This window comes from Geotrypetes seraphini, chromosome 1 (assembly GCF_902459505.1).
Source record: "Geotrypetes seraphini chromosome 1, aGeoSer1.1, whole genome shotgun sequence".
Classification (NCBI taxonomy): domain Eukaryota; kingdom Metazoa; phylum Chordata; class Amphibia; order Gymnophiona; family Dermophiidae; genus Geotrypetes; species Geotrypetes seraphini.
The window spans coordinates 318105055-318177143 of NC_047084.1; positions in this window are offsets into that span (position 1 = coordinate 318105055).

Below are 72089 nucleotides of genomic sequence, written 5' to 3' on the forward strand. Positions count from 1 at the left end.
GAAAAAGCCTGATGATTAAGGGAGAAATGGGCCCTGTCGGCAGACGTTTGGCATAGTATAACTACAGCGGTGCACAGACAGTCAAGTGATTAGCAGGAGTAGTAAAACAAGTACCTCTCCGTGCTGCAAATGAGATGAGTGGTTTTGCTGATTTTTGAATGGAATTATTTATCTCTTTTCATATAGTTTTTGAAGAGATTTATTGATCTATTAAAAATTTTTTTAAAAAATAAGGAAAATATAAAAAATAGAAGTGAACACTTTTAAATATATTAACATAAAGTTTGCTGAAGATTGCACAATTGAATTTTACTGAAGGTTTTTGGATCAATGAAAGAAAGTCCCTATCCACATTTAAGCCTATTAGAGATTTGATGATCTTTTGACGTGGATTTCTGAGATCCTTTCCTGCAATGAAGCACTTCAACTACTTTTGAGAAACCTCTTTTGAGTATCTCATTGATTGTAGGACTCATTTTAATATTATGGAACATATGGAAAACCATGGAACATATGGAAACATGGAATATATGGAAAACCATGTGGTGAGCAATTGTGTACATTGGGTTGACAAATTAAGTCGTTGCTAAACCAGTTCCAAACTAGTTTAGTGATGATCATTAGACCATTGGAGAGTTTAGTGCATCCAAGTCAGGGTCTTTTATACCCATTATTATCTGTCACTAGATCCATTTTATTCCTTTGGGCTCTGCTGTAGACGACAGACACTAATCTGTAGCAAAAGAACCCCGGTTGCCTAATGCTTTAACAAAAAGTAGAATTTTCAATTGTTTTTTCAAACTACAAAAACTTGTCCTTAACTCAGGTATTAAACTATTCAATTCAAATGAACTACTGATAGTAAAGATTAGCTTTTAACATGGCTATACTGTTGTGCAGTAAATGTAATTTACCAAACAGTCTTGATCCCTTCTCTCTTAAACAAGCTGCAAATGTTTTCCCATCTTTCTCCTCAAATCTCTTCCAAGCACCATTATCTAACCACTTTTAGCAGGGTACACACTTGCATTATGACGTGATATATAAAAGTAGTACCCTGGCCAGTCAGGATCTCAGTGGTAATTCCCATATGCAGTGGCATAGCGAGAAAAGTTGGCACCTGGAGCGGTGGCACCCAGCATTGCCGTGCCATGTGCCCCCTCCCCCACTCTGCCCCACTGCTTGGACCTACCCCCATCTCTTTCCTGCCGCTTGGGGGCCCCCATAACTTTTCCCCACCACTTGAGTGCCCCCTTATCCCCATGTGTACTTCCTGAAATGTTCGCCAGCACAAGCAGCATCTTGCACCTGCTGCTCACGCCAGTGTTGGCTCCCTTCTGATATCACGTCCTGGTTCCGTGACCAGGACGTCAAATGGGAGCTGATGCCAGCGCGAGCAGAAAGAAGATGCTATGAACATTTAAAGAGGTATATGGGTGAACATTTAAAGAGGTATGTGGGAGTTCAGAGAGGAGGATAGGCACCAGCGTCGGCGCCCCTCATGAAGACAGTGATCGGGGAAATCTGCTCCCCCACCCGCTTACTACCCCACTGTCCATATGGGAGAAGACCTCCCATAAGGCATTGGCAATGGTGGCTCTAGATAACGGATGACATAATCCAAAATGACCAGGATGTACTTGTTGCCATGGGTTATTTATTTCAGTGGCCCCCATGAAGTCCATGGTCACTCAGTCAAATGGTATATTGACGAAGTATATGGGAACAAGAGGGCAAGCAGAACCTTTGTATGGCTGCTCAACTGACAAAGTTGATTACCCCCCCAAAAAAATTCCCACACTAGGCAGTGTACATACTGTAAATCACATGAGACTAGTGTATTGACCAAGAAAACAATTTTGTATAGATAATTAGAGGAACCCTGATATAATAATCATGCACATGTGAATCCTATAGTATCAAGGGACCACTATGGTGAGTCAGCTTTTTTCTTTCATCAGGACTGCTGTGCACAAAACAATACTCAGTGCATAATGCAAAGTGTCAGCAGCCTACAGGAAGAGTGATTCTCGGCGTTTGGGAACCCCTAGCGCTATTTTTGAAACAGCGATTGAAGATGTGGTGTGCTGATTTTAATGTGCGCGCTGTTTCCGCTTGAACATTGTCAGCCATTGCTACACTATGGGGCTCATAATCAAAAAAAAAAAAAAGTCTAAAAAGTGGCTTAAATGGGTACTTGGACGATCAAAAAGCCTGATCGTCCAGGTACCTATAATCAAAGCTGGTTTTAGACGTATCTAAAACCAGCTTAGGCCTTTCCCCTGCCTCTAAATGTATAGAGCAAAAAGAGGCATTTTTAGAGGAGGGGAAAGGGCAGGAGGTGGGCGGGAGGTGGGTCAACCTAGACCTAGGCATACAGCAGATATAATCAAAGATTTTGACAGGTTGCCTAGTCGGCACTTATACGTTTTGACTTAGACCAAGTCAAAACAGTTATAAGTGTCAAAAAAGGGCCCTCTGAGCTGATTGTGGCTGGTGCGATCAGCTCAACGGGCCGGCAACCTACCCACCCCCCACCGTAATCATTGTGGCAGGAGAGATGGCTCATCTCCCCTGCCGCAATGCGATCACCCCTCTACCCGAACTGCTGCGACCCGCGGCAGGAGAGATGCCCAATCTCTCCTGCTGCAGTTTGTGGCAGTTCCGATAGAGGGATGATTGCATCGTGGCAGGGGAGATAGCCAATCTCTCCTGCTGCAATGCATCACCCCCCCCCCTACAACGATCTGGGCAGGAGGGAGCCCAAGCCCTCCTGTCCCGTCGAACCACAAGCCCCGGACGACATCGAGGCAAGAGGAAGCCAAGCCTTCCTGCCCTGTCAAACCACGACCCCCCCCCCCCCCGCCGACATTGGGCCAGGAAGGAGCCTAAGCCCTCCTGGCCAGGCGACCCTCCTTACCCCCCACCCCCACTAAGATACAGGCAGGATGGATCCCAGGCCCTCCTACCCTCGACGCACTCCCCTCCCACGATCACTCCCATGATCTGCCCCCCACCTGCCGACACATGAGACCCCCCCTGCTGACCATTTGACCCCCCCCACCCCAATCCCTCTCCCCGTACCTGCAAAATTCGTTGGCCAGATGGACTGGTGCCAAGCCCGTCCATCCGGCAGGCCAGCCATCCCTCAAATGGCTGGCCTTAGGGCCTGATTGGCCCATGTGCCTATGGCCCCGCCCACAGGAGGGGCCTAAGGCTACTGGGCCTATTCTGGTTGGCCCAGGCACCTCAAGCCCCATCTGTGGGCGGGGTTTGAGCTGCCTGGGCCAATCAGACCCTAAAGCCAGCCATTCGAGGGATGGCTGGCCTGCCCGACAGACGGGCTTGGCATCTGTCCAACAAATCTTGCAGTTACAGGGAGGGGGATTGGGGTGGGAGGTCTTGCGGGTCAGCAGGTCGGGGGCCGATCATGGGAGGGGGATGCGTTGAGAGCAGGAAGGCCTGGGATCCCTCCTGCCTGTAGCTTAGTGGGGATGGGGGGTAGGGAGGTCGCCTGGCCAGGAGGGCTTGGGCTCCCTCCTGGCCCGATGTTGGTGGGGGGTCGTGGTTCAACGGGGCAGGAGGGCTTAGGCTCCCTCTTGCTCTGATGTTATCCGGAGGGGTCATGGTTCGACGGGGCAAGAGGGCTTGGGCTCTCTCCTGCCTGGATCGTTATAGGGGGGGAGGGTGGATTCTGTAACCGGTGTTGGTTTTGACTGACAACGGTTACAGAATCCAGCTTTCAGGCAAAGGACTTGCTCCTCCTTCACCTAAAAGCACTTGTTTTGGGCATTTGGGAGTTAGGCTTTTTTTTAGGTTGATTATATGTTGTTAGTGTAGACATAGTGGTGGTCTGGGCGTTTAAACAGCTGAACGTAGAGGCAGGCCATTATAAAAAAAAAAAAACATCTTTTTGGATGTTTTTTTTTTTGATAATGGATATTTTTCCTGCTTCTACTTTCAACGTTTAAAGCCTTAGGTCAAAAGGGGACTTAGACTTTTTTTTTTATTATGCTCCTCCACGTACATTGTTTAAAGTGGGGAAACTGTAGCCCTGGATTACTGAATATACTTTGACATTGGAACTGGATTGAATATTTTGGTTATTTTGCACATTTTTGAAGAACAGACTGTGAGTGGAGTTTTTTTTTTAAAGAGCCTTGAAGCTTTAACTGAGGTCTTTATTTCTCCACTTTTTTGTGCTTTTACTTTCAATATCCCTTTGTGCCTGAACGGTTCCTGTGTGAGCATTTTGGTTGAGGGTAGCAGTTTGTTCTCCCTAATAGTGTCTGAGCACAATCTTATTATACTCAACAATTTTATATCCCCAATGAGCCTGAATAATATGCATGAGTAATTACTTTGTTGGTCGAATTGGGGTTGCACATATGAGCAGGGGCTTAAAATTGATTAATATGTTTGTACCCATGTATGACTTACAGTTTTTAATGTTTTTATTGTTTTTTACATAAGAATCTTGATTTTCAGAAGCTACTTTTTAAAATTTTCAAACCTGTTTTATACAATCTTATACAAGATAAGGAAATAAAGCAAACACACCATCTAAAAAGACAAAGAAAAGAAACAAATTTTAAACCCACATTAAGAAGAGATAAGTAATACAAAAAGAAAACCAAATAAGAAACCATTTAGGTACAGAACCTAAGTCATTTACAGTAAAAATCGCAATAACTCCTAAACCCCAAATTACATCACCCATTAGATGGATTAAGGGAGACTTTAAGTGTAAAATAACTCCACTTGTGGTAAAATAGCCTGACTTTATAGTCACTCACATTAACTCCCGCCCCCCCCCCCAAAAAAAAAAAAGATTTTCTAACTGTTGAGAAACCCAATATAAGAGGGTGAATCAAAAATTAAAAGCAATTGTTAAATTAAACAATAACTGAAACAGAGCTAGTGAAATGCAACATATGTACTTATACATTGCCTGTTGGATATTTGTCCATGCATAGTGCAGCACTCAACCTTTAGTCATGTAGCAGCCACAGGGTCAGAAATAAGGATGCTCCATTGCAAGATTGTACCATCGAAGAACAATGTGCAGTAGAGAGCTTTCTTTGGGCAGAGGGAGTAAAACCTGTGAAAATTCAGTGTCGGATATTGACTCAGTATGGTCATAGCACCATGAATAAACAAAAGGTTTATGAGTGGGTAAAATGGTTTAAAGTAGGAAGAACAGATGTAACCGACGAAGGCTGTTCTGGTCACCTATCAACATTGTGCACACAAGAGTACATTGACAGGGTGAATGCCTTGATTAGAGAAGACTGACAGATAACAGTGTTTCAATTGGCTGCAAATTTGGATATCAGCTATATAATGCACGATGACTTGGGATATAGGAAAGTCTGTGTACGATGGGCTCCCAAACAGCTTACTGATCTGCACAAGCAACAGCGTGTGGAGGTTGAGACCCACTTCCTGAGATGGTATGAAGAAGATCCTAGTATTCTGCAGAGAATTGTCACCGGTGACGAGACATGGGTGCATCACTGCGACCCGGAGAGCAAAAGACAAAAAAGATGGAGTAAAGGAAGCGATGCAGACCTGGCTTCGGGAGCAGCTGAAAAACTTCTTCTCTGCAGGAATGCAGCAGCTAATTGAACGATACAACGCAGGCATCATCTTGCATGGGGACTACGTGGAAAAGTGATATGTTCAATTACTTCTATTAAAGCCGTTCAGTGTATTTTGCCTTGATTTACCCTCATATACTGTATATTCTGTTTCCTAAAAGGGTATTAAACATGCACAGGGAAATTTAAAAAAGAATGTGGATCCTAGGCATAGCACTCTAACCCCCTCTTCTATTAAACTGCGCTAGCAGTTTTTAGCGCAGAGAGCCACACTGAATGGCCCGCGCTGCTTCCCGACGCTCATAGGAACAGGGAGCAGCGCGGGCCATTCACCGCAGCTCACCGTGCTACAAACTGCTAATGCAGTTTAATAGAAGAGGCCCTAAGTTTAAGGGAAGAAAAGCCTTTCTCCATTAGATACCATGAACCATATCAGGAAGTGCCTAAAGTTTTTCTCCACACAATAAACTTTCTTTCCTACAAAAAAATATCTTTAAAATCAGGAATTTGCTTGCTGCTTTTATTAGCCCACGCACCACTGTATGTAAGTGATATGGCTGACTAACGCTGCACCACAAATTTACATGTATTAGCAAGACTTCATCTTTTAGTAAGGGATTTATTTTTCTTTTATACTCTCTGCTGGGTTATGTGTAGACCTCTTCCACAATGGAGATGTGGGTTTGGCAGGGTATATTCCAGATAAATTTCTTGTAATGAATTACTTTTTTATTTTTTTTTGTAGTGTTCGGAACTGCATTTTCAAGATGTATAATAAGAAACATTAGCGGTACATTATTCTTTTCAGACTGAGGCACTTTTCTCTGTACATACTGATACTTCAACAGTGTCTTGCTTAAATAAAATAAGTCTCATATCATGCAATTCCAGAAACATTTTAGCAGGCTGCAAAATTGTAGCTATTTTAACAAAGAATAAATAGCAGTTAAAAGAGAAGCCAAGCGTGGTTGAGAGTCCCTATGCGTATCAATAGATTTAAGGTATTCTGTTAAATAAATTGCTAGCTCTTATGTAAAATGCATATGGTAATAGTATTTTTTTTTTTTTAATCTGCACAAACGTCCTGGAACTGCATTATATATTTCTTTATGAGACACTTGGACTTGGTGTAATTCCCATGTCCTATAGTAGACTCTAATGTTGAAAGATGACTTTATAATTTAATTATAGATAAACCCAAAGGGCCTGAAAGAATGCTATAAATAAGTGTGAGTTTAATTATATTTCTTTAAATACCAAATTAAAATAAGCTCCCTAGTTGCACTGAAAATCTTTGCTCATAAGGAACTATTTAGCAGTATTAAATGCTGTAAAAGGACAATTTAGGAGGGGAATTCATCAAACAATGTTATGGTTTCAATGTGCATTAAAGGAATTATGAGGGGCCGCTGAAAAGTTTTCAGCTCAACCAACAAAGTTGGGACAGCCTCCATCGAGAGTTGTACACCTAGTCCAGCGATTTTCCACTTGTTTTGTTTTGTATTTTTTTGACGGAATGAAAAAAGTGGAAAATCGCAGGACTAAGGGCTCCTTTTACAAAGGTGCGCTAGCATTTTTAGTGCATGCACAAGATTAGTGCACGCTAGCCGAAAAATTACCGCCTGCTTAAAAGGAGGCAGTATCGGCTAGCGTGCATGGCATTTTAGCGCATTCTATGCGTGCACTAAAACCGCTAGCGCACCTTTGTAAAAGGAGCCCTGTAAGTGTATAACCTGCAATGGAGACTGCCCCAACTTTATTGGTTGGGTTGAGAACTTTTCAGTGGCCCCTTGAATAGGGGAATTCAAACGGCTCTACCATACTAGTGCATGCTAATGATTAGAATACACTAATGGCCAAATTCTTCAAACAGCATCTCGATGTTAGACGGTGGTGGGCATCCTACCACCATCTAGCAAACTAATCGGGATGCACTTTTTATTTAAATTAAGGTGTCATTCTAAGGTGCCTGTCTCGCACCTATGGAGGTACATATGGATGCCTACAGATGTCTAAGGCTGGTGTGAACATGGTTTGTGTCTGAAGTGGCCTTAGGTGTCCATAGGTGCCTCTATGCATCTCGATAGGCATGAGACCGGTGCCTTAAATGTAGACCTTTAAAATGGTGGCCTACATCCCGCACTCCCTTGTAACTGTATATATTCCTTTCTCTCCTCTCTTCATCCTTCCAAAGTATTTTAGATCAATGTAGTCTTGTTAGAATGTTTATTTCTTATTTTTCCTCTATCTCTATTTTTCACTTCTTTGTTATTCTCCAGGTACTTTAGTTAGGTTGTGAGCCTTCGGGACAGTAAGGGAATTTCTAAGTACCTATCTTACTTTTTAATTTTAATTGTTACTGTTACTGGTTACTTTACCCTGGTTAATCTGACTCTGCATCTTCGCTGTAAATGTACAGTCTCTTCTCCTGTAAACCGCTCTGAACTGTTTTGTGGTATTGCGGTATACAAAAATAAAGTTATTATTATTATTATTACATTTAAGGTGCCTATGTTAAAAAAAAAAGGACACAATTCTGGACGCGGCAGGTGCCCATTTTGCAAGCACTTGCCACAGTAGGCACTGCTTCCAGAATCAGACCCTAAATGCTACAAATGATGCCCATAGGAATATAATGGGAATCTTTAGCATTTAACGTGAACTAACGCAGTAGCGCACTTTGATGAATTCCCCCCTTAGTGTGCGCAAAATGTTAAAAGCTCATTCTATTCCAATAAGTTTTTAGCATTTAGAATATGATAATTTCCCTAACATCTGTTAAGATGCGTTAAGGCCATAACTCTGCTTGATGAATTCCGCCCCCCCCTCCCCTTAATGAGTCCAGAAATACAATAATTTTAGTATTTCCTTATTGAGTTTCTGCTATTATCCTGAGGAGGGCGTGGTACAAAAATATTTACAGTTATTGTCATAGATTTACAAAAGGTTGAACAGCACATTACAAAATCAAGCTCATTTATGAAGCAGAGTTAAACTTTATCTATTAAAAAATCATAGGAAATTCATTTGGGGGACCTTTTATTAAGGTGTGCTAACCAATTTAGCGCGCACTCTAAATGCTACGATGCCCATAGGAATATAATGGATGTCTTAGCATGCGCTAAATTGGTTAGCGCACCTTAATATAAGGACCTCTTTGTTCTTTTCTGTCATCAATGTTCATATATTCAGTTACTGTGCAATGTATGGGCCTCTTTTACAAAGCATGATAGTGTGGGCTAACGCAGTAAATATTGTGACGATTATAGGAATTGAATGGGCATCAGAGCATTTGCCACGTGACTTTGTAAAAGAGGTCCTATATTTCCAAGATAGCATGTTCACTAAGGCAATGTTCTTTGCTAATTTTTAAGTTGGGACCAGTTTGGGTCCAGAAGCCAAATGCTTCTCGACTTCTATCCCTACCAGAATACCTGACCTTTGTCACACATGCAGATAGCTCTCTTCAAATAAAGGTACACAAACTAGAAATTATAAAACCCTAAGATGGCAGACTCTGCACACAGTACAACGCCAGAGAAATACAGATTTCTTCCTAAAGAGTGCAAAATATAAATAGAGATGTAAATTCTAAAAAAATCTGACATTTCATAGAAACATAGAAACATAGAAATAGACAGCAGATAAGGGCCAAGGCCCATCCAGTCTGCCCACCCTAAGGTCCCTCCCCTACCTTCACCCTGTGAATAGATCCCTCCCCTACCTTCGCCCTGTGAATAGATCCCTAGTGGTGGTGGCGGCAGCGTGTCAATGTGTTGAGAGGAAGAGGTGATCTGGGAAATTCTGCTGAGCAAACTCCGGGCCCATTTCCACCCCCCAGTTAGTCCACTCCACTCAATTGGTTCACACACTGAGTGGGTCTTTGGGTGTTGTTCCTGGGTAGTTGTTTTGGGATCTCTTCCAGTGGTTTGTCAGTATCTCCTTCTGGTTCAAGGAAGGAAACTTTGTTAACCTTAGCACTGACCTACAGAATATGTTTGTAACAGCGCTGCTTGTGTGGCATTAGTCTATGTAGTGATCGAAAGAAAAAACCAGACTTTTGCACATTTTTGCACTATATGGTGGGTGTATGAGGAGATTCACATTTCCTGCACAGCTAAGTCCGTGTGAAGTTACCTTGTGCTGTATTTGACATCTAGCAAAGTCTCTGTTCGGAAGGAAAAGATCTCAGCTTAAAAATGAAGTGGCCAGAAGTTATGGTAAAAGCAGATAGCGTAGCTGGTTTTAAGAAAGGTTTGGACAAATTCCTGGAGGAAAAGTCCATAGTCTGTTATTAAGACATGGGGGAAACATCTGCTTGCCCTGGATCGGTAGCATGGAATGTTGCTACTCTTTGGGTTTTGACCAGGTACTAGTGACCTGGATTGGCTTCCATGAGAATAGGTTACTGGGCATGATGGACCATTGGTCTGACCCAGTTAGGCTATTCTTATGTTATGTTCTCGGGGCCTTTGTTTTCACTTCTTATTTTAATGTATTTTTTTCTGAGAACTTATCAGTGTTTTTTATAATGGGAACAAAATTGGAAGAGAATTAATGTGTGTGGAATGGGGGGGGGTAACTAATTTCTTCAGCTAAATAATTCAATCTACCTCAACCAGACATAGGAGAACTCACGCACCATTCACACACCCTCCAACCAAAAACGTCAAAAGAAAAAAACAGTTCGACAACCTCCTAGCCATTCGAGCTGCAACACTCGACCCCCAACTCTACAACCTATTGACCTCGACCACAAACTACAAAACCTTCAAAAAAGAAATAAAAACCTTTCTATTCAAAAAACACATAAAACCGAACTAACACAATCAGAACTGTCCCAAGCATCACCTGCAACTACTCCATATGTACTTCTGATATCATGACAATTCAGACATAATTTATGTTATGTTATGGTATGTTTGGAATAATGGTTACATATATGAGGTTCAATAAAAGAAAATTTTCACTGCCAGTTTCTATTATGACCATTTATTCAGTTTCATGGTTATTACAAAAAATATTTTTTTTACATGGGGGGGGGAGTCAAAAAATTATGGGCCCTGGGTGCCACATACCCTAGGTATGCCACTGGGTTGAAGATAAAAAGTGACAAATTTGATTGAGGCCTATTTTGCCTGCCAGGATTACTCTATTTTGTTTTAATTTTTTCTCGTTATATAACTAAAGTGTAGTAGTACTTGGCTCCATTAATGTGGACTGGAATTGATGTTCATTTTTGCCTGATTAGATTTTGTTTTAAGAATGACATTGTTTATTTTCCTGTATTTAATTATCTTTTAGTAACAAAAATTAATAAAGTACAAATAAAATTTAAAAAATAAAAACTTTCAGGGTAAAATCAAAGCTGTTTACAATTTTTAAAAACAAAAGAAAAAGTGGAAAGGAACTTCAAATCCAACAGGAAAGATAAATAAAAGAGAAATGCGAAAAAGAAGAGAGAGGGAGACAAAAAGAAAAAAAATATATATAAATAACCTACAAGACCCATCAGAACTTAACGCTCTCAGGAAAAACCTGGGTGAATAGATGGACTTTCATCAGGGCCCTAAATTTTGAATAGGACTGTTCTAAATGTTGCTATTATTTGGATTTTTGCCAGGTACTGTTGACCTGGAATGGCCACTGGAAATAGGATACTGGCCTAGATGAACCCTTGGTCTGACCCAATATGGCTATTCATATGTTCTTAAGTGAATTTCAGGTAGCATGGCATTCCCAAAGTGTTGGAGCAATACAGAAAAGATGCTGAATGGTGAGTTAATTCCAATCTGAAACATTGAATAGCTGAGGTAGTAAGATGCTGAGTGACTAAGGAGCATAATTAACGTTCTAGTATGTATGAGGTAATGGAAGAGACAAGATATGAGAGAATGCCTGTGGGCAACACCTTATGGGCTAATATCAACGTCTTAGGGCTCCTTTTACTAAGCTGCACTAGCGGTTTTAGCCTGCGGTACAATGCCACGCGTGCTAGATCATAACACCTCCATAGAGCTGGTGTTAGTTTTTCCACATAGCGCGGGGGGTTATCGCGCACTAATCCTCAGCGCGCGCTAAAAACGCTACCACAGCTTAGTAAAATGAGCCCTTAGTATAAACTCTCTGGTGGTGGAGGAAAATGATGTTAGACTATGCCATGGTGGGTTTTCCAAATAATCTTCTAAATAATAATGCCAAGCCAGGAAATGTACCGTTAAAATATGATTTTATTATTCTATTAACTATTAAGTGTTAAATAATTATCATATCATTAGATTTTTATTGAATTTTTTTATACACTTCATAAAGTATAGAACATAAAAGTAAGAAGATGTTATATCTTATTAAATGAATAACAATCATATGATACTGAATTCAAGAGATAAGTAAGTAGTAATCATCAAAAATATGCATGAGAAGCTAATTGTAAAATTAAAAACAAATTTAAGCAATATGGAACTAATTACCTTGAATGCCAGTTGGACTGTAGATAATTGGAGATTGGAGCCCAGATTTTATTGATGTTGTTTGTTAGAAAATTCAGCATCTTTACATTCATATTTGTGAATCATTAGCACTGTCATCCACCAAAAGATATTATTTAATAGATGGGCAAATTTCCAGTTGTTTAAGATCATTTGTAATGTTAAAGTTATCAAGATATTTAATAGTTTCTTTTGCCAGATATCTAATGAAACTGGAATTGCTAAGGAACAAAAGATTATAATATCACTAGTTAGTGGAGAGGTAATTGATAGGACTGATTTAATAGTTGTCCAAACTGAGGACCAGAAAGTACAAAGACATGGGCTTGAATATAACATGTGTAAAAGGTCTCCCAAATGAAACTGACAGTGCCAGCAAGGGTTATTCTCACATATGAGTTTTCACAGGTACATTATGAAAACACAAGGGTATCTGCAATCTCATTAGCAGGGATGTTGTTATGGAAAAAAACTAATGTAATGTAATGTAATTTATTTCTTATATACCGCTACATCCATTAGGTTCTAAGCGGTTTACAGAAAATATACATTAAGATTAGAAATAAGAAAGGTACTTGAAAAATTCCCTTACTGTCCCGAAGGCTCACAATCTAACTAAAGTACCTGGAGGGTAATAGCGAAGTGAAAAGTAGAGTTAGAGGAAAAATAAAAATAAAATAAACATTTTAATAAGACAGCATTGATCTAAATACTTTGGAAGGTAGAAGAGAGGAGAGAAAGGAATAGAAGCAGAAGGGGGAGCCGTTGAACAGTAGAATTCTGGAGAAATTTAAATGATAGAAATAGAACAAAACAAAGACAAAAGGCAAAACAATAGATAAGATTAAAGATAAATCATAAGCTGGAAAGAAAAATAAAATAAATAAACTAACTGACCATTAAGAGCACTTTGGGATCTACAAAAGTTTAAGAAAGTACTGGAATCTACTGTGTTTGTATAGGCAGTTAGATGAATGAATAGCAATAATTTATGAAGATATTGGCATCATTGGAGATGTTTAAGTGAATGCATATGATTTTATGGAGATAAACATTATTGTATGTTATTTGAATGTATGTCTTAATAGTATGATTGTACCTTGTAAGCCGCTTAGGTGAAAGCGGGTATGAAATTCTTTAAATAAATAAATAAATAAAGGCCTGCCCAATGCATTTTGTTGGGGGTCCACAATGCTTTATAGTTTGTAAAGTACATGTGCCGGTGGAAGCAATAGAACGAAGTATACTATCAAAATAGAAGGTCCATTCATCTCTTGAGCCATGCCATTTCATATTGGAAGACTAGATTGTTTTGAAGTAGTTATTTAGTGGATATAATTTTGTTCTTAATTCTTTATAAAATAGGGACCTTGACTTTAAGCTATACCTAATCTACAAAGTACTTCAAATTTGTAACAGTCTGGGCACTCAAAGATATTCTTAAATTCTGTTTTTAAGCTATAATGTAATTGCAGCCAATGAAAAATTATGTCCCAGAGAGAAAGTATTTGTCCATTAGAGTGGAAAATGGTAAAAGGTTATTATTGTCAATTAATTTGTTGATAGACCAAATACCACTATTTTTCCAAATTTGCCATGCAATAGCTTGTTTATTAATTCATATTTTAGAATTAAACCACATTGGAACTGTTTTAGCTGACCAACGATTCTTTGTAAATGTAGAGTTAAGTACCTGTATAGCTTGAATGGTAGTATCCAATTTGTCAGTAATCATTGAAGAAGGGGCATATTGAAAGCATTTTAGTGGTATGGGGTGAAGAAAGTCTCCTTCAATCTCTAACCAGGCAGGGGCCACAACATGAGGAATCAGTTGGTTGTAACCAACAAACATAATATCTGAGAAGTGCAGCTACAAGATATAGGTGGAATTCTGGGAAACAAACCCCTCCATTTTCTTTAGAGGCTTTCAAAATTTTAGAGCAATACAAGGCTTGTTTCAGCAAAGATATTGGGACAATTTGTTTTTGAGATTTTTTATAAAAAGATCTAGGGGCAAGTTTTGATAACTTGCTAAAGTAAAAATTAACAATAGGCATGATGGTCATTTTTATCACCTCCATACGACCCCACTAGGATAGAGCCAAAGGAGACCAACGATTGATGATTTTATCAACTTTATTATTAATGGCTGATAAAATGAGGGTCATTAGGTGTTCCCTAGCTTTTTGAAATAAGACCCTGAGGTATTTTAATTGAGAAATGGACCATTTAAACTTCATATTACTGATATATACTTCAGTGATAATATCATTTAGAGGCATTATTTCAGATTTGTCCCAATTAATGTGGTAACCAAACTGTGAAATTATTTGTAAGAGAGCAGATAGTGAAGCTTGGGATTGAGTAATAAAATTTAGGAGGTCTTAAGCATAAGCCAAGACTTTAAATTGAAGAGACCTAGATGATATACCATATATTGAAGATGAATATCTGATCACAATTTTCTAGTGCAATATTAAAGAGAAGAGGTAAGAGGGGATAACCCATAGAAACAGAGAAACATCTGTATACCATCTGATAAGGTATTATTAATTTTGAGTCTAGATATGGGTTTGATGTATCGTAATTTCACCCAATGAAGGAAACCATCCCCGCAACCACATTATCTAATAACACTGAAGAGGCCATTCAGTCATACCAAACACTTTTTCTGCATCCAATGAAATTGCTATAGATGGTTGGCAGAGGCGATGTGCAATTTCAAGTAAGTCACGAACAGGTCAAGCATGGTCTACAATAAATCTACCCTTCATGAAACCAACCTGATCAGGGTGAATAATAGGGCCCAAATTTTTTTTCAAGATGAGATGCCAATATTTTAGCAAGGATTTTTCAATCTAAATTAAGAAGGGATATGGATCTTTAATTTGCCACTTTAGTTTGGCTTCTCCCTGGTTTTAGCAGGACTATAATTTGAGTTGCAGCGAATCTGCCCTGATCATGTTGGTTATTTTGTAAGTAGGAATATAATTCTCATAAAATGGAGACAAGTTCAAAATTGAAAAGTTTGAAAAATTTAGCAGAATATCCATCCGGACTATGTGCTTTATTTATTTATTTTTAATTCTTTATTCATTTTTATAACTTACATCAAGTGTAACAAAAAGTAACATCATTTTAACTTAAATATATCACTTGAAATTCTATAATTAATCATACTCAATATATTTTATCCCATTCCCTCCCAACTCTTCAATATATCATAACACATATATCATACAATAAAGACTTTCCTTTCATTCAAAGCACCTAGTGAAATTCAAAAAAATTACCCCCCTCCCCATTATTTCATTTGTACTAACCAGGGAAATGATATTTATTCATTGTAATAATTTGTTAATGGCCCCCACACATCTTGAAATTTATTAAAATTTCCTTTCTGAAGAGCTAATGTTCTTTCCATTTTATAAATATGACACACTGAATTCCACCAAAAACTATAGTTTAATCTACTCCAATTTTTCCAATTGCATGTTATTTGTTGTAACATAGTAACATAGTAGATGATGGCAGATAAAGACCCGGATGGTCCATCCAGTCTGCCCAACCTGATTCAATTTAAATTTTTTAAATTTTTTCTTCTTAGCTATTTCTGGGCAAGAATCCAAAGCTTTACCCGGTACTGTGCTTGGGTTCCAACTGCCGAAATCTCTGTTAAGACTTACTCCAGCCCATCTATTGTGGCCGGCCTTATAGCCTAAATCAGGGATCCGGAACAATCCTGAAAGCAGCCACCAACAATGCACCAGCGTGTGACACAACAGGGAGTCACCCTGCAGTACTGAACCTTCAAAATCATTCACAAATATTTTCCCACAAGAATCAAGTCTTCACACAAGGAAGCAGATTTTGAAAAATAAGTCAATTTTACTCATTCAATAAAGCAGGTAAGTAATTCCTCAATCTTTGTCACAGTAGTCAAGATTCCATGCCTCATTAAAGGAGAAAGAAAAGAAAACTGCCAAAAACAAGAAGGCATGAAAACAAAACAGTTCACCAACCAAAATCAAACTTTCTTCTTCTGCTTCTTAATTTGCAATTGACCTTTAGATCACAGTTCAATACAGAGATGGCTCTGCCTGCTCCAAAGCAGGTATTTCAGTAAATCAGCAATAAAGTTCAGCATTCAGAATTCCTCAATTCACAATCAAAAACCAAAATAAAAGAAAGCCTCTGGCAACAATCTAGGTCTGCCAGGAACAGGAGAGTGTAATAGGTTTTACAAAAATAAAGGCCTTAAGATAGGCTTTCAAATCCCCTCCCAAGGTGGAAGCAAAACCTCTCCCCACATTACACTCCTAGCTTTCTCAAAGTTCACCTCCATTAAAAAGGAAAAAAAAAACAGCACACAAACAGACCAAAAACAAACACACTCACTGTTTGTGGCTGGAAGCCAAGTCCACCTGCATCAGCTCAGGGTCATTAGATTCACTGCCAGAACAGGCTTCTTGAAAATCAATAGGTTCATCCCCCAGGAGGGACAAGTCTTCAGCTTGTTCAGCCTCGATCAGCTCCATGGGTTGTGGCCTGTTGTCCCTGTTTGGCTCAGGAGGATCCCTAGGGAGGCAAGGCTTAAACTTCCTCCCTAACCGGCTTCCTGGTCTGAATGCCAGTGCTGGCTTATCTAGTCTAGGGGCGTGCCCTGTTCTAGGTGTGTCAGCAGATCTCCAGGGGCCTCTAGAGCTCCCCTGGTGGTGGTTTGAACAAATCTCACTACCTTCTTCTTCAGAAATATCTGGCTCCTCCTGGTGGTCAGTGGCATTATTTCTCAAACTAACATCCTTGAAAATCCTGAAATTTTCTTTCCTGGGTTTTACTTTTACTTTTTTGCTTGGTTTGACTGGGACCTTGGCAGAGCCCTGATCTGCCTGGTCACACTATACCCTCCCAGCCATTGAAGCCCTCCCCAGTCCATCCTCCATCAAACGGCCATATACAGACACAAACCGTTCAAGTCTGCCCAGTGCTGGCCTTAGTTCAATATTTAATCTTATTTTTTGATTCTAGACTCTTTGTGTTCATCCCACGCTTCTTTGAATTCAGTCACAGTTTTACTCTCCACCACCTCTCTCGGGAGCGCATTCCAGGCATCCACCACCCTCTCTGTAAAGTAGAATTTCCTAACATTGTTCTTGAATCTACCACCCCTCAACCTCAAATTATGTCCTCTGGTTTTACCATTTTCCTTTCTCTGAAAAAGATTTTGTTCTACGTTAATACCCTTCAAGTATTTGAACGTCTGAATCATATCTCCCCTGTCTCTCCTTTCCTCTAGGGTATACATATTCAGGGCTTCCAGTCTCTCCTCATACGTCTTCTGGCGCAAGCCTCCTATCATTTTCGTCGCCCTCCTCTGGACCGCCTCAAGTCTTCTTACGTCTTTCGCCAGATACGGTCTCCAAAACTGAACACAATACTCCAAGTGGGGCCTCACCAATGACCTGTACAGGGGCATCAACACCTTCTTCCTTCTACTGGCTACACCTCTCTTTATACAACCCTGCATCCTTCTGGCAGCAGCCACTGCCTTGTCACACTGTTTTTTCACCTTTAGATCTTCGGACACTATCACCCCAAGGTCCCTCTCCCCGTCCGTGCATATCAGCTTCTCTCCTCCCAGCATATACGGTTCCTTCCTATTATTAATCCCCAAATGCATTACTCTGCATTTCTTTGCATTGAATTTTAGTTGCCAGACATTAGACCATTCCTCTAACTTTTGCAGATCCTCTTTCATCTTTTCCACTCCCTCTTCGGTGTCTACTCTGTTACAAATCTTGGTATCATCTGCAAAAAGGCACACTTTTCCTTCTATCCCTTCAGCAATGTCACTCATAAACATATTGAACAGGATTGGCCCCAGCACTGATCCCTGAGGGACTCCACTACTACCTTTCCTTCCTTCGAATGACTTCCATTAAACACCACCCTTTGACGTCTGTCCGACAGCCAGTTTCTGGCCCAGTTCACCACTTTGGGTCCTAACTTCAGCCCTTCAACTTTGTTCAACAGCCTCCTATGAGGAACTGTATCAAAGGCTTTGCTGAAATCCAAGTAAATTACATCTAGCATATGTCCTCGATCCAACTCTCTGGTCACCCAATCAAAAAATTAAATCAGGTTCGTTTGGCACGATTTACCTTTTGTAAAGCCATGTTGCCTCGGATCCTGTAACCCATTAGATTCAAGGAAGTACACAATCCTTTCTTTCAGCAAAACTTCCATTATTTTTCCAACAACTGAAGTGAGGCTCACCGGCCTGTAGTTTCCTGCTTCATCCCTGTGACCACTTTTATGAATAGGGACCACATCCGCTCTCCTCCAATCCCCAGGAATCACTCCCGTCTCCAGAGATTTGTTGAACAAGTCTTTAATAGGACTCGCCAGAACCTCTCTGAGCTCCCTTAGTATTCTGGGATGGATCCCGTTTGGTCCCATCGCTTTGTCCACCTTCAGTTTTTCAAGTTGCTCATAAACACCCTCCTCCGTGAACGGTGCAGAATCTACTCCATTTTCCCGTGTAACTTTGCTAGACAATCTCGGTCCTTCTCCAGGATTTTCTTCTGTGAACACAGAACAGAAGTATTTGTTTAGCACATTCGCTTTCTCCACATCACTTTCCACATATTGGTTCCCAGCATCTTTTAGCCTAGCAATTCCTTTTTTCATCTTCCTCCTTTCACTAATATATCTGAAAAAATTTTTGTCTCCCTTTTTTACATTTTTAGCCATTTGTTCTTCCGCCTGTGCTTTCGCCAGACGTATCTCTCTCTTGGCTTCTTTCAGTTTCACCCTGTAGTCCTTTCTGCTCTCCTCGTCTTGGTTTTTTTTTATATTTCACGAACGCCAACTCTTTCGCCTTTATTTTCTCAGCCACTAGTTTGGAGAACCATATCGGCTTCCTTTTTCTCTTGTTTTTATTGATTTTCTTCACATAAAGGTCCGTAGCCATTTTTATCGCTCCTTTCAGCTTAGACCACTGTCTTTCCACTTCTCTTATGTCCTCCCATCCTAACAGCTCTTTCTTCAGGTACTCTCCCATAGCATTAAAGTCTGTACGTTTGAAATCTAGGACTTTAAGTATCGTGCGGCCGCTCTCCACTTTAGCCGTTATATCAAACCAAACCGTTTGATGATCGCTACTACCCAGGTGAGCACCCACTCGAACATTAGAGATACTCTCTCCATTTGTGAGGACCAGATCCAATATCGCTTTTTCCCTTGTGGGTTCCGTCACCATTTGTCTGAGCAGAGCCTCTTGAAAGGCATCCATAATCTCCCTACTTCTTTCCGATTCCGCAGACGGAACATTCCAGTCCGCATCCGGCAGGTTGAAATCTCCCAACAGCAGAACCTCCTCTTTCCTTCCAAACTTTTGGATATCCACAATCAGATCCTTATCAATTTGCTGCGATTGAGTCGGAGGTCTGTAGACTACACCCACGTAGATAGAAGTTCCATCTTCTCTTTTCAGAGCAATCCATATCGCTTCTTCCTCTCCCCAGGTCCCTTGCATTTCGGTCGCTTGGATATTGATCTTTACATAGAGAGCTACTCCTCCACCTTTATGACCATCTCTGTCCTTCCTAAAAAGATTATATCCCGGTATGTTTGCATCCCATCCATGTGATTCACTGAACCATGTCTCTGTGATAGCGACAATATCTAGATCTGCCTCTAACATCAGGGCTTGCAGATCATGAACTTTGTTGCTTAGACTGCGAGCATTTGTGGTCATCGCATTCCAGCTATTTTTCAGCGATAATCTCCTTTTTCGTATGGATTTTTGTTTCGTTTCACTTTCTGTTGTAATACTAAGAAATGAGTTTCTGATATTGCTTATGTTGCAGTCTTTACTACTATCACATCTTTTCTTTTGCCGGGGGTGTATGGCGACTCCTGTTAAAATAAGTAAGAGTTTATTATTTTTGGAAGATATTTGGCTCTTAGCCCTCATAGACATGCCAAATAATACTGTATCATATGATAATGCCACATAATTTTCTAACAAACTATTAATTTGGCCCCAAATTGATTTCCAGAAAGCTATAATAAATGGACAATAGAACAATAAATGATCTAAAGTCCCTGCTTCAAGATGACAATGCCAACATCTATCCGACTTAGAGCAATCTAATTTTTTTAAACGAACAGGGGTCCAGAATGCTCTATGTAACAGGAAAAACCATGTTTGTCTCATAGATGCAGACATTGTACATCTCATCCTCCAAGACCAAATTCGTGACCATTGAGATGCAGTAATTTGATGCTTAATCTCAATGATCAAAATGTCCCGGAGACCAGTCTTTGGGTTTTTATTCATAAATGCAGATATTAATTTGTACCACTGAACGGCCTGGTGTCCTAGGAAATCCACCTGATTATTAAGATTTTTCCATTCAGGGAACCCCACCTGAATGACCTGCTTCAGTTGCATTTGTAAGGGTATATTCTTTATAAGCTTATTTTGCTATGTAAGAAACCACACAAAAACAATGTCTCATTTTGTTATCTGTAACTATGACTACTGGCTGTGGAATTTCCCACCCCCCTCCCTGTTTCCTTCAGAAATAAAACTTACTTTTCCCCATTAGCTATACCCATTATTAGCTTGTGACTGGGCACGTTCAAAGGGGGGGGGGGACTATAAATATGTGATGTTGGTCTGAATAAACACTTCATCTTTCTTTGGCTATCTGTGTGTGTGTATGTTTTCTGTTCCCGGATGCATCTGTAGTCAGGACAGCAGAATGAGGCTAATGCAATTTGGGACCTATTCGTTTCAGCTGTGGGCTTTCCGTCCGGGATGGAGATTTGGTGCTGGGACTCTAAGTGAGTATCTGTTTTCTAGTGCTCACCGGTCTCTGCCCTCTTCCACACCCTTATTTGATTATTGAGGTTTTTGGCGTCTCTTGAGGTTTTTGACCCTTTGTGAGTCTATATTGGTGGTTTTGGGAACCCCACAGATTACCTGTCCTTTTGGGAAGGACCGATTTAACTAGTTACCTGTCTTTTTGGGAAGGACTGCTCTAACTAATTACCTGTCCTTTTGGGAAGGACTGCTCTAACTAATTACCTGTCCTTTTAGGAAGGACTGCTATAACTAGTTCTGGCATGTTCTTTTTCTTTCTATTGCATTATATATTACGGTGTCTTGTGTAAGTGAGATTCGTGCTTTGTTCTGGGTCAGACAGGCACTAAGGATCCTCCCCTTCCTAAGAACGACGAGCCTTGAAGAAAAAAAAACAGCGTGTCTGAATTACGTTACTAATTTCTGTCTGTGAACAAAACAAACAAACAAAATGCAATCTGGCTTTTCTTTTGTTCACTTGAAAGAAAAGAAAAGTTCCCCACGCTATGCCTCTGTGCAGTAGTGAGAGCTTTCACCCCTCCTCCTTTTTCCATGCCTTCCAGTGAGATTGAAGGCGGCCTTTTGGCCGCCTCCCTTATTTTCTCCACAGAGTTTTTTCTCTAGGAGGAAGGGGGGTTGGAGCAAGTTTAGTGCGGAAGAGAAAAATATTGGCTATGTCCAAAACAAAGGGGATTGCAATGAGGTAAAACATCTGCCCATGAGACCCCTTAAACTATTTATCTCCTCCCTGTAAAACCATCGGGAGAGAGGGGATGTTCGGAGAAAATAATTTGAGACGGTGCCTTAAACAAAGATGGGAGGAGCTGAACGGGTCATTCAGCATAGGACTCAGGAAGAAATACGAACAGATTTTTAGTAGCTGAGCTAATACGAACAGACTTTCTTAAAGCAAGCGATGCTTTGGAATTCAATACTTTTTACCAGTACTTAGGAACCATTTTGCATCTTTGCAAGGGGTTTGTTTGTTTGTGTTGTGCCTAGTATAAAGGAACTTTATTCTAACTGTGGTATGCATACCGTATTTGTAGGGGATTTGCTGTTTTCCCTCCACCCCTATGGCCAGCATTTTTTGCCTGTCTCTCTTTGTTTTTTTTATAAGAGAAGGGGGAGAGAAAACATTTCCTCATGACTAGAGTTGAAACTTATTAAACTTTCTCACATTCAGAATAGGAAGGGAGAAGTCAATAAGAACTAGTTTTCTGATCTACATGAACAATTTATGAATTAATAGTTTTAGGATATCTTTTGGCTTTAGGAGACATTAGAATTCTTTCATAAAGCTGTGGGTGTGTGACTTTTGCTGGCACCAATTTACTGTGACAGAAGAACACTATCGCCTATATATAAAAACACAAAAATCTAAGCATAGGATTATTGCCAAAAGTTACAGCATTGTGCACATTTTGCAGTTTTGAAAAAAACAAACAAACAGTCAAAGGCTTAGTATTTGGAATTTAATCGATTTTTTAACTTGGGAACTTGGTCGACGAAAGCACTGGGGAGATGGAAGAAACAATTTGGGGTTAAAAACATGGGAAAGGTTGTAGACTCAGGTTTGCTCTATGGCTGATGTGGATTTGGTGACAGAATAGTGTACATTGCTAAAAAGGGATGTGTTACGTGTTTAAAGGTATGTGCTTTTATTATGTCCTTATTATAAGGGATATTCTACTTGGAATAGGCAGGTGGAGGTAAAGTTCCAAGTTATTTTTATTTGGGTAAGCTCTTTGGGGTAGGAACTGTATACAGCAACTATGAATTGACACTAACTCATATGTTCTAGTGGAAAGTACAATTTACTACTTTAATCTGTAAACCCAAGTGTTTCCTTTTTTTTTGTTAGTCTCTTTTACAGTCTGGGAGATGCAGCTTGTTGGCGACTGATTTACCACCGGTATCTGGAAAGGGGCGTTTCCCCTATCACTTTTCTTTTTCTTAACAGTGGGTATGTGTTTCCTTATGTGATGATGTGTTCAAATAATCGTGAATTGACACTGCAATACTTCATACTACCTCTGTATTTAACCCTGGATGCTGTATTGTGCTTTACCTAGTATGATCTAACTATTTCTGTAGATTGAAGCCAGTTGTGTCTCTGATTGCATTATCTCTTATGACTGTGTGACTTGACTGAAGACATGCCCTATGAATAAAATAGGCAGAACAATGGAGCCCATTGACTAAATTGTTTGTTTTCTCTTTCAGAAGTTCAAGCATACGGTTAGACTCCAGACCCTTTTCTGATTATTGATTATTGTGCCATGTGTTACATGAAAATTTACTTTGCTAGTGCTATGCTCTATGATGTTGTTTTCTTCTTCCTTTTGTATAATCGTGTTTATTACAGATGTAAGTTCGGCCCTGACTCCGTGATGAATGAAAACAAGTTTAAGGTCTACTGGAGCTCTATGTTTGTTTGTGCCATGTCATCTCTGTGTTATCTGTCTGTTTGGTTTGTGGGGTACTCCGGAAAAATATACCATTGGCCATTTTTGGAGGTTTTTATCCCCATTTTTTGCATTTTTGTTGTTTCCTATCTAAATTGCACAGTATCGTTTTTGGTTCTTGTTTTCATGGCCTGAGCGCTACTTAGTTAGGGATTATATTATTAAGACAAAGGTTCTATACAGTGTTTATTTCATGGTGCCCATTGGATCTGCTCAATTCACACATTTCTGGCATAATGGGGTTTTTTTTGTGCCCTACACTGAGTATATCCTTATGGTCTCTCTTGAATGCCTTACTAGTTGTGCGCAACCCACACCAACTTCTCACCCTGTTGTCTTATGAATATTGTGTATCTGCGTGTTTGACAGTAACTGGCAGCTTGTGGTTTATCGCAACCCCCACCTGGTGCCTTTAGCAGGTGCTGAGGGCCCCCTCATTACCCTCCCTGCCCAGTGCCTTTGTATTTTGATGCATGCATGTTATTTGATGTTGCTTATGGTCATGGTACTGCCCCTCCTACTGTTCCTCAATTGGCAGCATTATTATCTCCAATGTGTTCTCTAGCTTAATGCCTTTCCAGTAATGTCCCTGTGAGGACACCTTCACTCCTGGAGGAGCATGTCCTTTATGGGAATGTGTCTCATGTGCTATTTTCTGTTATGTTTCCCCTGTTTTTCTGCACATATGAAAGTAGATTTTGTTTTTCCTGTCACACCTAGGCTGGGTTCGAGTCTCTTATTCCCTTTATTACTATCAATAAGAATGTTGATTGGATTAATTACATCTAATATAATAAAACGGTAGACGCGCATGCGCACTCAGATCTGCGTGATCTGAAATCCCTGTTCCGTGAGATGTATATCCGTGGCTTTGCAGACGTGCGCATGCGCGAGTCCCGAGCCTTACTGCTTCCCAGCCGCATTGTTTGCTAGCCGCAACCGTTGCACTCCCTGCTCTCCAGATCGCCTCCCCCCCAATCCCCGTTGAGCCTCCCACCCGATTTTCTCTTCTCATGGTCTGGCCGGCTACCTTAGTACCTTGCCGCCACCACCCCCTTCCCTTCCCTTCCTGTCCTGCGGTTGACAAACCTCTTGGCTTGAGCAGCGGATGCAGCACTGTAAATACGCTGCTTCGCGGCCTCTACTGCCCCGATTTGCTCTTCCATGTCTCTGATGACGTCATCAGAGACACGGAAAACCAAATCGGGGCAGTAGAGGCCGCGAAGCAGCGTATTTACAGTGCTGCGTCCGCTGCTCGAGCCAAGAGGTTTGTCGACCGCGGGAAGGGAAGGGGGTGGCGGCGGCGGCTAGGGACTAGGGGAGCTGGCCAGACGCGAGAAGATAAAATCGGGTGGGCCACGAAGAGACAGGGAGGAACTGGGAAGAAGGAAGAGGAAGAGGGAAAGGGGCCTGCTTTGGGGGAGGGGTGTGCTTGGAGGCACACAGCTTTGCTTGGGGGGGGGAGATAGGGAGGAACTGGAGCTGGAGAGGGAAAGGGGCCTGCTTTGGGGAAGGGCTGTGCTTGGAGGCAGACAGCTTTGCTTGGGGGGGGGGGGAGACAGAAGGGGAGGCCACAGAGAGATAGGGAGGAACTGGAGCAGGAGAGGGAAAGGGGCCTGCTTTGGGGGAGGAGTGTGCTTGGAGGCACACAGCTTTGCTTGGGGGGGGGAGACAGAAGGGGGGCCACAGAGAGATAGGGAGGAATTGGAGCGGGAGAGGGAAAGGGGCCTGCTTTGGGGGAGGGGTGTGCTTGGAGGCAGACAGCTTTGCTTGGGGGGGAGACAGAAGGGGGGCCACGGAGACACAGGAAAGAACTGGAGGGGCAGAGGGAAAGGGGTCTGCTTTGGGGGAGGGGTGTGCTGGGAGGTAGATAGCTTTGCTTGGGGGGGAGACAAAATGGGGGGCCACGGAGAGACAGTCAGGGAGGAATTGGAGGGGTAGAGGGAAAGGGGTCTGCTTTGGGGGGGAAGGGTGTGCTGGGAGGCAGACAGCTTTGCTTGGGAGGGGAGACAGAAGGGGACCACGGAGACACTGTCAGGGAGGAATTGGAGGGGTAGAGGGAAAGGGGGCTGCTTCCGGGGGAGGGGTGTGCTGGGAGGCAGATCATTTTGCTTAGGGGGGGAAGACAGAAGGGGGGCTATGGAAAGACGGTTAGGGAGGAACTGGAGAGGGAAAGGGGGCTGCTTTCTAGCACCCGTTAATGTAACGGGCTTAAAGACTAGTTTATTATAATCAGCAACGCTTTGTGCACTACACTAGGGCCGCCTTGCAAGAGATTGCTGATCAGTTAGGCCCCACTTCTCAGATGACTTTCCAAAATCGCATGGCCCTGGATATGATCCTTGCTGAGAAGGGGGGTGTCTGTGAAATTCTCCACAGTACTTTCTCCTGTTGCACCTTTATTCCTGACAATATTGTTCCTATGGGTAAGGTTACTTTGGCTATTCAGAAATTAGAGGACCTCTCTGCTGAGCTCAAATGTAGCTCTGGTTTATCTAATCCTTGGGACCAGTACTTTAGCTGAATGCAAGGATGGGTTAAATGGTTAGTGTTATAATCTTTATTATTATTTGTACCTATATTGCTTATGTCATTTTTAGACTGCTTATGTGTTATAGTGCTTGTATTACTGCTCCTAAGCCCCTCCTTGAGAGACATATCTGGACTATCTCTCCCTCCAACCTGATGCTGGGGGTCAGTAACCTTAAGGGGTGGGGATGGGTGGGGTAGCTCCGGCATCCCTTCTGCTGGGGATGTTCATGGGGGGGGGGCTGCTGTCAGGAGTGATTGGGCATCCCTCCTGCTAGGGATTTTAGCGAGGGGTGGAGGCGCAAGTAGGAGGGAGTGGGCATCTCTCCTGCCAGCTGCTTTAAGGTTGGGTGAAGGGACGCCTTTCTGAAACAGGGCAAGATCGGCACACTGATTTCATAGCCCCTGTGAAAGAATGCTGAATCATTCCCTCTCTCCCCCTTACCTGTCACAAATTAACCCTTATCTTAATTTAACTAGTCCTTATTTGGAAAGGACATCAGCTGTCAGGCCTTGGATACGTGCAGAGACTCAGGTTTTGTCTATGTGTTAATCAGGCATTGCCTACATGCAGAGTTGAGGATGACACACTGTAAAATACATGTGACTTTGTATCCACCAATCATTAGACATGTAATTGAGGGAGTTACTATGATGTCATTAGCATAGAAGCATAATAAAAGGAGCTCGGAGCTTGCCACGGCAGCACCTCCTTCCCGACTCATATCCTGTGTGTATGTTCTCTGTGTTCCATCCCTACAGTTGGGTATGGGGGTTCCTTGCCACGGCCAATCTCAGGGGAATTTCACCATCCAATATCAGCTAAGCAGCAGGGACTTACTAAAGCCGCAAATCTGTAACCGGCACTCAGAACTTGGGTGCCAGTTACAGAATCGCAGCTTTGGGGAATTCCTGCCGCTCAGCTGATGGGAAGAGGGAATCCCCCTGCTGTGATCGGCTGCTGCAGACTAGTGGCAAAGATAAATGGCTGAAATGGAGCCCTGGCCTACATTTTAGCCACCTAGCTTGGAGCGATTCTATAACCGGTGCCCTGGACTAATTGATAGGCGATCAGCAGCCACCAACTTGGGCGCTAGTAGCAGAATCCGGGCCCAAAATATCTGATGCTCATAGGAATTCTATGAGCGTCAGAGCAGCGTTGGAGCATTTAGTACTTCGAGCCATTGTAGAAACCTCTACCATGGCTTGGTAAAAAGGAGGGGGGAGGGGTTGATTTGAAGACTTCCCATACTGTATTAAAGGAGGTGGTCAAAGTTGTACTGAGGTGGAAAAAATCTGGAATGTAAGATTTTATTTTTGCTACAAAATCATTGTCAGACAGAATGGAAGTGTTCATTCTCCAATATGGCTTGGGTTTTGTGTCCACTGAAGAGTTACAATAGCATAATCTGATAGAATAATTGGATATATTTTTGTAGAAATTACTTTTGGGTATGAGAGAATAAGTGATGAGGAATAAATCAATCTGAGAGTTGAGCAGAGTAGTGAGTAAAGATTTTTTCAACAGGGTGAAATGTTCTCCATGGATCACTTAAACCAACAACTTTGATAATGGAATGAAGATCAAACTATATCTTAGAAGGGCAATAGGAACTTGTTGATTGATGATCTAAAACAATATTTAAGGGTAGATTAAGATCACTACCAAACAACAAAGGAAAAATGTTGTATTCCAAAACATGAGGCCTCTTCTATCAAACTGCGCTTGCAGTTTTTAGCGCAGAGAGCCACGCTGAATGGCCCGCGCTGCTCCCGACGCTCATAGGAACTCTATGAGCATCGGGAGCAGTGCGGGCTATTCAGTGTGGCTCACCGCGCTACAAACTGCTAGCGCAGTTTGATAGAACAGGCCCATGGTCTCTCTTATAGTTGACATGAAAATGAGTTGCTATTTGAAACATGAACTATCATTATGCAGAGATGCACAGAGCTAATTTTAACAGAAGCAACAACCCATCTGCCATCTGTATCAGCTGCTTGTTGGATGATTTATACATTTAAGCCTTTTTTTAAACATTATAGATACTCCTCTCTTTTTGATTATGCAGGGGGAAAATGTGACAGTTGTGGATTACAATGGTTACCTTCATGGATTAACTTCAATGACTAATTATTTTTTTCTTTTTCTGTGTAATCTTTAAGAAGAACCAATGTGTATCACTTCAGCTTGCTGCTAATTGGGAGAGGTAAAGAAAATAATTGCTGTGCAAAGCAAGAAGTACTGGACCTTGAAGGAAATAAGATTAGCCAGCCCAATAGGTTGCTCAAGAATGCAAATGAGCAGGCACTTTAATTTTTCATGTTTCTCTCTTTGAAGGTTACATAAGAACATAAGAATTGCTGCTGCTGGGTGAGACCAGTGGTCCATCGTGCCCAGCAGTCCACTCAAGCGGCGGCCTCAGGTCAAAGACCAGTGCTCTAAAATGAGTCCAGCCTCACCTGTGTACGTCCTATCTATAATAATCCTATATTTTTAAAGTTGTTACCTAATTAACACTGCTTACTTTACTAGGGCATCTCATGCTCTCCTCCCTTAATGGGAAGTCTTGGAAAGTTCAATAAAGCAATATGGGTTTTGAAGAGATGTTGCATAGAACCTCCATTCCTATTAATCATTACCTGTCAATTTACAGAGGCCCAATTAGAGATTTATTAGCAAAATGAGAGCCTTGACTCACGATTCTGCAATTTAAAAGAGCTGATTTATATTTTGGTATTTCCAAAAGAAATGATGCCATCCAGATAAGAACTTGAAAGAAACATGCGGGATAATGAGAGAGAACAAAGTTTATAGCCTGATCTAAGCTAACCTAAGGTTATCATAAATAATGAATATTCATGTCTCTATCCATTCTATGTTACTGTAAAACTATTTTTTAAAAAACATCCCTCCCCTCAGTTCTAGTACACTCAGTAGATTCTGTTTATTCTGGAGGTCAAAGTGCTTTACTTTCTCTCCAGAAGCGCAGACTCCATTTCTTCTTGTGTTTATCTGTCTTTGTGAGCCCAGTTCTATTTTCTTATAGAAGTGTGTGTGTGTGTGTGTGTGTGTGTGTGTGTTTTCTAGCAGTTTTTCTCAACTCAGTCCTGGAGTACCCCCCTTGCCAGTCAGGTTTTCAGGATATCCACATTAATATTTGTTTGTTATATTCGGACTGCCCTTTATTTATAGTTGGCAACTTGAATCAGGTTTCTGATCCTGCCCTGGATCGTTCTGGTCCCTCAGGGGTGTCATCTTCGAGGCGGAAGAGAGGGATCCCATATCTCTGTAGCGCTCTTGGATTGGTTGATCCATGGATGTTGCTTCATCCTACTGAGAGGGATTATACGCACCAGTACCGGGCCCATGGGTCCTTTTCCAGGTTAGACTATATTTTACTATCGGAGTCCTTGTTTTCTTGGGTTACTGAGGCCACAATAGGCCCCTTGGAAGTATCTGATCATAATATGATCTGGCTTGATGTTGCAGTGGGTGGGCCTAGGGGTCCCAGGACTGGATGGAGATTTCCCTCCTATTTACAGCATGATGCTCATTTTCAAAAGTTTTTGTTGGGTAAGTGGGAAGAATATTGTCACTTTAATTCTCAGCATTTCGAACAACCTGTTTTGTTCTGGGATGCGGCTAAGGCTGTTTTACGTGGGGACATCATAGCTTATGTAGCCACTCATACTCGACGTATAGCAAGTCGTATAGTGGCTTTAGAACGTCAATTGGTAGGATTGAAGGGTGTACTATTGCGCTGCCCCACGGCTGCGAATAGGGAGGCTTACCAGACAGTATTAGTGGCGCTCAACTCCCTCATCCATGAACGTACGAAAAAATTATTGTTTTATCGTAAATTTAAATTTTATAAATTTGGTAATAGGGCGGGGAAGCTGTTAGCATCCATCACTAGGAGTTGGAGGGGGTCGCGATACATTTATATGATTCATGAGAGCCCGGGTAAGATTTTGACATCTCCGGCGGATATCTCTGCTGGCTTTTACCATTACTTTGAGGCATTCTATGCGTCTCCAGGTTCTTACACTGGACCAGATGTGTGTGACTATCTGGAAGACGCGGGGGTGCCCAAATTGTCGGCCACTCAGATATCCCTCTTGGATCAGCCCTTACAATTGCAGGAAGTCCTCCTGGCGATTAAGAAACAGAAGTCTTGTACTGCACCTGGGCCTGACAGCTATACCCCTGAGTTTTATAAGATCTTGTCGTTTTCCGTTGGAGCCCCTCTTTTGGAATATTTTGGACCATTCAGGTGCAGCAGGTGTTCCCTCATTATGCCAATGAAGCCCTGATTTCTTTAATACTTAAACCCACCAAGCCGCCCACTGATTTTGAATCCTATCGGCCAATATCGCTGTTAAATGTTGATATAAAAATTTTGGCTCGCATATTGGCTGATCGGTTGGTGCCCTTGTTGCCTGCTCTGATTTTTCCTGAGCAGGTGGGGTTTGTTCGGATGCGCCACTCTGTTCTTAATGTTCGGCGGGCTCTTTTGGCTTATTCTTCTGCACAGCGGACCCGGCTTCCTGGCCTACATGTAGGGCTTGATGCAGCTAAAGCTTTTGACAAAGTTCATTGGCATTACTTATTTCAGATATTACAGTATATGGGGATTCAGGGAGGGTTTTGTGCTTTTTTGCAAGCTCTATACACGGAGCCTACTGCATTGGTATTGGTCAATGGGGTGCGGATGTCTTCGTTCCCGATTGGTAGAGGTACGCGGCAGGGGTATCCGCTGTCCCCCCTTCTTTTTCTTTTATATTTAGACCCTCTTTTGCGCACGCTCCAGAGAGATGATGAGATTACGGGCTTACCTGAGGATGCTGCCCAGTTGCGTGTGCTGACTTTTGTAGATGACCTTTTGCTTACTTTGGGTAACCTGCAGCGCTCGTTACCTTGAGCGTTGGAATTGCTTGATGAATTTAATATTTACTCGGGTTTACTCTTAAATAGGCAAAAGTCGCTGGAACTCCCTACTTTCTCTGAGGTGCGGGAGTTTTGGAGTGGGGTTTTCCCATTACAGTGGGCTTGTGGTCATTTGGTGTATTTAGGGGTAGCTATTCCTCAGGACTTACCTAGATTATACAACTTAAATGTCTTGCCCTTACTTTGTCGTACTGTGGCCACCTTACACAATTGGAGAGCGTACCCTCTCTCTCTCTCTGGACGCATTGCTCTTTATAATATGATGGTGATTCCGCAATGGCTGTATTTACTGCAAACTCTCCCTTTAATGCTAACATCATAGCATTTATCTCAGCATTGGTCACACCTTTCGGCTTACTTGTGGCAGGGTAAACGGGCTCGGATATCGTTATCTAAACTGATGCTTCCTAAAGATCAAGGGGGGTTGGGCTTGTTGAGTATTTCTAGGTTTAACCTTGCATGTCAACTGCGTCACACTCATGACTGGTTCTGTAACTCTACTTGCTTTTCTTTGCCTGCTATTGAATGTTACCATTTTAGACCATATCACTTTAGTTATCTTCTCCATGTTTCTAAGTTGCCTGATTTACCTCAGTTGCAGTCAAACCTCTTTCTGCCTGCTATGCGCAGGGCTTGGCAGCTGGTGTGTAGGTTACTGAAGATCTCACCTAGGTGTACGCCTTGTCTGCCTATATGGGGTAATGGAGACTTTACGCCTGGCCTGGATTCTCCATTGTTTCAGCGTTGGTCACGTGGTGGCCTTCAATATGTTTCTCAAGCAGTGACATTAGCAGGCCTGCCTCTTTCGTTCGCAGAGCTTTAACTGACATTTCACCTACTCCCTGCGGATTGGTTGGCCTATAGACAACTCCAGCACTATTTGATGGCCTTGTCTCCGGGTGTGTTGAAAGAGGACATTCAGGAACAGCTTCAGGAGGCGATTTGTCTTACGGCTCAGGAGCCGATACCTCTGAGGTTTTATCACAAGTTCATACAAGAGATCTCGGGGGACCTGGATTATGCTGCTTTGGCTCAAAAATGGACTGCTGATCTCCAGATTCCCATTACTGATGAGATGATTCGCACTGGTGTTCGCTTGGGTAATAAATCTAATTTGTCTACTGTTGAGCGGGAGCGAAATTATAAGTTTCTTCTGAGAGCTTTTTATGCACCAAGTAGAGCCTACAAGATGGGAATCAGTGCAGGACATTGTTGTGGAAAATGCAATCATCCCCAGGCCTCTCTTGGTCATCTATTCTGGACTTGCCCACTCATATCTCGTTTCTGGGTTCACCTGGTATCATCTGTTGCTCATCTCTGGGACTGCTCCTGGCGACTCCATCCAAGTTTTCTTTTCACTTTACAGATTCGTTTTCATCCTCTGCGACCGGGCTGCTCGGCCTTTCTTCGGAAAACTGTGCTGTTGCGACGGAAATGTATATTAACACAGTGGCTTTCAGCCCAGCCTCCTACCATTTCCCAGTGGAGAGCTTTGATGCTGCACCAAATGTTGCTGGAGAGGAAAGACATTGCTGATTTGACCTCTAGAGCGGGATGGTTGTTCCGCCAATGTTGGCAGCCTTTTAGTTCTACATTTACTTTATATGTTCAACACCAACTTTGGGACTCCTAATGTTGTTGTATTACTTACTTGTGTTCTCTCCCTGCATTATGGTTTCACGTGTTTACTTTTAGTTGCTGCTGCTGCTTTTAGGGGTGGGAGGGTGGTTGGGTGATTGGGGGGAAGCGGGGGGGTTGGGGTTGGTTTGCAGTTGATCTGTAGAAATTGTTATATTTCTGGTTGCTGTGCTTTTCCGGTTGTTTGCTGAATCTTTTAATAAAAATGATTTAAATATATAAAAAATGTGTTGGCTTAAATTTGTAAGTAATCACCAATAGTGTATTACTATTACTATTACTATAAATGAATAAATTGGTAGGGAATGCAGCACAAGACATTTTTGTCCATGCCATATTAGAGCAGGTAATCCTGGCAGACTCTCAATATGATGGTGCTGCCTTTAATGACTTAGAGCTAAGGTATGGGAAGCGTTGCGCTTCCAGTACCCAGATATCCATGACTTTTCCAATGTCACTAACCATAAATTGAAAGATGGTGAAGATATTTGCCTTTTGTTTAAAAATCTCGAGGAACTATGGTGAATGGAGACAGGTAGCAAGTAGGACAAAAATTGTGGCTATTTTCTTCCACATGCTAAAAAAAAAGGACTCCCTAGTGATGTCCAAAAGAAACTGGCTATGGTAGTAGGGATTGAGGATAAACCCTGACTGGAGATTGGGGCACATATGTCACATTTTATAAAACAGACGAAGGAGGATAATGGGGAGCATGTAGATCACAAGCAAGCTTTGGAAAATGAATTCCTGAACACACAAATTGAGCATTTGCAGTCTCAAATGGCTCAGATTAGTATGAAACCATCTGCCAATCCTCCCTCCCAGACCTCTAACCCCCCACAATCCAGGATGGATGACCGCAGACTTTATCAGAATAACTGGGCACAGCCTTCTGCCTGAGACATTGTGAACTCTTCCCCCCATGCAATCCGCTAAGAAGATCGACTGTCGGCTCCAGGTGGCTTTCCCGCAGAGGAGAGAATCCTGCATTCACCGTGGGCCTCATCTGGGGCAGCCTCCTTGGAGCGGCTGGGGCACGGGCAGTGTGTCTGGGAGGGAATGCATGGATGGGAGAACATCGCAGGGGAGGAGACATAGGCATCCTGGGACTGTCTGCCAAGTCTCTTCCCTGAAGAAGCCCTTTCTGGAAACGTCAATCGCTCCTCCTAAACTTACTTGCTCCACTTCATCACTGTCGCTGAAACCGTGGATTGAAGACAAAGTTTTATTTTATTTTTCTTTCCAGCTTATGATTTATCTTTAATCTTATCTATTGTTTTGCCTTTTGTCTTTGTTTTGTTCTATTTCTATCATTTAAATTTCTCCAGAATTCTACTGTTCAACGGCTCCCCCTTCTGCTTCTATTCCTTTCTCTCCTCTCTTCTACCTTCCAAAGTATTTAGATCAATGCTGTCTTGTTAAAATGTTTATTTTATTTTTATTTTTCCTCTAACTCTACTTTTCACTTCTCTATTACCCTCCAGGTACTTTAGTTAGATTGTGAGCCTTCGGGACAGTAAGGGAATTTTTCAAGTACCTTTCTTATTTCTAATCTTAATGTATATTTTCTGTAAACCGCTTAGAACCTAACGGATGTAGCGGTATATAAGAAATAAATTACATTACATTACATTGTATGCTGGAGCTGTGGCCAGAATAGACATTATGCCCGTGATTGCCGCAGTTCATACAATCACCCTTCAAGTACTGCCTCCTGTCCCCCAAAGTTTTCTAGACCCAATGACTAACCAAACTTTCTTTACATGCTTCTATTGGTGCAACTTAAGATATTGACAAAAGTCTGCAGTACAGCCTATAAGAGAGAACTGCATATTGGTTTGTGATAATCATCATTGAAACTGAGAATATAAGCATGTTTTTGGACTCAAACTAGGGGGAGATTTTATGAGCCATGAAGCTCATATGAGGTCTTTTTCTCCCATTAAAAAGGTGTTGTTTTGTTTGTTTTTTCCAGGATTGGTAGAGGTATTTTGTGATAATAGTGGTGTGTTATTTAATGCTACTGGTATGCCTACATACCCCAGAAGGACATTGCACTTTGGACATGGGCTCCTTGTTGCCCGGACATGTTGTGGGCAGGAGTAGTGCTACAAGCTCAAGAAACATCCAAGGGCAGTTGCTTGTCAGTGATATGCTCTTGTGTGTCAGATCTAGGGGAACAGACAGAAGCGGTTCACTAGATTCCTTGTAATCAAGTTTCAAGTTTATTATGGTTTGATATACCGCTTTAATTTCCAAAGTGGTATACATCATACAGATTTTATAATAATTGATTAAAATCAGGGGGAAGAGACTTACATGCTAAACAATTCTATTGACAAAACAAAACAGAAGGGAAATGGAAAAGATTACTTAAAATAAAAAGGAGAGGGTAGAGGAAAAAAATGTCAGAGGAGTAGGGTTGTCTGGGATGAACCATTTATTTAATCCTCTGTTTCTAGAGGGAAGTTGGCATCTGGAACAAGCCTCTGTCCTCTTGGCTGTTCCCTCCCTATCCAGCTTGCCACCTGAACTTTCCGACATTCCTCAGGAAGTATGGGCCACAAACTCAGCCTTACAGCTGTGCCCGTAATGTCCAGGATGTAGAAATTGTTTTAAAACCAGACGCTGAGGGACCTCGTGCACATCAGTGTCCACTATCCCGTATGGCAAGTGAGGGAATAAAAAATGAAATTTCTTCCCTGGAATGCCATGGGATAATTATAAACCAGTAATCAATATAACATCCCAATATGCTACATGTGCAAGCCCAACGGCAAATGGTGCTTGGTTCAATACCTTCATGCTCTCAATTACATAGTGGGAGTAGAAAATGTGCAGGCCGGCTTTCTCAGCTGACAGACTCTTGACCCAGGGAAATGGTCTTTGTCCTCCCAGGCGTTCACCTCCATAGTTCAGCAGTTGAGGTGTCCACAGATGAATCTAACGGCCTCAGCTGTAAACACAAAGGTGGATTGCTTTTACAGCCAAAGATATGAGCCTGGAAGTGTGGGGTTGGACACATTAGTCCAACTGTGTCTGGAGAAGGGGATTTTATATGTGTTTCCCCCATGACCCATGCTAGGGTGAGTCATTCACAGGATTGTGAATCATTCGGGATAGGGTGCTCTCAGTATGAACCATCAGTGATAGGAGCGCAGCTCCGACACTTCACTTCTGGGTCAAGGTGGTAAGCCTCCACCCCCACACCATCATCGAGCACCCTAAATGTGCTGAAATTTAAAGGGACCTGAGTCCACTAAATCAAACCAATCAAACAATCAAAGTGAGTAAATCAACACAAACAACCTGAGCGACCCCCAAACAAACCCTGCCAGCCAGACCCCCCGAACTACACAACAAAATCAAGAATCACCATACAAAAAATACCAAATAAATCCAATACTTATCTGAAACCATCTCACAGACTAATAAACGCAACAAACCGCGCCAGGAGAAAAGGTTCAACCGCGCTGGTTTCGGGAGGAGCCCTTCTTCAGGAACCTGACCCCCGACGGAACACAAACGCAGAGGTCGGCTGGAGGGCGGGGTCTGCGTTTGTGTCCGTCGGGGGTCAGGTTCCTGAAGAAGGGCTCCTCCCGAAACCAGCGCGGTTGAACCTTTTCTCCTGGCGCGGTTTGTTGCGTTTATTAGTCTGTGAGATGGTTTCAGATAAGTATTGGATTTATTTGGTATTTTTTGTATGGTGATTCTTGATTTTGTTGTGTAATTCGGGGGGTCTGGCTGGCAGGGTTTGTTTGGGGGTCGCTCAGGTTGTTTGTGTTGATTTACTCACTTTGATTGTTTGATTGGTTTGATTTAGTGGACTCAGGTCCCTTTAAATTTCAGCACATTTAGGGTGCTCGATGATGGTGTGGGGGTGGAGGCTTACCGCCTTGACCCAGAAGTGAAGTGTCGGAGCTGCGCTCCTATCACTGATGGTTCATACTGAGAGCACCCTATATTATATTTATCTAATTCTGGTTTGTAAGTTGTGTAGCCAATTTTGGCGTCCTGAGCGTCCTCCACACAAACCTTGATGTGACTAGGTTGCCTTTTTGTGTTATTTCTATAGTAGAATTTTTGGCAAATTCAGAGTGTATTGTTGTGATGTAGGTATTTAAACCTTTCTATCATATCTATGCGCTCCTGCCTTTCCTCCAAAGTATAGATATTGAGAACTTTAAGTCTGTTCCCATATGCCTTATGATGAAGACCACATCCTGTTTATATATTTTTGAAGATACAGTCTCCAAAATTGCACACATGAGGTCTCACCAGAGTCTTATACACTTCTCCCTTGGTATTCGCAGGGGTTAGGTGCAGAGCCGGATCGCGAAGTGTGAAAAATCACAAATAACTTCTCATCCGGCTCTGACCCATCCATGCCTCCCTCCTGCATCCCCAGAACCTTACCCGGTGGTCTAGCGGTGAAGTGGGGCAATAGTGATCTTCCTATGCTCATGCCCCGTGCAGATCGCTCCTGCCCCACTTCACTGGAGAAACTTGGACGTCTTAAAAATAGCCAAAAAATGAAATTTTTTTTTTTTTTGCAAAAAAATCGTGACTAACCGAATCTGCGGATACTGAAACCACGGATTTGGAGGAAGAAGTGTACAGGGACATCAATACCTCCTTTTTCCTACTGGCCATACATCTCCCTATGCACCCTGGCATCCTTTTAACTTTCCAGCTTGTTTGGCCCCCTTAAGATCATCACATACTATCACACTCAAGTCCTACTCCTTTTTTTGTGCTCAAAAGTTCTTCACCCCTAAACTATACCATTCCCTCAGGTTTTTGCAACCCAAATACATGACCTTGCATTTCTTAGCATTAACTCTTAGCTGCCAAATTTCAGACCATTCTTCCAGCTTCGCTAGATCCTTCCTCATGTTATTCACACTATCAGATGTGTCTACTTATTGCAGATTTTGGTATCGTCGGCAGAGGCAAATCTTACCTGACAGCCCTATCGCTTATGAAACTTAAAAAGAACAGGCCCAAAAAATGAACCTTGAGGCACAATTTAACCCCTGCACAACAGAAAGTCACGGCGCTGATCTCAACATATTGTGGATTTACATTTGCCTTTAATAGGGCAAAATTTTCAGAGCGCAGTGATCTATTCGGTAGATAATTAGTCATGTTGCTTTTAAATAATTCAGGTATAATGCCGTACAAGAACTGATGACAAATCATCACTGCTTTATACTGAACTCTGAAAATAACTGGCAGCCAATGTGGTTGTTGGAGATAGGGTGAAATATGAATTGAATAGGCTGGTTTCTGGTTTGTTTGTAGGAATGTCAGTGTTGTTTTGGAGATGGAAATTGGTTAGAATGTTGGAATGGCGTCATTTTTTAGGGATGCCATCTGCTATCAGTTGTGTATCAGAAGATATTGGATTTGGTCACTAATATAATTATTTTTTTCAGCATATGAGAATGTGGTGTAGTTCTGATAGCCTGCTCCTGATGCAGCATATTGAAACAGAGTAGAATTAAGTTGTTCGAGTGCCTTTAAGTCAAGCGCTATTTGCAAGTCTGAAATAATGTATGTGCTACATAGTGAAATGAAATAGTAGTTTCAAGTTTCAAGTTTATTAGGTTTTTATATACCCCCTATCAAGGTTATCTAAGCGGTTTTTACAATCAGGTACTCAAACATTTTCCTTATCTGTCCCGGTGGGCTGACAATCTATCTAACGTACCTGGGGCTATGGAGGACTGAGTGACTTGCCCAGGGTCACAAGGAGCAACCCGGGATTTGAACCCACAACCCCAGGGTGCTGAGGCTGTAGCTTCAACCACTGCACCGCACAGCAGCAGCAGAAGGCAAGGGGAGAAAGGATGCAATGTTTCGGGGATGAGGTGGCTTAAGATTTATACTTAATCTCCATTTGAGCCAGATCAGCTTTAGTAAAGGCTGTGACATTGCTGAAGTCCCCTTCCTTCTTAATCAAGTTGTGACAATATTGTTATACCCAGTGTATGGACATAAGGTTACTGGCATAGTAAGGGGGGGAGGAGACGGACCACCCCGTGCGCCATCTTGGTGGGGGTGCATGTACCTCTCCACCCGTCCATGCCACGCTTGCACCCATATTGCCAACACTAGCAACTTTGTGGGGCCAGGAAGTGATGTCAGAGGGAAAGCCAATGCTGGCGTGAGCAGCAGGCAGGGGAAGCTGCTTACAATGGTGAAGATTTAAAGAGGTTCTGGGGAATAGGGAGGGTGCGAGTGTGGTGTGGAGGGTGGGGAAGGAGCGGGGGTGGAGTGGGGTGGGGAGAGGAGTGTGCAGGGGACGCTACCGCCCCAGGTGCAAGCTACCCTTGCTATGCCACTGCATAAGGTTCTTTGTAATACAGAATGTATAATTTAGTTTGTATTCTCTGTAAGACAGAGCTTGAATTGTGTTGTTTATCCTGGGATACTGTTGTAGTGGGGTAGATGGGGCTGCAGAAAAGCCAAGAGAGGTTGAGCAGGAGTTGGCTTAGGAGTGGGGATGCTCCTTCAAACTGGTGGAACCCCAGGCTGGGATGTGGTTGGAGGGGTCCATTACCCCCTCCCCAAATGGGGTTTCCAGCCTGGACACTGAAAACTATGAAAGCTGAGAATTGCAGTTGTGGTTGCTAGGATGTGGCAGCGGGGGGGGAGGGGGGGATTGGACATGTAGAAAGAAAACATTATTGTGTTGGGGGCAGAGGCGAATGCATTGCACAGGGCTCAGATTTAGGCACAGGTTTGGTTATGATATTAATAAAGCTGCAACTCTTGTTAATTCCATGCGTAATCCAATTGTAGTCACTAGGGTGTGTGTTCCTGGGAGAGATGCCACCTGCAAACATTAGCACACAATGGTGCCTAGCAGACAGGGTCTGCTTTCCCATGCCTCACTTGTGTCTAGTGCTCAGCCTTTCACCTCAGACTTCAGTGTTGCTCTGAACGTACTGAAGAGGCTGCTTAGGAAAGGTTTTCACAGCCTTTTGGAAATTTCATGACACAGGTGCACACTGGAGAGACCGTTTGCAAGACCCTGGGGGCGCCTTCCTGCAGTCCCCATTCAGCACCGCTGCCCCCCAGTCCATTCACACCCTCACAGACTGGAGGGTGTTAGCAGACAAACAGGTGTCCCAAAATGCCACGCAAGGATTGGCTGCCAAATTCAAAAAGTCCTACTAATTACACAGCTGTTTTAAAACGGGTTTAAGTGGCCCAAGACACTGCCAACCCCCCACCCCCTCCTCCTCCTCCTTCTCCCGCCCTTTCCTCCCCTCGCATTCATTACACTCTAAACGAAAGCATGCGCACACAGTGATTATGAGGTTTCCTGCCAGTCCCCCAGGCCATAAAGCACCATCTTCTAATTGTCAGCTGGATCGCGCTGTGCTTGTTTAAAATAATTAGAGTGCGGCAGCTTCGGCAGACCTGATTTTTTTTTTTCCCCCAAAACCTTTCTGTTCAGGCTTTTATCACAGCCTGACAGCTTCCTGCTCATTCCCTCCCACCGTCGGCAGGTGGAGGGGGAGAGAGAAGATAAAGAATAATCTACCATGGCCAGCAAATCAAGCAGGGTTGAAGACCAATCTGAAGGATTTGGTTTGCTAAATGCGAGCGAAGCCCTCCCCCCACCCCCTCAAAAAAAATATCTGAATAAATAAACATTCACGGGGATGATAGCAGGAATCTTTCTTAATTACTGCTTATTCCAATGACAGAAATTGTAATTTATCATTTAGTTGTAATTTGACATATGTTCACACCTTTGCCATTTCCAATTTCCTCCCTCCTTGTAATTGTCTGCTCCACTCGCCTGTCATGCTCTCCTCCTGGGATTAATTCGAGCTGTCTGTCTGCGGCGAGGTTGCAGCACGCTCAGGGCTGCCGGGAGCATGACAGTGTCAATGTGCACACAGTTTATTTTAAAGCATTACCTTCTCTGCCCATCTCCCCTCCCCCTCCATTGTTTACTGTTTATTCCGACTTACATTTGCCAGTTTTCAATGGTTTATTAGACTCTAATTATGATCCTGGCTGTCAACTGGAAAGAGAGAAAGTGTTAAGTTAATTAGCAGAGGCACAGGGGGGGGGGGGTTTCGGGGTGGGGGAGGGGAGGGGGATTTGGTAGAGACAGCAATAAAGGAAATCACATTTTCCCCTTTTCTCTCTGTGACTCACTCTGCTGTATGCAATGGCTTAGCTGGAACTTTTGATAACCACACTGGGTATGCATATTGTATATGCATCACAAGAGTCTCAAGTTACAAGAAGGATGTTATGAAGCCAGGTCAAATCCCATTATAATTGCCCATAAGTACTGTAATATTAAAAGCGCTTGACCTGTTAAGGATGCAACAGATAAGAAAGTGTGAAAAAGCCACACTTCAGTTTAAAGAGACAATTCATTAATCTTAAAATGGTTGGTCAGATTATTCAAAAGTATTTGCACCATTTTAAACATAAGATTATTTTTGCCATGTTTTTTTTTTTTTTTTTAAGAATCATGTGAGGTGCTGGGTTGCAAACTGTGCTAGACATTACAAACCCAAGAAAATATTTTATCGATTTGCTCATGTCTTTTAAGATATGCCACATCCTGATTCTAAGACACTGGCACCATCTAGTGTTAGAAACATTGCAAATTCTTCAAAATTGTTGAGGCATAAGGATCAGTAAAGAAGCCCAGACAAAAACTTCTTATTGGAATACATTTATTCATTTTTGAGTTCCTTAATTAGGTTATGCATAGTGTGAGAGAGGTACTGTACTTATATTGGTGGCAGTGAGTGAAGCCTCAAGGTCATCAATATTGAAAATGAGCTGATTTGGGCTGTTTGGTTACAGGTGGCCTTGGGACTGGGTGGGGGTAAATCCAGGTTCTGTGGTTGTCAGATGGGAATGGCAGCCCTTAGCAAGATTTGCAGAATAGAGTATGCGAGAATAGTAGTATCTGGGGGCTAGGTATTTGGACTACAATTAATGGGACAGTAAACCCAGAAAAGTAGGCTATTTTTGAAAGTTGAACACAAGGGCCAGAAATACAGTCAGGGGAGGGGAGGAGACATGTGCTTGCTTGGGGCATGACCCTAGGGATCTGCACAAGGCAAACATGTTAGGTTTGTTTTTGGTTAGTTGTACTTTTCTGCCCATTGTAAGACTTTCATTCATTCATTTTAACCAAAAAAATAAATTATAAGAATAAATCTTGATTGGAAAGAGAGATTATAATGAGGAAAATTCACTTGAAACATGAAAATCAACAATAAAAGGAAACATGTCGGGTTATCGCTCACAAACATAGTCCTCCATATATAGGTGAAAAAGCAGAATGCCAAAGCACTTAAATAGGAATTTCCTTTAGAATTATAAAAGAAAATCAATGACAGCATAACTATGTGGTTGCATTAGTTCAACACCGAGGTGTAGCCAGGAATTTTCGACAGGGGGTGCGCCTATAGCCGATTGGGAGTTTTTGCACAATTCATTATCACTAGGTTCTCACACACAACACTAATATTGACCTTGTGTAGTTTATAAGCTCCTGATGTAACAAATGCAAAACAAACTGCAAAACTGCAATAGTAATAATAGCTTTATTTTTATACTGCAATACCTCATGGTTCAGTGTGATTTACAATAAGAAAAAAACTGCAAAATACACAGCAATATTACATCAGATTATCATACGTTAAAAGTGCATAAAAGAGTACAGTTCTACATATTTGTCAAAAAGATGTTTTCCGTAATTTTCTAAAAGTCTGATAAGATGAAGAAATCGCTAACAAATCACCAAAACGTTTATTCCATTACTCTGCCTGAAAAGAAAGTGTAATCAGGTTCCGTAACAACTCCTGTTTTAAATATTGTCGATTAATTGCTTACTTTCTTGCTTAGTATAGCTACAACCACCAATTTTTCAGCACAAAATGGTTGATAACTTTCTCAATGTCAACCTGAATGTCTTGGTGGATGTATGCCATCGCCGTTCCTTGCATATCTGACAGCTTGGAACACACATAGTCTTGAGAATTTTCATTATTGTTTATTCAATGCTTATATGCCGCTCCTAATCAAGTTTCAAGTTTATTTAAAATTTCTTATACTGCCCAATCAGCCTTCTAGGCGGTGTACAAATTTGTAAAAACAGAAAACAAACTAACTAAAATACAAATTTGAGGTGACAATACGTCCCCAAACTGTAACTATAAAAACTATTAAAAACAAAAACAAACAAGAACAAAAGGTAAAAGGCAAGAACTACATTAGGCAAAGTAAAAGAGAACAATTAGGGAAAAAACAATAGGGAGGGCTGCTGTTAAACTCAATAGTATTTTCCCTCAATTGCCCTTAAAAGGACAGTTAGGCCTCAAAGGCATCAAGGAAGAGAAATGTCTTTATCTTCGTCTTAAAGTTATTAAGATTTGATTCTTCGCGTAAATAATTTGGAATACTATTCCAAACAGAGGGGGCAGTGACAGAGAAGATAGTAGACCTCGTTGTATATATAAACTTCAGTGATGGTATAGAGAAAAGGTTATTAGCTGTTGATCTTAGGGACCTAGAAGGAAAATAAGGGGTATGAAGATTATTTATAAATTAAGGTTGATTATTTTGTCTAGTCTTAAATGTTAAGAGAATCATTTTGTAAGTGATTCTGTGTTCTACTGGCAACCAGTGAATTTCTTGCAACAAGGGGGTAACATGGTCGGATTTCTTTGCATTGAATATGATTTTTACGGCGGTGTTTTGTATTATCTGAAGTCTTCGTATTTCTTTTTTGGTTATACCTTTATAAAGGACGTTACAATAGTCAATGCACGAGATCACGAGAGAGTGAATCAAAACGTTCAAGGATGCGGCATCTAATAGTTTTGATAATGATCTTATCTTACGGAGCCGATAAAAGCAGCGTGGACCACTGTACTGATATGAAGATGATAATTAAATTTGTTATCAAAAGTTACTCCGAGTAGTTTAAGTGAAGGTACGGTTTTAATAGATTGAGATTTGAATGTAAGAGGGGTCTGCAAGGAAAGTCCTTCCTTGTTGGGAAAATCATTACTTTGGATTTTTCAATGTTCAATGATAGCATATGTACAACTAACCAGGAGTTAATCTTTTCCGATTTTTGGTTTATAAATTTTATTTCTGAAGGATTATTTAGATCTATCAGTTGTATTAATTGGACATCATCTGCATAAGCAAACATTGTAAACCCGATATATTGCTCTAATGTTAAAAGGAAGGCCAGAAAAATATTGAAAAGTAAGGGAGATAAAATAGAACCCTTAGGAATCCCATAATCAGTAGTAAATGAGTCAGATGATGTAGAATTAAACACTACCTTGGAAGAATGATCTGTAAAAAAAGATAAAAAACAGTCCAAGACCTGGTCTTTAATACTAATTTCACTCAGACGAGACAGAAGAAGCTTATGATCAATCATGTCAAACGCCGATGATAAATCTAAAGAGATAAGTAAGACAGACTGGTGGTGGTCAAGGTGATAGAGAATTTTAGTAGTTAACCCAATAAGTGAAAGTTCTGTGGAATGATGTTGCCGGAATCCGGTTTGGTTTGGATGGAGAACTTTTGTTTATTTTATAAAATCTGAAATTTGGCAGAAAACTGTCTTTTCTGTAAGCTTTGCCAAGAAAGGAATGTTTGAAATAGGTCGATAATTTGAAACCTCTTGTGAATAGATTGTATAATCTTTGATAATGGGATGAATAACTGCTTCTTTCCATTCTTTTGGAAGGATACCTGTACTTAAACTAGTACAGATCAGATTTAAAATATCAGGTCCAAAAAATGAAAAAAAACGTTTTAGAAAAATTGGTGGAATGATCTCTGAATTGGAATCCTTTATGTTTAATGTATTTAAAGTTCTCTGTAGTTCTTGAAGAGTGGGTAGGGAAAATTTTGAACATTTAGAGAGGGGGAGATGTATAGTTTCAGGTTTTTTAAGGATGTCCACTGTAAAGGTGAAAGTAGGGTTTAAGCTGACATTACTTGGCTGAGAAATGGAGTCTCTATTTTTGGACTTTCTTAATAAAATAAGAGGCAATTGCTTGAGCTGAAGGAGGTGGAGCTGTCAGTTTGGATACTGTCCTCTGTGTGATTAATGATTTTGTAATAGAAAATAATGCAGAAGTGTTTTTAGCTTTTTTGATTTGTTTGGAATAGTATTCTTTTTTTGATCTGTTGATCTCAGATTTCTAAAAGTTGGCTTGTTCCTTGAATTTATTTAGGTTGTATAGGGCTTTGTCTCTACGCCATTTTCTCTCAAGGGATCTCAGTTGTTTTTTTATAAGGATAAGATTTGAAATATACCAAGGGTACTTTTGTTTACGTGGAGAGATGGTATAGGTAACCGTGGGCGCTAAGGTATCTAAAAGTTTAGTAATCGAAGCCTTCCATGAGGCAACTTTCTCCTCAATAGATGATTCTGATAATTCTACTAGTTTGGAATCAAAGTTTGCCAAAATGGGAGCTTCCTCCAGTTTTGTAAAATCACGAGAAATTATTGTTTTAGGCTGAGGATTAGGGCATTGGACCTAGTAGACTGAGAGATACTAATGAGAAAGTGATCAGTCCAAGGGAGTTGTGTGCAAGCTATAACTTGAAACCGATCTTTGAGTGGTGATGGAACAAGAACCATATCTGGAGAGATAAACAGCCAGGTGGATAAAGGGGAATCTATAGACATCATTTACCTTGACTTCCAAAAAGCCTTCGACAAGGTACCACATGAAAGACTGCTAAGGAAGCTATGGAACCACGGGGTGCAAGGGGAGGTCCACCGATGGATCAAAAACTGGCTGGCGGACAGGAAACAGAGGATTGGTATAAAGGTCCATTACTCAGACTGGCAATGGGTCACGAGCGGAGTTCCGCAGGGGTCAGTGCTGGGACCGCTCCTGTTCAATATATTTATTAATGACCTGGAAGCAGGAACAAAATGTGAGGTTATTAAATTTGCGGATGACACCAAATTATACAGCAGGGTTGAAAGCAAGGAAGACTGAAAAAATCTCCAAAAAGATCTGACAGCGCTGGAAGAGTGGGCCAAAAAGTGGCAAATGAGCTTCAACATAGGGAAATGCAAGGTCATGCATGTAGGGAAAAAGAACCCGATGTTCACTTACAAAATGGGGGGATCACCGCTAGGGGTGAGTAACCTTGAAAGAGACCTGGGAGTGATGGTAGACACATCATTGAAGGCGTCGGCGCTATGCGCCACAGCCTCAAGGAAGGCAAACAGAATGTTGGGCATCATTAAGAAGGGTATCACGACAAGGACGAAGGAAGTCATCCTGCCACTGTATCGTGCAATGGTGCGCCCGCACCTGGAGTACTGTGTCCAGTACTGGTCGCCGTACCTCAAGAAGGACTTGGCAGTACTTGAGAGAGTCCAGAGAAGAGCAACTAAGCTAATAAAGGGTGTGGAAGACCTCTCATATACTGACAGACTGAAGAAGCTGGGGCTTTTCTCCCTGGAAAAGCGGAGACTTAGAGGAGACATGATAGAAACCTTCAAGATCATGAAGGGCATAGAAAGAGTAGACAGGGACAGATTTTTCAAATTACGGGGAACCACAAGTACGAGGGGGCACTCAGAGAAATTGAAAGGGGAAAGGTTTAGAACAAACGCCAGGAAGTTCTTTTCACTCAGAGGGTGGTGGATACATGGAACGCGCTAGCGGAGGATGTGATAAGCAAGAGCACGCTACAGGGCTTCAAAGAGGGTCTGGAGAGGTACCTGGAGGACAAAGGGATTGAGGGGTACAGATAGGAGTAAAGGTAGGTAATAGGGATAGGATTAGAGGATTAGAGGCAGTTACAAAATTAGTCAGGCACATTGTTCAGGCAATTAGGCCTGATGGGCCTCCGCGGGAGCGGACCGCTGGGCAGGATGGACCTCTGGTCTGCCTCAGCGGAGGCAACTTCTTATGTTCTTATGTTCATATCTAAAGTGTGCCCTGCTATATGAGTGGGAGAGTTTAACAATGGACTGAGGTTTAAATCCTTTAAAAGAGTAAAAATATCTGAGGTAAAAGTATTATTAAGATCATCAAAATGAATATTAAAATCTCCTAAAATGATAGGGTAAAAGGATGAAGTGCAAAATTGATTACAGATTGAAATTTAAATGAGCAGTTTACATGAGCTTTTGCAATGGTGTCACAAAGCATGAGCTTCTATAGTGAATTAACAATACAGAGCAATTTACACGAGCAGTTATAATGGTGTTACAATGCAGCCTCCTAAGTAAGTATACCATTTTACACTCATCCTATGCCTATACATACAGCACCTCTCTCAAATCATATATAATCCAAACTAAAAAAGAACTGAAAAGAACTGACAATGTTTGCTTTAGTGCAGTGGTTGAAGCCAAAGCTATGGAAGTCTTTAAGCCAGCCATCCTATTTAAAGAAAAGAGGCACGCAGACAGAAGCTTCAGGGGCAAATCACGATCCTCCTATCACAGCCAGTGCCGATGGCATGGCGCTACCTTCAGGTCCTGGGGTCGATGGTGGCTGTCATAGAAGTAGTGTCCTGGGCGAGGGCATATATGCGTCCCCTCCAGGATATGCTGCTGTCTGGTTGATCTTCTCAGATGGACTCCCTACAAGCCTCTCTGCGCAGGACGGAGGCAGCCTGAGCCAGCATGCACTGGTAGCTACATCAGTCTCCAGCAGGGGAGAGTGTGGCACAGTGGTTAAAGCTACAGCCTCAGCACCCTGAGGTTGTGGGTTCAAACTCATGCTGCTTTTTGTGACTCTATGCAAGTCACTCCCATTGCCCCAGGTACATTAGATAGATTGTGAGCCTTCCAGGACAAACAGCAAAAATTCTTGAATGCCTGAAAAATTCATGTAACCCATTCTGAGCTCCCCTGGGGGAACAGCATAGAAACTTAAATAAATAAAACTGCCTTGGCTGAAGAAGACTTGCTGGGTAAGTCTTTACTGTCTGCAAAGCCCTCAAATATTACTTGATGCAATTTAGGAGGCTTTTTGGCTTTTGAAAGATCGGTTTCGCAGAAATTGTTCTAACTGTTGATACAGATTCAGAATTCATCTGCTCAGATGACGCTTTTGGAAAATATGTTTGAATTTGGAGATCAATGTGGATATTAATTCTAAAGATGTGAAAGAGCATAAAGAGAGACAAATTCTTATGAAAGAAAATACTTTGTTTCAAAACATGATTGAGAACTTGGACAATTTACAAAGAAATAGGACACATACAGCATGTTTTACAAAGCCACGTGGCAACAGCCCTAAAGCCCTTTAAATCTCTATGGGCTTCGGGGCCATTACCGCGCAGCAACCGCTAAAGCGGCTTTGTAAAACAGGCCCATAGTTTTGGATTTTGGGGGTTTTTTTTACTCATTTTCCCAAACTACTGTATGTTGCTCCTCATAGCTTTTTTTTTTTTACATTTTTCATTTGAGGCTTAACATGGGCCCCAAAGTGATGGACTGGGTCAGGAATTGGTTAAGTGGAATGCAACAGAGGGTAGTGGTCAATGGAGATCGATCTGAGGAAAGGGATGTTACTAGTGGTGTGCCTCGAGGTTCGATTCTTGGGCCTGTTTTTAACATTTTTGTAAATGATATTGCTGAAGGGTTGTCGGATAAGATTTGCTTTTTTGTGGATGATATCAAAATCTGCAATAGAGTAGACACCCCTGAAAGTGAAAATAACATGCAAAGCTTGAAGAATGGTCTGAAATTTGGCAGATAAGATTTAATGCTAAGAAATGCAAGGTTGTGCATTTGGGCTACTTATAGGGTGAAGAACTTTTGTCCATGAAAGAGGAGCAAGACTTGGGTATGATAGTATGTGATGATCTTAATGTGGCCAAACAGGTTGAAAGGGGATGATGAAAGCTAGAAGGATGCTAGGGTGCATAGGGAGAGGTATGGCCAGTAGGAAAAAGGAAGTATTGATGCCCCTGTATAAGACGCTGATGAGACCTCATTTAGAATACACTGGACAACAAAGTATTTGCTTCTTCAACACTTTCGGGTGCATCTTACAGATTTTTGGCTGCTGATCATGAAAATCACATTTAAAATTATGTGTATCTTACTGTTTTAACAAAAAAGTACATTTTTACAATTTTTTGTTATACTTTCAGGCTAATGTAATTAATTCTTAGCCTAATTCTTAATATAGGCCTATTGTTCACGTTATACCTTGCTGGATATAGTGTGGGCATGTCCAGGTGTACATTCAGGGCAAGTTGCATAACGTCCATGGAAATGATGCAGTCTAGGCCTGCTTGTACAAGGGCTTGATGGATTCTGCCTGAAAAGGCTGTATAAAAGCATTCACATACAGGGATAATCTTCATTATGTATCTGTCAGTTCGGGTGTATTTTGATGCTATGTAAGTAACTTAATTAGTAAGCCAGTTAACTATTAATTGCTATAGGATGATTTGTGACAGCAGAAATGTCTCGCCAATGTTGAAACAGCTGTGTTACTTCTGCTACATTTGTGGCAAGTACACACTTAAGCCTCAAACATGCACCATGACTCGACTTGTGAAGAAAGCATATGAGCTGTACTTCGGCTGCAAGATTGGTGATCAAGACAAACCATGGGTTCCTCACATTTGTTGTGCAAGATGTGCCATCGATCTTAGAGCTTGGCTCCTAGGTACTTGGAAATCAATGACATTTGCTATCCCAATGATATGGCGAGAACAGAAGGATCACTTGACAGACTGTTACTTCTGTCTGACAAATATATCTGGTTTCTCTGGTAAAATTAAGAAATCAATTGAATACCCCAATCTTTCTTCAGTCGTGAGACCAGTGCTTCATGATGACAGTCTTCCAGTACCGAAGCCACTAGAAAAAATGGAACTTAAATGAAACCGATGAAGAATCTGCAATGCACCAGCCATGCACTGACAGTGACATTGATCTTGATTTTGGACCACGCACATCAGGTGAGCCTTATAACACAGTCAGATTAAATGGCCTGGTCAGGGACTTAGGTTTGTCAAAAGCAAAAGCAGAATTATTGGGTTCAAGACTGCAGGGATGGTGTTTGCTCGTACTAGGTATGAAAATTTCAGGCTTTCAAAGCTGTCAAGATGATTTAACAAATTTCTTTGCACAGGTTGAAAACCTCTATATTGCACTGACATTGAAGGGTTATTCACAGCTTTGGGTTGTACATATGACTCACAGGAGTGGCGTCTTTTTATTGATTCCTCAGTGTTAAGCCTCAAGGCTGTTTTGTTACACAATGGCAATGTCTACACATCAATACCTATTGGCTATGCTGCAAACATGAAAAACCTTCAAACACAAATCGGAATCATTTTTTCTTTTGTCTTTTTTCTTATTCTAAGGTCCTCAGAAGTGCCAGTCTTAGCCAAGTGTTTTCAATGGCTTAAGATATTTGTATAGCATTGGCCTCCTCATTAGTTTTATCTATTTTTTGTATATATTTTTAAACAATTTTTCATTCTCCAAAAGTGCTCAGTGCTCTATTTCATTAAATAATTTTAGTAAAAAACTAAAAACGTATCTTTTATTTTGCTGTTGATATCAGGAAGGGACCTGTCATTTTGACATGCTTTGCCCGAAGGCTGTTTCAAGAAGAGTCCCCCCTTCTGTATTTTCTCTGCACCATCCCGATCTGATATCTACAAGCAGTTATCAGATTGGGATGGTGCAGAGAAAATACAGAAGGGGGGACTTTTCTTGAAACAGCCTTCGAGCGAAACATGTCGAAATGACAGGTCCCTTCCCAATAGCAACAGCAAAATAAAAGATAAGTTTTTAGATTTTTATTAAAATTATTTAATGAAATAGAGCACTTTTGGTGAACGAAAAATTGTTTAAAAATATATACAAAAAATAGATAAAACTAACGTGTCTAATGAGGAGGCCAATGCCGTACAAATATCTTTAACCATTGAAAAATGTTGGCTAAGACTGGCACTTCTGAGGACCTTAAGATAAGAAAAAAGAAAAAAATGATACTGATTTGTGTTTGAAGGTTAAAATTGATTCAGTATCCTACAATTGGCTGAAAGTTAATACTATTTTAGCATATGAAAACATGGAACTGTTGTTAAAGCATATCCAGTACAAAAAGTACAACTGGAACATCTGCGGTGATCATAAAGTAGTAGCTCTGCTACTTGGAATGCAGCTTGGATATACCAAGTACTGTTGTTTGCGAATGGGACAACCGAGCTAAGGAGTTGCATTACATTCAAAAGAACTGGCCACTCTGTAAGAATTTGGTTCCAGGACAGAAAAATGTGGTACGTGAACCATTTGTTGACCCGACAAAGATATTTTTGCCTCCTCTTCACATAAAACTTGGACTGATAAAAAATTTCGTAAAAGCGATGAACAAGGAAGGCAAAGGTTTTCTTTATTAAGAACATAACATAAGAAATGCCTGCACTGGATCAGACCTGGGGTCCATCCAGTCTGGTGATCCGCACACGCGGAGGCTCAGCCAGGTGTACCCTGACGCATACATTAGTCACTCGTATCCCTCAATGTGTCCTGCAAGAAGATGTGCGTCCAATTTTCCCTTAAATCCTAGAATGGTAGTTTCTTCCACCATCTCTTTCGGGAGAGAGTTCCAGGTGTTCACCACTCGCTGTGTGAAGCAGAACTTTCTGACATTTGTCCTGGCCGTGTCCCCTCTCAGCTTCAGGCCATGACCTCTGGTCCGAGTCTGGGTCACATTCGCCAATGTGAATAAAGCTATTTCTTGCTCTCCATCCTTTCCCCCTGCTGGTGAGTGAGCTTGCTCCATTTTGTCGATTCCTTTTAGCAATTTAAAAGTCTCTATCAGATCCCCTCTCAGTCTTCTCTTCTCAAGGGTGAATAATCCCAGTTTTCTGAGGCGATCCTTGTAGCTCAAGTTCTCCATACCTTCTACGAGCTTCGTCGCTCGACTCTGCACCCTCTCCAGCAGTGTTATATCCTTTTTCAGGTATGGAGACCAGTGTTGGACACAGTATTCCAAGTGTGGTCTGACCATTGCTCTACAAAACGGCATTATGACCTCCCTTGATCTACTCGTGATTCCCTTCTTTATCATGCCCAACATCCTGTTAGCTTTCTTTGCCGCCGCTGGGCATTAAGCCGACGTTAGGGTCCTGTCTATCAGTACCCCCAAGTCTTTTTCTTGTTCGCTCTTCCCCAATGTTATACCTAACAGTTTATACTCATGCTCCTTGTTTTTTCTGCCCAGGTGCATCACTTTGCATTTTTCCACATTAAAACTCATCTGCCAATTTTCTGCCCATCTCTCAAGTTGCTTCAAATCTCTCTGAAGTTCCTCGATGTCTTTTTGTGACCTGATTGTCCGGCATAGCTTTGTGTCATCTGCAAACTTGACAATAACACTGGTCGTTTCTTCTTCCAGGTCATTTACGAAGATATTGAATAAGATAGACAGATGTTTCCAAGACTGACACCAAAATTAAAGAAGGCATTTTTGTTGGTCCACAGATCAGACACATCATCAATTATAATAATAATAATAACTTTAATTTTGTATACCGCAGTACCACAACAGTTCATAGCGGTTTACAGAGGAAGAGACTGTACACCAGGGGTAGGGAACTCCGGTCCTCGAGAGCCTTATTCCCAGTCAGGTTTTCAGGATTTCCCCAATGAATATGCATGAGATTTATTTGCATGCACTGCTTTCAATGCATATTCATTGGGGAAATCCTGAAAACCCAACTGGAATACGGCTCTCGAGGACCGGAGTTCCCTACCCTGCTGTACACAGACAGCGATGTTACATACAAGACATTCAGATTAGCTTAGCAAGTCAAGAGTAGTCAGGTATATCCGGAGGCATATCAGAGATACAAGGCAGGGATACAAGGCAGGGAGAGAGTCAGAGAAATTTATCAAAGAGATAGATTTTAATGATTTCCTGAAGGTTTGGTAGGAGGGTGCATTTGAAATGAGGGTGGTTAGACATTTATTCCATTTGCCTGCTTGGATTGACAGAGATCTATCAAGGAATCTCTTGTAGATACTGAGATGAGATGAGATGAGAGATTTGAAAATCTGTTACTTGGGCCAGGGAAAATTGCCTGGAAAGCATTCAAGGATGTCGTTGAGAATTTTTTGGCAGTTACAGAGCACCAAACTGTATTCAACTGGTTGACAAACTTCATAGAGCAGGGCTGCCCAAGTTCGGTCCATGAGATCTACTGGCAGGCCAGGTTTTCAGGATATCCACAATGAATATACATGAGAGAGATTTTCCTGCACTGCCTTCTTGGTATGCAAATCTCTCTCATGCATGTTCATTGTGGATATCCTGAAAACCTGGCCTGCCAGTAGATCTTGAAGACCGGACTTGGGCAGCCCTGTCACAAAGCATACAAAACCATGAAGTGCAACATGGGCAATTAAGCTTACTGGGCAATTAAGATTATGTGCAGATCACTACAGCTTCAAGAAGATGTTGAAAACCAAACTGTTTGTAGATGCATATTTCTGATCTGTCTTTCCTACAATTGACGGCCATTTTTTGTATTCTTTTAAATATGTTATTGAAGGATTTGAAAATGTGATTTTCATATGTGTTGATGATGTTTTGAAGAATTTTTTTTTTTTTTTTTACTATTTTGTTTTGTTTGTTTTTCTTGCTTTGTGTATGTGTAATTGGAAACCGCTGTGACTCCAGGCAATATATTAAGTTTTTAAATAAATAAAATGCCACTAGAGATGCACTTTCTACATTCACACTTGGACTTCTTCCTCGCAAATCATGGTGCAGTCAGCGATGAACATGGCGAAAGGTTTCACCAGGAAATTGCCACTATGGAAAACAAGATATTAGTTCAACTGGAATCCATCAATGCTGGCTGACTATTGTTGGACACTACAACGAGATGCACCAGACACTGAGTACAAACGAAAATCAGCAGGAAAACACTTTTAGCCATGGCAAACTATCACATATCAGAAACTTGTACATTAAAACATGTTAACATATTATAGTCAATTAAATATACCATCATGGTTCTCAAAATTCCTACATGATACAGTCAATGGGAAATTATATTTGTGTTTATTTTGAAGGGGTCTACCATAATCACCAGTTTGGAAAATTTGTTGTCCAGAGATGTGTACAATTCTGGAGACCACACCTTCAAAAAGATATAAATGAGATGGAGTTGGTCCCGAGGAAGGCTACTAAAATGGTTGGTGGCCTTCATCATAAGCCATATGGGGACAGACTTACAAAGAGGTGGTAGAGACCAAGACTGTGTCTGAATTCAAGAAAGTGCAGGATAGGTTAGGCACGTGAGATCTCATAGGGAGAGAAGGAGATAATGGATGCTGCAGATGTGTAGACTGGATGGCTATTTGTCCTTTATCTGCCATCATGTTTCTATGTGGATCTTTGTTCAACTGGTCATGGATAGTTTTGTGTTCCAATGGCATAAAATACTTTGTTGACACTCAGAAGAAGGCAACTGTTTCACAAGACACCAAAATCATTGTGTTTTACTTGTATTTCAGAGGCTTTTAAATTTAGTCATGAGCAGCACAATGCACAGAACAAGCGTCTGGGTGAAATTGGCAAATAATTGCTTTAACCCCATGTGTAAGCCCAGTCATAGAACTAGCTCTATCAAATCCCTGTACAATCACCTTTCAACTATTAATTTCAGATTGCCACAGGATAATCAGTATCTGCCTTGCGAGACCTTTGCCTTCTAAGATCATTTGCTTATGCCAAGTATATGAATTGAGAAACTCAGCACCTATTTTCTTAAATGGAGGCTATTAGCATGATCAGTCCGTTCCTGCAAGAAGTTATCTTACAAGTCTGCCTAACTCCATTTCAAAATCCTTTGTTCAATTTTTTGTATAATGTTTTAATAGATCCTCAGAGGGCCACCTCGCACTCAAATATATTTCATAGTGCGGGGCTTTATGCACCCTTTTCGTCGGTGACGCACAGGTTGATGAATGTGGTTACTTTACGGGAGTGGGAGCCTTGACAAAGCCCTGGTAGACAGACGGGCGAAACATGTTGGGCATTTATGATTCCACCCTCCCGACTAGCGTCAATTAAAAAGCTAAGTACTTTTGATATACTTATACTTTAATCATATTTAAAAACGTATGTTATACGCAATTCAAAAGACAGGTCCAGTGACGAAAGGGCTCATAAAGCCCCGCACTATGAAATATATTTGAGTGCGAGGTGGCCCTCTGAGGATCTATTAAAACATATACAAAAAATTGAACAAAGGATTTTGAAATGGAGTTAGGCAGACTTGTAAGATAACTTCTTGCAGGAACGGACTGAAGTATATGAATTGTTCATAGATATTGTTTTCAAACATGTAACAACTGTTAATTGTTCATGTTCTGCAATATCTGTCATCTCATCAGCCAAGACAAAAAAAAGTATTTGGCTGCATTGATCTCATCAACATTATTTCATAAAATGATCTCACCAACATTGCCAAATATATCTGCCTGAATAATCGGTGAAACAGAGGGAGCATTTCCTTTGGGAAAATCCAGACCCATGTCCAAGCCCCCAGGACTGCCCAGCCTCTGTCACACCCTGTTCCACCCTCCATCCCCACCCCCAGATGGCATCTGCACATTCGAAGACATGACGCAATGACGTCGCACGCATGCACACTTGTACGTGACGTCACTGCGTAGCATCCGCGCATGCGTGAATTCCTCGTCTTGATGCAATTTTGGCGGGAAACTTTTCAAAACATGGACAAAGTTCCGGGTTTTGAAAAGCTGTCTGGACCCTCATGAGGAGGACATGTCTGGAGAAATCCAGACATCTGGCAACCCTACCTGATGACAGATGACAAGCAAGAACTTCATCACTGGCAGCCGTAAATTGCAAGAGAGCTTGAAAGTTGTTTTGATCAACCTCACCGTTAGCACATGATGCCGAGTATGAAATTCTACCACTGTCTTGATGACCAGCAGTGAAATACCAAAACATGCACAAAAGATAATGCTTTCAATTATGGGAACTAGAGCTTGATGCTGCATCATGTTGTACACTGATTTCATCACTTGAATTTCACATGGGCGCAATCAATGATTTGTGACTACATTAGGGTGGTTTGCTCATTACTTTGGCCACTACTGCTATTACTACTACTATGTAATACTTATATAGCTGTTAATTGAGAGAAACATAAAAGGAAAAACGTTAAGATGATTTTCTCATTCTCAGCATGCAAGTTCCTTCAGCAAATAGGCATTTAGGGCTGGATTCTGTAACCGGCGCCTATGTTGGTGGCCGCCTAAAAAGTGGTCATGTGTCAATCACACGACAGTGCCAGTTATAGAATCACACCTAAATTCAGTGAAGACAGGCGGCTGAAATGTAGGCCCGGAAAACCCTGGCCTACATTTCAGCCGCCTATCTATGCTGCCATGGGATCCTAAAGTCAGACCGCAGCAGCCTTAAGCTGATTGCGGCAAGGGAAGTTAATCCCGATCAGCTGAGCAGGCAGTGCTTCCCGAAACCTGCATCGGCTCTACTTCTGATGTCACTTCCTAGACGTGGGACCCAGAAGGGGGCGGGGAAGAACCGAAAGGGCAGAGAAGAGGGGTTCTAACAGGGTTTTGAGACCCAGCTCTTGAGATTTCTGCTACTCATTACCCACAAAAAGACCAGAGGGGGTTAAGTCCATGGCTCCTGCTCCCTCCCCTCACACGTGACATATGGATGTTCCTCAGGCACCCATCCAGTGCAATCTCAGCATGATATAGGGGTCAAACTACCTAAGGCGTCCATTACAATTGATTTAAACCAAAATCGAACTGTTTTGGAGGCAGACAGAGGCTTTTAAAATAAAATCAGGAAATTTAAGATGGCAGCCATGGCAGTGATTCTGTCACTAAAAACAGCCTGTGGGAGCAAATCTAGAAACCCTTAGCTCTGCTTAATTCAGTCCTACCCTGATTTTCCCGTAGACAGTAATGAGCTGTATTCACAGAAATGCCATGTGCTGTGACTGCATCAGCTTTACACTGCAGCTGGAAATGGAGAAGGGATTTCTGCCTCAAACAAGCAAGGGTAGCTCCAGCGGCTTGTCTCTTTGGGCTGCCTTTTATTCAGTTTCAACAACCTGAAACCCTGAAACCCTCAACTCCTCATGCTCCCACATGATTTTCCAGGGGCGCAGCCAACCTCCGCCAAGCCTCCCAGCCAGTCACAAGGTCTAATCAGCCTACGCTTGAGCGTCTGACTCCGCAGGGGTAAACACTGCTTTCAGAGGACCCATCCCCAAGTTTCCAAGTGTAGAGCAGGCCGGCCAGGCAGGTGCTCTTATAAAAATGTGGTCCTCCTGGCTCCCAGGGAGAGCTATTCCAGGACTACTGGGAACCTTTTAGCACAGGGAAGCCTTGAAAAGGTCAGATTAAGACTCCAAAATAACAAATCTAGTGCAGGCACATCTGAATCAGCAGGTACTGTTTCTTCATTGCTTTAGAGGTCAACATCTGTATTCACTATCCAGCTGAGAGAACAGATGAAGGGAACGTGTATGACCATGACATGCACTGCACTGGCCTCCTAGTTTATCATGTGTATGATGCAGTGCTGAATATTATTTCTCTTTCTCTTCCATTTGTCTTTTCAAGTGCCTGGCTTAGAACCAGATACAAACGTCTCATATTCTATTGCAGAATGTTTGATCTACCTGGTGACATTCTGCCAAAAGGGGGATAATGCTTGGTCATCGCGTTGGAGTCCAATTACTAAATGCTTTTTTCTGGCTCTAGGAGTGACTCATAAATGAACTTGTATAGCGCTGTGCATGTTTTGTGGCACTGTAGAAATGATAGTGACGATAGCAGTAAAATATTGAACATCTTGTAGACACCTGACATTCCAAAGCATTGACACAGTGGTTAGAGCTTCAGCACCCTGAGGTTGTGGGTTCAAATCCTGTGCTGCTCCTTGTGACCCTGGACAAGTCACTTAATCCCCCATTGCCCCAGGTACATTAGATAAAGTATGAGCCTACCAGGACCTGAATGTAAACCACTTAGACTATAAGTGATATATAAATGCTTAAATAAATAAATGATTATGAGCCAAAAGTGTCACTGTGCGTGGAAAAAAAAAAAAGGATCCGTGTTACTAACTCTAAAAATAATCCTATAACAACTGAAATTGACCTTTCTGTTGTTCCTCTTCATTTCACATTGGTTGGTAATTGAATCAAGCGCTTGCTGAGCTTTGTGTACCAAAGCAGGTTTTTCTATTTTGCATTGATGGGAGAACATACTTAGTAAATAAAGTTCAGCCTGTTAGAGGACAAACACTTTGTCCACAGTTGCTATGAGCTGTTCTGTGCCTACCGCTCTTTTCTTAATATGCTGCAAACTAGCGAGAGTCATTTTCTCATGCTTCTCCATGACAACTGTATTTGCTATATAGCGGGTGTTTCATTGATTGTGTCCAAAAGGAGCTCTGGTACAGTTCCTCTGTGACGCTGGCCTTGAAGGTTTTACAATGCAGCTAATATGTTGGTCAGGAAAAGCAAAGAGTGACTCAGACTTAATCCAAATCCGTTACCTCCTGATGGTTTTGAGCCTTCCCCCATACATGAACCTATAGGGAGATTGACAAAAAGGTCCCTCAAATGTCGAAGAAATACTCCAAATATTTTATGCAGCATGTTTCTCAGATTAAATTTACCTTAAGACAATAACTTATATCTAAAGAATCAAAACAAAATATAGAAGTGGGTGGAAGAAAAAAAATAAATAACAGAGGCTTCCAGATAAGATCAATATGGAAGCCTAAAAAAAAACCCCAAACAACATCAGGCAACAGACTAGCAACTACAAGTCCATGTTTAAAAAGAAAAAGGTGATCCTATGTGCATGAATGGAGAGATGCTACAAAAAGCAAAACAAAACTGGATGATTATTGCAGTTTTCTGGGGCTTGCCATGTCTGGGTAGATAGAACCAACGTTTCACCCATTATACTGTGACTTTCTTCAGGGTCTTCGTGTGAGGTCTGCGATTTGTCTTTATATACTGTATAGTGGGTCCTCAAACCTGATTGGCTGGGGCTTGAGGTGAATGAGGCAAAAAAAGTTGGTCACCAATTTGAATTTTGAAGAGAAAAACTATTGGTCTCTTTTCCTGTAGGGTGGAGAATTCTCTGGTAATTTTAAGAATGTTTTCCCCATAAAGCTGGGTTATATGTTCTCTTAAGCTTCCATTGTGGTGTCATAATTATTGCAGTTTTCTGGGTCTTGCCATGTCTGGGTAGATAGAACTAACTTTTCAGCCATCATACTGTGGCTTTTTTCAGGGTATGAAAAAGGAATCATTCTATGTCTCTAGAGCAACGTAGACCCATAAGAAGAGTTTTCTTGCCTTTCAGGCAAAGTGTTGGCTTTGGGTTAAACGTTTGTAGTGATTTTATTTTAAATGTTTAGTTAGAATTTTTTTTTTTTTCAGATAAAAATAATGAAGTATAATTTTTTTTTCTAAATCTTTATTCATTTTAACATATACATCAAGTGTACATTAAAATATGAACACAACATATTACTTTATCACTTGATAATTCCATAACAATATATACCTAAAAGATTTATATCCCACCCCATCTCATATCTATACATGAATAATATAATTCCTATGTATATTAATCAATTAAATTATGCACATATATATTAAATTATCATAACCCACCCATCCCCCATCCCCCATCCCCCCCATTCTGTCAATTATCATATAAGGAAAAAGAATAATAAATTAACATTAATCATTATGATAATTTATTATTGGCCTCCACACATCTTTAAATCTATTAAAATGACCATTTTGTATTGCAAGTAAACGTTCCATTTTGTACAGATGACACACTGAGTTCCACCAGAAGCTGTAATTTAGTCTAGAACAATTTTTCCAATTCAATGTTATTTGTTGTATCCCTACTCCTGTAAGGATCATTCTATGGCCTAGAATGCAGCTGTCTAGGATTTATGAGGTTACTTAGTTTAATTTATTGTCATTTCCATCCCACCTTTATCCAAGGCAGATTACAAAATATACATACACAATAAACAATTAAAATACACACACACAATTGCCTATAAACCCAACGTCTTACCAGATACTACACTTAACGGCACAGAACATATAGGGCTCCTTTTATGAAGGTGCGCTAACGGTTCTAGGGTACGCTACGATGCTGCGCGCACTAGACGCTAATGCCTCCATAGAGCTGGCGTTAGTATTTTTCATGTAGCGCAGGGTTAGTGCTTGTGGCATTGTAGCGTGCGCTAAAAACGCTACCGCGCCTTCGTAAAAGGAGCCTATACCTTCTTATCCACTGTTTAAGTTATTCCATCATACTCATGTGTCATATTTCATGATACAGAACAAGTGTTTTTAATGATATTTTTTTGGACTAGGATTCCAAAGGATTTATTTTTTCTTTTTTTGACATAAGTTTTTCATGGCATCTTTAGAACTGCACTCTCTTTAATGTAGACTAGTGTGATATTTTAGATTCTTATAGAATTTAATGTATCTAAAAACAAACAAACACTTTGGGGTCCTTTTACAAAGGCGCGGTAGCGGTTTGACGCACGGAATAACGCGCGTTAAACTGCCTGCCGCGCTAGTACCTAACGCCTCCATTGACGAGGCGTTAGGATTTTAGGCTGCCGCAGGGGTTAGCGCATGATGAATTGTCCGACGCACTATCCCCTGTAGTGCGCCTTGATAAAAGAAGCCCTTTTTCTTTCTTTCCTTTTCTATTCTTGAATGGGGTTCTTTTCAAAATTGTTCTGAAATATATATTGTAAACCGCATGGATCCTTTTTTGGCTATTATGTGGTATATAAAGTTTTTTAATAAACACAGACATAGCGGTCAGCATCTTTAAAGATGTTGACCGATACCAGCTGTATCTAACCTGGATATTCAATGCCAGGTTCATATCTAGGCCCCAGCACTGAATACAGTATCTGCATCAGTCCTATCTGCCCAGTTAGCAATGTGGACACTGGCACTGAATAAGGCTGGTACCAAGGGCTGGTGGCTCACAGAATTTGACAGTCAGAGCTGATAGGGCCTGCTGGTTGGGGTGTAAATGAATATCTACCATTTTGTGTTTAATATGGTAATTGCTGCTTTTTCTTCCTTTTGAGATGTGGAATGGCATTTTCGATATGACGTCCGAATCTGAGTTTGGACATTATACGGAGCATGCACAAAAATCCAGTAGCAAACAGGGCCATTTTTGAAACAGAACAATGCCTCTCTTTTTGTTTTAAAAAATGGTCAATTCTCGGATTGTCCTCATTGCAACGATCTTTTTGAACAATTAAAAAAAAAAAAAAAAAACCCCAACCACTTCCAAAGTAAAAACACACAAAACAAACTATTGGGATATAGGAGGGGCCAGAATTTTTAACAGACTGGCCACACAGAAATCCTAGCAGAGTAGTGGGGCACCTTAGGGGGCACTGCAGTGAAGCTCAAATAAAAAGTCCCAGGTACACATTTTGCCATAGTCCCCTTATATTGTATGGTGAGCCCTATATGTAAGTACAGTGCTCCCCCGCGAATTCACGGTCGGCGATTCACGGTCCCGGTCATTCGTGGTATTTTCCAGTCACGAATGACCGGGCAGCTGGAGAGGCAGGAGAGGGCAGCTGGAGTGCCAGTGAATGAAGGAAATCACTCGCGGTATGTTCCGACCGCCTCTTCCTGCATTAAAGTCAGGCTTCACCAATCAGGAGCTGCTTTGACACACAGCTCCTGATTGGTGAGGCCCAACTTTAGTGCAGGAAGAGGCGGCTGGAGCATACTGCATGTGATTTACTTCACTCACTGGCACTTTGGCTGCCCTCTCCTGTCTCCCCCACTAAAACCCGTATTCGTGTTTTTTCAACATTCGTGGGGGTTCCTGGAACGGAACAAGTTTCAAGTTTCAAGTTTATTAGTTTTAATATACCGACCATCAAACAAATATCTGGCCGGTTAACAGTAAAATTTAAAAGATAGGAAGACTAAAAAATTAAAGATAAAATAAATTGGTATATTAAATATATAGTGTGAACATAAATAATATTAACAAGACAAACTTGAGAGTGAGGGTAGATGGGAAAGGAGGGGAAAAGTTACATATTTAAGAAGAAAAAGGAGATAGTGGGGTTGGGATAAAAACATACAGGGTGGGGTCGCTTTATTAAAGCGGTTGGTTGCTGGAATGAAAAGGAAAGATGATGAGTCTATGCACTAGGAAATGCGTCACAGAATAAGAAAGTTTTTAGGCCTGTCTTAAATTTATCTAAACGTTGTTCATCGCGAAGTTGTTGTGGTAGGAGGTTCCATAAGGTTGGAGCAGTTACTGCAAAATTTACTTTTCGTGTATAATAAAAATCTTTTATGGAGGGAATAAAAAGAAGTTTTTGATCAGTTGACCTTAGGGTGCGTGGGGAGCATTGGGGTATGAAAAGTTTATCAAGGAAAGAGGGCTGGTGAGAGAGTTTTATTTTAAAAGAAAGTAAAATGATTTTATAGGTAATACGGTGAGAGATGGGGAGCCAATGTGCTTTTTTTAGAAGAGGAGTGACATGGTCGTATTTGCCTATTTTATAAATAAGTTTTATTGCAGTGTTTTGTATTAGTTGTAGGCGTCGAATTTCTTTTTGAGGGAGACCATTGAGAAGTGAGTTGCAATAATCTAAATGGAAGATAACTAAAGAGTGTGTCAGAATAGTGATTGAATCGGTCTCTAGGACAGAAATTAAGGACCGGATGATACGTAGTTTGAAAAAAACAGATTTTTGCGACTGTACTTATATGATCGTGGAAAGTAAGATCCCTATCAATGATAACGCCTAATAGTTTTATTTTTGTGTCCATTTGAATTGGAGTAGATTTGATTGAAATATTATCCAATAAGGATTCTGAAGTTTTGATTGGAAGTAGGAGGCCTCGGGATTTATCTAAGTTGAGGGAAAGTTTATTTTTAAACAGCCAATCATTTATAATGTCCAGTTTGTTATTTATGTCTTTTATGTCAGATATATTTGATGTATTGACTGGGTGAAGCAGTTGTATGTCGTCTGCGTATGCGAAGATTGTAAATCCGATAGATTGGGCTAATGTAAGAAGAGGAGAAAGAAAGATATTAAATAGTAATGGGGAAAGGATCGAACCTTGAGGGACACCATAAGGTTGTGTCGTAGCAGAGGAGGTGACATTGTTTGCATGAACTCTACTGTAGCGTTCGTTAAAGAAGGATGTGAACCATGAAAGAGCTGCACCTGTGATACCACAGTCTTTGAGTCTGTTAATGAGAAGAGAATGATCGATGGTATCAAAGGCTGCTGCTAGGTCAAGGGAAATAAGAACGACAGATTTTTGATGGTCATGGTAATATTGAATAGTTGTAATAAGGCCTAATAGTGACAGTTCTGTTGAATGAGAAGAGCGGAATCCAGTTTGGCATGGGTGTAAAGCGTGGGTTTTTTCAATAAACTCTGTAAGTTGGGAATGGATGATTTTTTCAGTTAATTTTGAAATCATAGGTAAATTAGCGATAGGGCGGTAATTTCTAGGTAGAGAGGGATCTAAGTTGTGTTGTTTGAGTTTTGGAAAAATAAGGGCTGCTTTCTAGGCAGTAGGTACGATACAGTCGGAGAGAGATTTGGATATCATTTCTGAGATGAAAGGGCCGAAGGAGAAAAATTTTTTGAGAATGGAAGGGGGAATACTTTCCAAGAGATTATTGGAAGTGTTTAAGGATTGTAAAATAAGATGGAGATTTGTTAGAGAGGGCATTTTAAAGTTGGAGAGAGTGCTGAATGAAAGATGTAAAGACTCATTGGGGTTTTGAGAAGAGGAGGAATCTAGGAGTAATGGTCCAAGTTGTGATCTGATGTTCTTGATTTTAGTATCAAAGAAAAATGATAGTTCATCTGCATGAGGCTGGGTAGAAGGAGGTTGGTTTTTTTTCTTAGAATATTTAGAGAGTGACTGAGCTTTATTAAAAAGAATGGAAAAATTCCGAGTGGAAGTAATGAGTTTGGAATAATATTCTTTTTTAATTTGTTGGATGGTTTTTTTATAATGAGAGGCTTTTTCCTTATACATAATGAGAAGATTGTTGAGGCGTGTTTTGCGCCATCTATGTTCAATAGAACATAGTTGTCTACGGAGTAGGGCAAGATTTTTGTTGTACCATGGTTGTTGTTTTTTATGGGTCTGATTTGAAGAGGGGTGTTTTTCTACTTGAGGTGCCAGAGAGTCTAATAGTGATTTGGTGGAAGTTTCCCAGAGTGAGAACTGTTCTGAAATGGGGAAAGAAGAAAAGTCTTTGAGGTTTAAATCGAAAGAAGTTTGGATAGCAGACAGGGTTAAGTCATTGGTCTTGCGGATGTTATAATTATTCTTTTGTTGTACTTGGCTGAATGGTACTGGGAAATCTTGGTGCCATGTAATTAGAGTATGATCAGACCGTGGTAAAGTATGAAGTTGGAAGTTTTGAAAGAGATGTTTGATTGGAGTGGGACAGAAAACCATATCTAGGGTATTTCCTGCAGAATGGGTAGGTCTAGAGATAAGGGGAGATAATGATAGGTCAGAGATTAACGTTAAGAGTTCAGAGGTATTGTAATGATTGGGAGAATTAAAATGAATGTTAAAATCTCCAAGGATTACGGACTCAGGGTAAGCAATGTTAAAGTCTGATATAGTGGAGATAAGAGAAGAAAGTGATGATTTTGTTACTGGTGGGGGAAGATAGATAAGAAGAAAATTAAGGGGAGGAGAGTGTTTTATGGAAAATTGGAGAGTTTCAGTGGGGGCATAGGAGGTTAGGTTGGAGTTATTTGGATGAAGGGGAATGGAGTTGTGATAGATAACTGCTATGCCTCCTCCTTTTTTATTTGGACGGGGTTGAAAAATTGCCTTGAAATTAAGAGGGCAGGCTTGGGTTATGTAGGCTTCCTCTCCCTCTGTTAGCCATATTTCTGTAAGACATAGAATTTGAAGATGATTTTGAGTAATGGTGTCGTGAATCAGATGGTATTTGTTTTTTATGGATCGCACGTTTACCAGGCCTATATTGATTTTGGTGGAAGAGTCATGAGGGATAGAATGATGAATTGCAGTAGGACAGGTAGGAATAGAAATGTAGTGTCTTGGTTTAGTTTCGGTTTGAAAAGAATAGGGGTTTTTCTTGAGGGGTCTGCGGCCCCATATGGTGGGGATAGAGGCCATTGATTTGGGGTCAAATTGTTGAGGTGTGGGAAGATTAAGATGGAAAGAGGTGTAGGGTAGAGGAGGGGAAGGTATAAAATTGTGTGGAAGAAGTAGGATTCCAAGTATAGGGCAAAGAATGTGTAATGTTTTTATGCAAGTAATGTTGAAGAGGAGATGAGGTAAAGCAAGAAGTAACTGCATGAAGGAGCGCATAAAGGAGCAGAACCTGCTCCTTAGGTGCGCTCCTTTGGCATGCGCCGCAAAGCAGGTAGATAAGTAGGTGACGCTACCGGTGGTGAAAAGTAGGCGGAGTCGCGGCGGCGGTCCCTTTGGGAGGAAAGAGAGCCGGTGGTGAAAAGTGGGCGGAGTCACGGCGGCAGTCCCTTTGGGAGGAAAGAGAGCTATTTAAAATAGGTAAAATTAAATTTAAACTTGAAATATTTAAAATAATATTTAAAATAATATAATAGCAAAGTGAACTGAAGTAAAAGAAAAAAAAGAACAACGAAGGAAAACCAGGTGGAGATTCGAGTGGTTGTTAGGAAGGGTGAGGTAAGCCAGCAAGCAGGAAAACACAGCAATATTGGGGGAGTACTATATAGTGGGATTTGGGTGGATTTTGGAAGGCTCACCAATTCCACCATAAGTGTAGTGGTCAGAGTGGGTTATGGGCCTGAGCCCCCATCTCTATGGTTGACTATACCACCCACTAGGACTAGCCATAACATCTGAAGCTTTCATACAGGCAAATATGTACTGTTTCATTCACATCTTTGGGGGGGGGGCGGGAGGGGGTCAGTGACCACTCGGGGAATTTTTGGCACTTAATCATTGTTATAACGGGTCTATCTCCAAACATCCAAAATTGTACTCCGAACATTTTCTAAAATGTTTAATTATATATTGCAGAAAAATGTCCAAATCATAACATAAGAACTGCCGCTGCTGGGTCAGACCAGTGGTCCATCATGCCCAGCAGTCCGCTCTTGCGGTGGCCCCTAGGTCAAATACCAGTACCTTAACCCTGCCCAAACCATGCCTTTTTAACATGTCCCCTTGAGATATAGACACTGCAGACAACCACCATAGAAATCTGTCTAGAGCATAGGTTTTGAAATTAGCAAATTGGGAGGGTTTGGGGGAGGAAAAACAACCATCAACTCCTCTGTCACATTTTCTACGTTTTTCTTTTTTTTGAAAATGAGCCCCTTTTTTTCTCAGTTTTGCTTGTATTTCAATTGAAAATAGACACTTCAAAAAATCATAGTGGTAACTAAAGGACCATTAACAGTTCAGTTTATGCATAATCCAGAAAACAGAAAACTGTGAGCAAGATTTGGAGAAGGGGTGAACTATTTATTATCTATATCATTTAATTGTCTAGCTTCTTAATGATGCATAAACTTGGCATCTTCGAGAATTTCTGCAAGTGATTTACTGTCTGATGGAATTTTCAGCTGCCTGCTGTAGTCTCTGGCTTATTTGCTGTCATCCCTGCTTCATTTCAAGGGCAGAACTGAAGCCATACTTTTACTTCACGGAGTCATAGATCACTGGGAAGATGCTCTATAAGCAGGAGTGCTACGGGTCACAACACTGTCCTTGTCCTCTCCTGTTCCTCTTTTTCTCCTGCGAATGAAAGCAGTGCTCTCAGGTACACCCCACATTTTAAGAAAGTTTCAAAAGAGGGAGCTAGCTCGTTTCAAGTTGTGTATGTTTAAGATAATATAGGCAATAATTAAGGGATAGTCTCTTGCAATATCCCCTCAGATATAATACCCTTCAAAGATTTAGCGATCCTCAGAAACACCACTTTGCGTTCAATAGGTTTTCATTACACAAAAGCTTTAGGTGTTGCATTGTCATTGGATCAATGGTTATTAATATAGAGATATAACTAGAAACAAAACAAAAAAGAGAACATAAGAACTTAAGAATTGCCACTGCTGAGTCAGACCAGTGGTCCATCGTGCCCAGCAGTCCGCTCACGCGGCGGCCCTCTGGTCTAAGACCAGCACCCTAACTGAGCCTAGCCCCACCAGCGCACGTTCTTGTTCAACAGAAACTTGTCTAACTTTGTCTTGAATCCTTGGAGGGTGTGTTCCCCTACAACAACCTCTGGAAGGGCGTTCCAGCTTTCTACCACTCTCTGGGTGAAGAAGAACTTCCTTACGTTCATACGGAATCTTTCCCCTTTCAACTTTAGAGAGAGCCCTCTCGTTCTCCCTTCCTTGGAGAGGGTGAACAACCTGTCCTTATCTACTAAGTCTATCCCCTTCAGTACCTTGAATGTTTCGATCATGTCCCCTCTCAATCTCCTCTGTTCGAGAGAGAAGAGGCCCAGTTTCTCTAATCTTTCGCTGTACGGCAGCTCCTCCAGCCCCTTAACCATCTTAGTCGCTCTTCTCTGGACCCTTTTGAATAGTACCTTGTCCTTCTTCAGGTACGGCGACCAGTGCTGGACGCAGTACTCCAGGTGAGGGCGTACCACGGCCCGGTACAGCAGCATGATAACCTTCTCTGATCTGTTCATGATCCTCTTCTTTATCATTCCTAGCATTCTGTTTGCCCTTTTTGCTGCCGCCGCACATTGTGTGGACGGCTTCATCAACTTGTCAATCAGAACTCCCAAGTCCCTTTCCTGGGAGGTCTCTCCAAGTACCGCCCCGGACATCCTGTATTCGTGCATGAGATTTTTGTTACCGACATGCATCACTTTACACTTATCCACGTTGAACCTCATCTGCCATGTCGATGCCCATTCCTCGAGCTTGATTATGTCACGTTGCAGATCTTCGCAATCCCCCTGTGTCTTTTTTTATTGAGCCAACAGTGCATTGTTTGATTAGCTTTCAAAGGTAATCCTTCTTCTGCGTTTGTCCGTGCATGCACTTGGAAGCTCTATTTATTTTATTCAATCATATATATTCCACCTAAAACTAAAGCAGATAGCAAGTTTAACACACGTAATTCAAACAGAGGACTGAAATGTCACAGATATCAAAGCAAATATATATATTTGACAACATCATAAAAAAAGGAGACAGAATGATTATTTCATTCTGTGTATATGTGTGTGTTTGATAGCTTTAGAAGGGGTAGGAGGACTGTTTGAAGATAATTATTTAGGGTACATGGGAGGATCCTGTTCTATATAGGAATATAAGCACCTGATTTCCTTTCTAGAATACTAACCTAATTGGATATCTATATATATGATTAAAATTAGGCAGCTCACTAACGCTTTGCTATAACATCGAGGGGATTCAATTCTGTCAAATCATATAACTATTCCCCCTCTTATTTACAGATCCTCAGTTGGCTCTGTCTTGAAATTTCATGCATTTATTGCATAAGGCGCTGCCTTCATCGGATCTTCCCTTCCTTGGTATTTTTATTCTTATTTTTCACATTTTTTACTTTTTGTATTTTCTTTGCATATTTAATTGAAGTATAACTTATCTTATAAGAACATAAGACCAGTGGTTCTTATCTGAATATAGTTTTCTTGAAATAGTTTCTTAAGGAAAACTTATTAAAATACTCACAAAATTGTTGGAATTAATGGGATACCAGCTATGCTCCACAACTCTTAATTGAATGAATGTTCTGACCGTGTCTGATGTCAGTTCCGCTTAGAAGTAACAGCGGAAAACTGACATCACACGCTCTGATTAGGTAGAGTTTCCCAGCATCCTTTCATTCATTCCTAGTCCAAACATAAACAGAATGCAGAGTAGAAACAATGTCGCACCCTTAATCAGAAACTTTATTATCAGCTTTGTTACCCCAAATCAATCCTTTCAGGTATGCTCTACTGCCTCTCAATCAATATACTGTACATCGGTCAAGTAAAATGATTAGCGAAAGCCAGATCTAAGAACTAAGATCTAGCCTTACTGGGTCAGACCAATGGTCCATCAAGCCTAGTAGCCCGTTCTCATGATGGCCAATCCAGGTCATTACTACCTGGCCAAAATCCAAGGAGTAGCAACATTCCATGCTACCGATACAGGGCAAGAAGTGGCTTACCCCATGTCTTTCTTAATAACAGACTATGGACTTTTCCTCCAGGAACTTCTCCAAACCTTTCTTAAAACCAGCTACACTATCCGCTCTTACCGCATCCTCTGGCAACACATTCCAGAGCTTAACTATCTCTGAGCGAAAAAAAATTTCCTCCTATTGGTTTTAAAAGTATTTCCCTGTAACTACATCGAGTGTCCCCTAGTCTTTGTAATTTTTGACGGAGTGAAAAATCGATTCACTTATACCCGTTCTATTCCACTCAGGATTTTGTAGACTTCAATCATATCTCCCCTCAGCTGTCTCTTTTCCAAGCTGAAGAGCCCTAACCATTTTAGTCTTTCCATCCTCTTTATCATCTTGGTCACTCTTCAAGCCATCAGGGTTGTGGAGTATAGCTGGTATTAAATGGTATTTTAATAAGTTTTCCTTAAAAAACTATTCAAGAAAACTATATTGAGGTAAGAACTACTCCTGGTTAGCATACATTACAAAACTCCGGTGCATTATTTTGAAAACTTACCAATCTCTCAGTGGCAATAATGATAGATGATAATAGTGTTTGGCTGTAGTTCGTTGCATGGCAGCTATTAACATAAATATATTCCCTTTTAGGTTTAGATGTTGGAGGAGCCTCAACCCTGAAGAAGGACAATTGAAACATGAACATGTCGGGAGGGGCGCTCCATGATAAGATAAGTTATGCTTAAATTACATATACAAAAACAATACAAAAAGTAACAAATTAAAAAAAATAAAAATACCAAGGAAGGGAAGATCCGATGAAGACAGTGGCATATGCGATAAATGCATGAAATTTCAAGACGGGGCCAACTGAGGATCTGTAAATAATTTTAATGATCTGATGAGAGGGGGAATAGTTATATGATTTGATAAAATTAGGCAGCAGCATATATGCTATCTGTAAAACTGGAATACGAAAGGGTGCTGAAAAAGTTCTCAGTCCATCCAACTTCCTACATTCTGAGCATTATTTTGCCACTGTAGCTGAAAAGAGTTATATCTTATTTCATTAAGGGCCAATTTGCAGAAACAAAATTCTATGTTTTGACGTTGTTTGAGATCATTGATTGAACCATATCCACGTCATTCTCTTCTTGGGCTGAGAACTTTTCAACAGCCCCTTGTAAGTGTTAATGCCTAAATGCCTCAGATAAGTGTAATCCAAATGGGTTAATATTTCTTTTATTTATGTACCTGAGGCTCCTGAGGTTTAGGGCCAGTCCAGGAGGGGTTGGGGCTTTTCGGGTGAGTCTCCTGTTGTTGGTATCTGGTACAGCCATGGATATTCTGTGTACTGATCACTGAGTTTTGACTGCAGCTTGTGACATCAGCACATAATGACTTGTGTCACCCGCTTCAAGCATCTCAAGTTTCTAGAACTGACATTTCAGGCAGTCTGTGGGTTTCTGTGTAAGAGAATGATGTGTGTTGTTTGTTGGGAGCGCTGGCGGTATTTTAAAAATAATTTTGAAAAGTTTGACTGCAGGCTGAGTGTAATAGTTAATGAATGAATGAAGCCTGTGGAATTGTGGCTTCCAGTTCGTGTGAGAGCAAGCACGAATGGTAAAATTTTTAAAAGAGAAGCTTTCTATATTTTTTGTCCTGATCATTGGCAAAACTGAGTAGTCAGCGAACAAAGTCAAATCTGTTATTACCAATTGTTTAATTTTAATAAGAGATTGTCGGCGAAGCTGAGGTTTAATATCTGTGATAGCTTCTCTGAGCTAGAAAGTAAACAAACCTCTTGAAGGAAATAGTATTTTGGTGGTAGAAGGGTAAAAGTTTGTGAATTAAGTTGATGCGGAGGGGCATTTTCAGTATGACATCTAAATCTGATTTTGGACGTTTTGCAAAAAAGCATCCAAAAATCCAGTAGAGAAAATGGTCATTTTTCAAGCCAGAAAAACATCTATCCTTTTGTTTCAAAACTGGCCATTTCCTAAATGTGTTTATCCTCAGTGCATCTATTTTTTTAAACCATTTTTTGGGGAAAAAATCCATCCAAATGAAAAAAAAGTAGAAAAAAAAACAGCCATTGGGACATAGAAGGGGCTAGCATTCCTAGTACACTGGCCACATAGACATCCCAGCAGAGCAGCGGGGCACCCTAGGGGACATCGCAGTGAACTTCAAGACCCCAGGTTCATATTGCACCATATATACTCCCAAATATTGTATGGTGAACCCTCCACAACTCACCCAAAACCTATTGTACACAACTGTATACAAGACCAGCCCTTATGCCTGCAGGTGTCACATATGGATATGTCAGCACAGTAGGTTTTTGGTGGATTTTGGAGGGCTAACACTTTTAATTAGAGTGGGATATAGGTCTGGGTTCCCTTCTCTGCAGTCCACTGCACTGACCACTAGACTACTCCAGAGACCTGCTTGCTGGTCTAAGAGGAATGGCCATACCATCTGAAGCTGTCATATAGGGGGAAGGGGTCAGTGGTCATTGGTCATTGGGAGAGTAAGGGGACCATGCCTTCATGCCTCCAGTGGTCATTTGCTAAGTTTGGCTACCTTTTTGGCATTTATTCGTTATTGAAACAGGTCCAGCTTCAAATATCCAAGTTTTGCCTTGAATTTTTTCTGTAATGTTCAATTATTGCAGCAAAACATCCATTCATGTCTGCCCTAATCCCACCCAATACATCCCCCCATAAAAAATGCCCCCTTGAAATTTAGCAAACAAAACATATGTCACTTTTTGCAATTGTTTGGACATTTTTTGTCTTTTAAAACAGCCCCATAATATCCCCCCTTTTACAAAACTGCAATAGCATTTTTTAGTGCAGGCCGGCATGCTGAATGCTCTATGCCAGTGTTTCTCAGCACGTGGTACGCATACCCTTAGGGGTACATGGGCAGCTTGTTGGGGGTACGTGGCATGGCCACCGCGGAGAATATTCCCTTCCCGCCTGTCAGTCAAAGCCATGCTGCCGCCACTGAGGATCCCTCCTTACTGCCTGCCCCACCTGCTGAAGTCGCTGCCAGGGATCCCTGCCCGCCCTCCTCCTCCCTCCCTGCTGAAGCTGACCCACAGGGTTTCCCTCCGATGTCAGAACTCTACCACAATTCTTATTTAAACACCACAAAAGCTCCAAGAGGATCCAAAGGGGCAGGGGTGTAGCAGATTCAAATAGCTCTGCGTATTACTGGTACACTATGGGGCTCTTAATCGAAAGAGAAAAACGTCCAAAAACCGGCCTAAGT